The following is a 72089-nucleotide window of genomic DNA, read 5'->3' as shown; positions in this document are numbered from 1 at the left end:
TTCTATTCTTCCTCCTTTAGTTTTGGCAGGTTACATGTTTCTATGAATTTATCCATTTCTTCTAAGTTGTCCGATTTGTTGGCATGTAGGTTTTCATGATATTCTGTTACAGTTGTTTTTGTTGCAGTGGTGTTGGTTATTTCTCCTCTTTATTGATTTTGTTTATTTAGGTCCTCTCTCTCTCTCTTTTTTTTTTTTTTCCTGATGAAAGGTTTATCAGGTTTCTTGACCTTTTTCAAAGAATCAGTTCCTGGTTTCATCGATTTTTTTTTTTTTTTTTTTTTTTTAGTTTCTATGTCATTTATTTTTGTTCTCATCTTTATTATTTCCTTCCTTTACTGGTTTGGGGTTTTGTTCTTATTCTAGCTCCTTTAGGTGTATGGTTAGGTTGAGATATTTCTTGCTGCTTCAGATAGGCCTGTATTGCTATAAACTTCCCTCTTAGAACAGCTTTTGCTGCATCCCAAAGATTTTGGACCATCGTGTTTTCATTTTCATTTGTTTCCATGTAATTTTTTATAAAGTCTTCTTCGATGTCTTGGTTGACCCATTCATTGTTTAGTAGCATGGTATTTAACCTCCATGTATTTGTCCTCTTTGCAGATTTTTTTCTTGTGGTTGATTTCTGGTTTCATAGTATTGTGTTCAAAAAACATGCATACTGTGACTTCAATCTTTTTCTATTTGTTGAGACTTGTTTTATGTTCTCTCTTCTGGAGATGTTCTGTGTACACCTGAAAAGAATGTATGTTCTGTTTTAGGATGGAATGTTCTGCATATATATGTATTAATCCATCTGGTCCAGTGCCTCATTCAAAACCACTGTTTGCTTTAAAAACAACACACAAACCCACTGTTTCCTTGTTGATTTTCTATTTGGATGATTTATCCATTAGTGTAAGTGGGGTGTTAAAGTGCCCTACTTATGGAGCACCTGGGTGGCTCAGTAGTAGGTTAAGGGTTTGCCTTCAGTTCAGGTCATGATCTCAGGGTCTTGGGATCGAGCCCTGTATCGGGCTCTGTGCTCAGCAGGGAGTCTGCTTCTCCCTCTCTCTGCTCACTCGCTCTCACTCTCGCTCAAGTAAATAGATAGATATACATATATCTATATATATAAAGTGCCCTACTTAATGTATTACCTTCAGTTATTTCCTTTTTGTTTTTTATTAACTGTTTTATGTTTTTGGGTGCATAAATATTTACAGTTGTTATATCTTCCTGTTGGATTGTCTCCTTTATTATTATATAGCATCCTTCTTTGTCTGTTGTTACAGTCTTTGTATTAAAGTCTATTTTGTCTGATACAAGTATTGCCACCCTGGCTTTCTTTTGACATCCATTTGCATGATAGATAGTTCTCCATACCCTTATGTACATTCTACAGGTATTTTAGGCTAAACTGAGTCTCTTATAGGCAGCATATTGATGGATCTTGTTTTTTTTAATCCACTCTGTCACCCTATGTCTTTTGATTGGAGCATTTAGTCCATTTATATTCAAAGTAATTATTGATAGGTTTGTATTTATTGCCATTTTGTTACTTGTATTGTGGTTGTTTTTATAGAGTTTGATCCTTCTCTTGCTCTCTGTCATGGTTTGTTGGCTTTCTTTGATAAGGTACTGGAATTCCTTTCTCTTTATTTTTTGCATATCTGTTAGTTTTTGACGTGTGCTTACTTTTAGGTTTGTATATAACATCTTCTGCATATTGTATTAAGTTATTGGTCACTTACATTTGAACCCGTTTTTTATTCTCTCTCCACATTTAAGTATGTGGTGTCATATTCATCTTTTTACTTTATGAATCCTTTGACTGATTTTTACAGAAATATTTATTTTTACACTCTCACTTATGGTTTTTCCTTTCCAGTCAGAGAGGCTCCTTTAGTACTTCTTGTAGGGTTGGTTTAGTGGCTGTGGACTTTTTTTTGACTGAAAATTGTCTCTCCTTCTATTGTCTCAGCCTTGTTGGATAGAGTATTCTTGCCTGCAGATTTTTCCCTTTCCCTTTTTATATTCCCTTTGAATATATCGTATCACTCCCTTCTGACCTGGAAAGTTTCTGTTGAAAATCCACTGATAGCCTTATGGGGGTGTCCCTTGTATGTAACTGTTTTCTTTTCTCTTGCTGCTTTTTTTTTTTTTTAATTGCTACTTTTTGCCATTTTCATTACTATGTGTCTTGGTGTGTGAACTTCTTGGGTTGAATTTTTGGGGAGATCTCTGTGCCTTCTGGATCTGGATATCTGTTTCCTTCCCCAGATTAGGGAATTTTTCAGCTATTTCTTCAAATAAATTCTCTGCCCCCTCTTCTCTTTTTCTTCTGAGATACTTTGAATGTTATTACACTCGATGGAATCTGAGTTCCCTAAAAGACTGTTCTTAATTTGCATAATTTTCTTCCTTCTCCTTTTCTCCGCTTACCTTCTAGTACTCCCGTCTTCCATGTCATTAATTTGTTCCTCTACTTCATCTAGCCTGCTATTTATTCCATCAGGTGTATTTTTACTTGCATTTATTATGTTCTTGATCTCTGGTTCTGTTTTATCTCTGTGTTAAGGGTCTCATTAATGTTCTCCACTCTTCTCAAGTCCATTGAGTATCTTTATGATCATTTTTTTTTTAATTTTTTCTTATGTTAGTCACCATACAGTACATCCTTAGTTTTTGATGTAGTGTTCCATGATTCATTGTATGATCATTACTTTAAATTCTCTGTCAGGCATATTCTATCCATTTTGCTTGGCTCTCTTGCTGTGTTTGGTTCTCTTCTTTCATGTGGGAAGTGTTTTTCTGTCTTCTCATTTTGTCTGACTTTCTGTGTCTGTTTCTGTGTGTTAGGAAGGTCAGCTACTTTGTGCTTTTAACACTAATAGTCTTATGAAGAGAAGTCCTATAGTGCCCTGCAGTGCAGTGTTCCCTGTTCCCCAGGGCCTGGAGCTTCAGGAAGTGTCTCCTGTGTGTGTGTGTGTTCTTTGCTGTTGAAGCTTGACCTCTTTTTGCCTTCAGTCCCGTTGTCTGCAGAGATTTTCTTTGCTTATTGTGGGCACTGTTTGGTCTGCAGTAGGGATGGGGTGCATTTTAACCAAAGTGTGCAATGGTCTGCTTGCAAAATGATACCTGCCCCCCACCCCTCCCAGGAACGGAGGTTTCACAAAATGTGCAGTTTGGGAGATGTGGTGTTGGCAGGGTTTGCTCCAGACTTCCCAGAGACGGGATCTGCAGCTCTAGTACTAAGGCAGGTGTGACTGGGAAGGGGGAATCCTCTGAACCCCCATGGGGGGTGGGCAGCGGGCCTTGGTGTAAGCAAGTTAGGTAATGAGTGTTGGCTTCACTGGTTCCCACAGGTGGCCATTGTTTATAGTGTGGGGCAAGGGAGGGAAATGGCACCAGCCAGCTCCTTTGTTCTTGGAAGAGCCTATGTCTCCAGGCCACACTCTGAAATGAGCAAATCACTCCCTTCTGCCTGCCCTCAGTGTTTCTCAAACTGCTGGTTCTATGCTATGTTCTTGTGCTGCTTGTTGTGCTGTCTCTTTAAGGGTGTGAACTCGGCTTCTTAAACCCTCTGCACTCTCCCAGAGCCGAGCCCTCTGATTTTTAAAATTCTAGGCTCTAAGTCTCACTGGGTATAAGAACTCAAAAATTAAGCCCCTCTCACTTTCAAAGGCAAATGTTATGGTGATTCATCCTCCCCATTCGTGGGGTCCCTGGTGTGAAAGTCTAGTTTTTGCCCTCTCCCCATCACCAGTTTTCTCCCCACCACAGACAGCCACAATCCATTTCACTCCCAGACCACCTCTTTGCCCTTCCTACTTTCTTCAGTGTGGCCTCCTCTCTGCCTTTAGTTGTGAGGTTTGTTCTTCCAGTCTTCAGATCATTTTCTGGGTTATTTACACTGAAGTGAGTGTTATCTAGTTGTATCCGTGGGACAAGGTGAGCTTAAGGTCTCCTACTTCACCATCTTCCCAGCCAACCCTCCACATTTCTCCCTTTTGATGAAGTTTCTTTGCAGTATTGCTGATCAAGTCAGGTTTTCCATATTTGGTGGCTTTATCCCTCAGTGCCTGGAAGGACCTTTTCTGGATGTCATGTGCAGTATCAGAAAGAATGTGCGTAGCAGTTGGAAACCACTTAAAGCCACTTGAGTAGCAAGGAAGGTTAAGAGGGAGAAACTCTCAGGTGTTCCCACTAATCTTCTTGAGGTTGTGTTGGAGATCATCTCAAAGTGTTGGGCCAGCATCATTTTATTGGGTCCATTGTTTTGTTTTAAGTTCAGGCAAGTTTACTGGGTCCATTGTTTTAAGTTTATATACATATATATGAGAGAGAGCGCGCGCGCACTTAAAATAACTTCTGCAAATCAGAAGTAACAATTCCAAATTGTATGATGGTTCTAAACCAGATTCCAGGCCAGGACTCTTGGTCTGAAAGTAGCCAGCTGAAATACCCACTGGCACATACTCCAACTTAGGGGAGAAAGGGTCTCCCTATGAAGGCAAACCTGGAGCCACGTATGCCTCCTTTCTGAAAGTCCCCACTTAAAGCAACAATGAAAACAGAGTAGTAGATCCCGCAGAAGCACACTGAAGGGATTAACCAAGTGCATTTGGAAGATACAGTGCAGGTATAACCGCGAAGCGATAGCTGGTAAACTTTTTGCAAAATAGTAAAACTTGAAAGTTGTTTTAAAAATAGTATTGTCTCAGAAGTGTTTAGAACCAAATGTGCTATTAATAATGCAGTCAGAGAGCACCTGGGTGGTTCAGTTGATTAAGCGTCTTGCCTCTTAGTTTTGGCTCAGGTCATGATCTCGCAGTTGTGAGATTGAGTGCCGTGTCAGGCTTAGTGCAGAGTGTGCTTCAGATTCTCTCTCCCTCTCCCTCCTCCTCTGTCTCTTGCCCCACTCGCACATACACACAGGTGCTGGCTCTAAGATAAACAAAATCTTAAAAAAAATTATACCGCCAGTAAATTTGCAAAGTCAAAAACCATTAATTTGGATAAGAATCCAAAGGCAGTTAATAGTTCAGATGAAATAAAACTTTTGTGAATTCTGAATCTTCTAACCCTTCAGAAAAAGCAAGTGAAAAATTAATTTGTCCTGGGATTGTAAGGATGTTTCCTAAAGACCATAATCAGGAGAAGAGATTTTTTTTTTTGCAAGGGCTTGGGAAATGCAGATGAGTACCTTGTCTTTCCATGAGAGAGAAGGAGAGAGAAAACGGTATACAGCCTAGTCCAGACATCTTGGGAAAGCATGTCATCAGGCGTTATCTGCTTCAGTTCCGGGAAATCTGTACTTTCAGGTCACCACATGATGTGCAGGTCCAGTCAGGGTTTGGTGCTTTCTTTAGATGTGTCAAATGAACCAACAGTCTTCCCTAGAGTTTGGAAACACAAGGGTTGGTTTGCAGTTCCTGATAAGAGCCTTTCTAGTGAGGTAGAAGGGATTTTGGAGGTGCCTTTGCCAACAAAAAAATCCTCGGGTTGCAAGATGTACTACTTAAGGTCATTGTCTCCCCCAGAGTGCACTGTGAAAAACATGTACCACACCATGGTTATTTTCCATAGAAGCAATTACGTCTTTACACTGTTGAACTATATCTTCTCTTATTCCTGTGGGTCAGAGGAGGCAGGAGCCAGGTGTATTGGACGTCCTGTGACTGTCTCAGAGGGTGAGAGTCTATGAGTTCCAAACCGGGTGGATCTGAGATTTAGGACCAGTGGCAGTGCTTTTGGTCAAGGTTTTTGGAGGGTCGCTAAATTATAACAGTTGTATCTTAACAGTGCCATACTGCATGCAACTAACTCTGCGGATTAAGGATGACATGCACAATGCAAGTGCTGTAAAACCAGACAAACAGCATAGACTTGTCGAAGCACTTGGCCAGTAAAAAGGGTTCCCCAATCACTATGAAATTCTCAAGGGTTCCCAGGTAGGGATAATCTTTTCTAACAGAATTTTAGCCACAGAAGCATTATTGCCCTGTCTACAAAGGAAGGCTTTTCTCCAATGAGAAGACATACAAACCATGACTGAAATATTTATCCATGAGAGGGAGAAATTGTATGAAATCCATTTTTCCAAGTCGGTTTCTGTGGAATGTACTTTGGAGAAGTGGGACCAGTGAGGTAGGCACTTAGGCACTTTTTGCAGCCTTATTAACTTCCCTCACCAATATCAGTTGATGAATGCTATTATTTTATCTGTAGACCACAGGTTTAATGCATGTACAGAAGTAAGTATTGGGAATCTTAGAATTACTGGTAAGGCCAGATTGTAATTTCATCCAAACCAGAGTTTTCTTGTTATTGAGCCAACAATTAATACATTTCAAATACTGTTTCTGTTTGCCTGGGGCCAACTGTTATAGATCACTTGTCAGTTTTTCCAAATTATATTTGGGAGAACATCCCTGGACCTTGACAGAGGTTTCGCTATTGGTCTCCTGAGTGCAGCATTTTTGGCAGAAATATCAGGTAGGTGGTTCCCTTTGGCCTCCAGGGAGTTAAGTCTGGAATGCCTAGGAACCCTAATAATAGCTAGAGCCACTGGCAAAACTATGACATCTAATACGTTTTGGACATATAAGTCATTTTTATTCTCGTTGGAAGTAAGGACACCTTGTTGTTGCCATAATATTCTAAAGTCATGATCTCTCCCCAAGGTACACCAGCTGTCGGTATAAACATTTGTAACTTTACCCTAGACTAAGGTACAACCTCAAGTAAGGATGTGTAATTCAGCCTCTTGGGCTGAAGTAGTTAAAGGTGCTGCCTCAGTAACTTCAAAAGGAGTATGCAGTAACATGGTAAGCACTACTGTTTTTATCCTTTAAATAAGAAACATCAGTAAGCCATGGAAATTCTGCATCGGTTAAAGGAGCTTCCTGTACATTGTCACAGCGAATCAAAAGGTGAGCTGTCAACATTAAGCAGTCATGAGGGGTTTCATCCGTGAGGGACGGGAGAATAGCAGGGTTAAGGGTATTGCAGTGAGAAAGAGCTCCATGAGGAGCAGTTAGCATGAGGATTTCATAGGAGGTGAGCACGGCTTCTGCTGCGTGGGGCACAAGGATTCTTAAAGGGAATCCCCTATTTCTTCAGTGGCCTTAACTAAAATGGCAGTGGCAGAAATGGCTCTGAGGCAAGGGGTGATATCCCCATGCCACAGCATCTAGTTTTTGGCTCTGATACCCTGTGGGTCCATGATGTTCCTCATATTTTGGGGTCAGTACTCCAAGGGCATTCCCTTCCTTCTTACATACAAAGGAAAAAAGAGAAGTTGATAGGATGTACAAGAGCAAGGGGCTTTATTATTTATTAGGCATTAAGTTATCAAAGGCTGCGTTATCCCTGTCTTTCCAAATATTATGGTTATGTTTCTGATTTTTTAATAAGGCATGTAAAAGTTGAGCCATAATAGAGAAGTTTGGAATTCAGTTTTGACAGTAGCCAGCCAGTTCAAGAAAGTTTTGTAACTGGTGCTTATTTCTAGGTTTGGGGAAATTCAGGATGCCTTGAAGTCCTCCTGGATCCAGGTGTAGTCCTTGTTCTGAGATCTGGTGCCCTAAGTGTCTAACCTGAGTTTGAGCAAACTGCAATTTTTGTTTGGAGATTGTAAGTCTCGTTTTTAACAGGTAGATGGCTATCTTCTTGTGAAGAGGTTTGAAAAGGGGAGCAGTGAAGCATATCATCTACATTTTATAAATTAGAATCTACAGAAAACTTGACATCCAAATCAACTTTTAAGTTTTGTGAAAAGAAAGGACTGAAACCCTGGGGAATAACTGTCCAGGTGTACTTCCATGTACTTCTTTTCTTTCCAGATGAAAGCAAAAAGATAGTGGCACTCCCTAGCAAGTAGAATACTAAAAATGCACTGCGTAGATCCGTTATGATGAAAATTTCCCTTTGTTGGAAATGGTTATCCGTAGCATATGGGGCTAGGAACAACAGGGTGCCAAGAGAGGGACAGCAGTGTTATTTATTGCTCAGAGATTCTGGAAAAACGTCCATCCTCAGCCACTGGGTTTCCTCCCAGGTAAAATACATATTACAGGGACTAGGGAAGGGGATAGTGAGGCTCTGGGCCTTGTAATCTTGTATTACATGTTTGACAACTGAAAGGGCTTCTTTACTTATAGGGTATTGATTAATTATGGGATGAAGTTTTGAGGACTAATTGAATTTTGATGGAAGGTGCACTGTGGATTCTGCCAATATCATTTGAGGATGATAGCTGTAAAGAGGATGGTAGCTGATTCAATAGGAACAAATAAAAGATGCCAGCGGTCATCTAATTCCCCTGGTTGATTATTTTGATTACTACGCTTAAATTCTAGAATAATTTTCCTCTTTTGGGAGAAAGAAATTCTGGCATGAGATGCTTTACTAAGAAATTTAAGCCCAATAAATGAATAGGGGTGCAATAACTAAAGAAAAAAGAGCCTAAACGAAAGGAAATAGGTTCAGAGACAGGAACTTGTTGAGATTTATTGGAGATCTCCACTATCCGAGCCATTTTACTACTCCGAGGCAGGGGCAGCTTGGCAGCAGTGTGCTAGATGACAGAGTAGCTCTGGTATCAATTTGGAGAGAGAGATTTGTTCCCAATCTGGATAGTGATTTCTCCAGGCTGATTAAGAGGAAGGAGCCCCTGTAGTTCCTCAAAACCCCATCATTGGGAATTAGGAGGTCATTAGAAAGATTGACTAGAGGGCTGAAAGTGCCCAGAGAGCTTAAATTTATAACAGCCTCCCCCAGCTCCCCCAACTGCCCTGGCTCTCTGCAATAATAGCAGAAACTAGGTTTCTTTGGTTTTGCGTTTAGGGGCCATCATTGGTCGGAGTTGAAAATTGATACTTTTAGCAGTCTGTCTTTTAGGTGACTCACCTAGGATGCGAGCAAGCTGATTTGCCATAGTAACTAGATCTGGAGTGGGCAATTTACCATTTCATCCTGGTCTTTTTAACTAAAGGAGAAATTCCCAGTTTGAAACATTAATAAACATGGAGTTAAATGCTACCTGGGTGGATTCAAAGTCTAAAGAAAGATCAGAATTTACTTTAAAGACAACTTGGAATCAGTTGTAATTATCATGAACAGGTTCATCAAGCTTTTGTGTGCAAACCTGAATTTTGTTTCAGACAGTGGGCTTAGGGAAAATCTGTAATTGCTCCGTGGAGATTTCCAACAAGTGTTCTAGCATCTTACCAGCGGTTACAGGTTTGTTTTTCAGGATGTTCTCTAGCTAGTTTCATGCAGTGTTTAGCCTGGTTCTTGCCAACAAACACATGGAATAATGGATACAAATCTGAGAAACCAAGGTGGTATGTTTGAGTAACTATGTTAAATTTTTCAACAAACTTATTGTGGGTGCTCAGTCACTTTAGGAAACTATAACTGGCTCACAGTTCAGCCTTAGTCCAGGGAACATAAGGAATTTGAGGTTTATTTAGAGCCTCAGAAAACTTAACTTTAAAGAAGCAGGTTTTAATAGGTTCAGGAAAGGAGGGAGCAGAGAGATGAGTAGGAAAAAGCAAGTTCAGCAGAGAGAATAGACAAAAATGATGCCAGAGGTGGAGCCTGAGTACAAGATGGGTGCAGACGAAGGGAGGGAGAAAAAGCCCTCAGAAGCCATTTTGATATCTTTCAATTGTTTGTTTGCCTCAGTTGATTCAGAAATAGCATTTTGCAAAAAGGCAAACTCAGAAGCCTGCAAACATCTGGAAGCCTCAAAGTACTATTTAAAATAGGCATCCCAGGGGCGCCTGGGTGGCACAGCGGTTGGGCGTCTGCCTTCGGCTCAGGGCGTGATCCTGGCGTTGTGGGATCGAGCCCCACATCGGGCTCCTCTGCTATGAGCCTGCTTCTTCCTCTCCCACTCCCCCTGCTTGTGTTCCCTCTCTTGCTGGCTGTCTCTATCTCTGTCGAATGGATAAATAAAATCTTTAAAAAAAAAAATAAAAAATAAAAAATAAAAAAATAAAAAAAATAAAATAGGCATCCCAGAGATGAAGAGTTCTCCAGATAAACAAAAGTTAAAGGAGTCTTTGAGTAGACAGACCATAAGTAGGAATAAGAAAAGTAGGAAACACAAAAGCAGTATAAGTAAGTATATCTATAAAATCAGTCAAGGGATTCATAAAATAAAAGGATGTAATTATGAAACTATATACCTCAAATGTGGGGGGGGGGAAGGGTAAAGAATGGGTTTGAACTTAAGTGATCATCAACTTCATATAAACTGCTATATGCTGAAGATGTTATTTACCTAATGGTAACCACAGCTCAAAAACCAGTAATAGATATGCAAAGGATAAAGAGAAAGGAACCCAAGTATATTACTCAGGCCAGCTAATCGGAGAAGAGAAAAAAGGAAGAAAGGAACAGAGAAGAACTACAAAAACAACCATAAAACAAGTAACAAAATGGCAATAAATAAATACCTATCAGTAATTACTTTGAATGCAAGTGGACTGAACACTCCAGTCAAAAGACAGAGAGTGTCGGAATGGATAAAAAGCAAGACCCATAATAAAAAAATTTAAAAAAAAAAGCAAGACCCATCTATATGCTGCCTATAAGAGACTCATTTCAGACCTAAAAACACCTTCTAAATGAACATAAGGAGATAGATAGAGAAACATCTGTCATGCAAATGGATGTCAAAAGAAAGCCCAGGTGGCAATACTTACATTAGACAAAATATATTTTTTTAGACAAAATAGACTTTAAAACAAAGACAAGAGACAAAAACATTATATAATAATAAAGGGGATAATCCAATAAGATACAACAGTTGTAAATATTTATCTACCCCACCTAGGAGCACCCAAATACATAAAACAGTTATTAACAAACATAAAGGAACTGATCGATAGTAATGCAATAATAGTAGAGGATTTTAATGCCCCACTCACACTGATAGATCATCCAAACAAAGTATCAAGGACAGTGGCTTTGAATGACACATTGGACCAGGTGGATCTAACAAATATTCAGAACATTCCATCCTAAAACAGCAAAATATATATTCTTTTCAAGTGCTCATAGATCTCCAGAACAGATCGCATATTAGGCCACAAAACAAGTCTCAAATAATTGAAAAAAATTGAAGTCATACCTTCATCTCTTTTGAACACAACACTGCATCCACAAGAAAAATTCTGGAAAGACAGGGCTCCTGGGTGGCTCAGGTGGTTAGCATCTGCCTTCAGCTCAGGTCATGATCTTGAGGTCCTGGGATTGAGCCTGGTGTCAGACTCCCTGCTCTCTCCCTCTGCCCCTCCCCCACTCGTGTGCACACTATCTTGAATAAAATCTTTAAAGCGATTTTTAAAAATTTTAAAAATCTGGAAAGAGGACAAATACATGCTAAATAACATGCTACTAAACAATGAATGGGTCAACCAAGAAATCAAAGAGGACATTAAAACAATATGGAAATAAGTGAAAACAGGTTTTAGTCTGAAATCTTTGAGATGCCACAAAAGCTGTTCTAAGAGGGAAGTTTATAGCAACACAGGCCTACCTCAAGAAGCAAGAAAAAAATCTCAAAACAACCTAACCCTATACTTAAAGGAGAAAAAAAAAAAAAAACAAGCAAAACCCAAAGCAGAAGGAAGAAATTATAAGTATTAGAGCAGAAATAAATGAAATAGTAACTAAAAATACAGTAGAACAGATTAATGACATCCGGAGCTAGTTCTTTGGAAAGATCAACAAAATTAATAAATGTTGACCCAGACTTGTCCCCAAAAAAAAAGGACTCAAAAAAAAAAAAAAAAAAAACCATCAGCAAAGAGGGGAAATAACCAACACCACAGAAATATAAAGGATTATAAGAGAATATTATAAAAAATTATATGCCAACAAATTGGACATCCTAAAAGAAACACACAAATTTCTAGAAACATTTAACCTCCCAAAACTATCAGGAAGAAACAGAAAATTTGAACAGACCAATTATAAGGAATGAAATTGAATCAATAATCAAAATACTCCCCACAAACAAAAGTCCAGGACCAGATGGCTCTACAGGTGAATTCTACCAAACATTTAAAGAATTAATACATAAGGTACCTGGGTGGCTCAGTCGGTTAAGCGTCTGCCTTCAGCTCGGGTCATGATCTCAGGTTCCTGGGATCAAGTCCTGCATTGGGCTCCCTGCTCAGCAGGAAGTCTGCTTCTCCCTCTTCCTTTACCCCTCCCCCAACTCGTGCTCTTTCTCTCTCTTTCTCAAATAACTTCAAAAAAAAAAAAAAAATCCAGTCTTCTCAAACTATTCAAAAAATCAGAAGATGAAGGAAAGGTTCTATATTCATTCTATGAAGCCAGGATTTCCCTGATTTCCAAAACCAGATAAAGACACTCCAGGGAAAAAAAAAAAAAAAAAGAACTACAGACCAGTATCTCTGATGAACATAAATGCAAAAATCCTCAACAAAATATTAGCAAACTGAATCCAACAATGCATTTTAAAAAAATCGTCATTTGAATCAAGTGGGATTTATTCCAGGGATGCAAGGGTGGTTCAGTATTCCCAAATCTGTTTCCCAAGTCAACATGACACATCATATCAACAAGGGAAAGGATGAAAAACATCTGATCATTTCAACAGATGCAGGAAAAGCATTTGACAAAGTACATTAATTCATGATAAAAATCCTCAACAAAGTAGGTTTAGAAGAAACATGCTTCAACACGATAAAGGCCATAAATGAAAAACCCACAGCAAACATTGTACTTAATGGTGAAAAACTGAGCTTTTCCCCTAAGATCAGGAACATTACAAGGTTGTCCACTCACCACTTTTAGTCAACATACTATTGGAAGTCCTAGCCACAGCAATCAGAGAACAAAAACAAAAGGAATCCAGATTGGTAAGGAAGAAGTAACACCTTTGCTGTTTACAGATGACTTGATACTACATATAGAAAACCCTAAAGAGGCCACCAAAAAAGTACTAGAACTGATCAATGAATTCAGTAAGGTCGCAGGATACAAAATCAGTATACAGAAATCCAGGGCCCCTGCCTGGCTCCGTCGGTGGAGCATGTGACTCTTGATCTCAGGGTCATGAATTCAAGCTCCGTGTTGGGTGTGGAGCCTACGTTAAAAAAAATTTTTTTTCCAGAAGTCCATTGCATTTCTATACCCTAATAATGAGGTAGCTGAAAGAGGGATTGGGGGAAGGGGACACCCTTTACAGCTGCATCAGAAATAGTAAAAACCTAGCAATAAACTTAACCCAGGAGGTGAAAGACCTAAACTGTGAAGACTGTGAAACACTGATGAAAGAAACTGAAGAAGTCACAAATAGAAAGATATTCTTTTCTCATGGATTTGAAGAACAAATACTGTTAAAATGTCCATATGATGAAAGAAATCTACAGGTACAATGTAATCTCTATCGAAATACCAACACCATTTTTCACAAAACTAGAACTAATAATACTGAAATATATACGGAACCACTAAAAACCTCAAATAGCCAAAGCAGCGTTGAAAACAAAACTGGAGGTATTACAACCACAGGCCTCATGATATACTGCAAAGCTGTAATAATCAAAACAGCATGGTACTGGCACAAATACAGACACACAGATCAATAGAACAGAATCTAGAACCCAGAAATAAATCCATGATTATATGGTTAATTAATCTTCAAGAAAGGAGGCAAAAAGGTACAGTGGGAAAAAGTCTCTTTAATAAATGGTGTTGGGGAAATTGGACAGCTACATATAAAAAAAATGATACTAGACTACTTTTTTACCCCATGCACAAAAATTCAACTCAAAAAAGGATTAAAGACCTAAATGTGAAACCTGAAACTATAAAAATCCTTGAGGAGAGCACAAGCAGTAATTTCCCTGACATCAGCTCTGGTAATATCTTTCTAGGTATGTCTCCTATGGCAAGTGAAACAAAATAAAAAATAAACTATTGGGACTACACCAAAATAAAAGGTTTCTGCATAGCCAAGGAAACAACCAAGAAAACTAAAAGTCAGCATACTGAATGGGAGATGATATTTGCAAATGACATATCTGATAAAGGGTTAATATCCAAATATAAAAAGAACTTATACAACTCAACACAACAAAAATATTCTAATGAAAAAATTGGCAGAAGGCATGATGAACAGACATTTCTCCAAAGAAGACATACAGATGGCCAACAGACATGAAAAGATGCTCAAATCACTTATCGACAGGGAATTGCAAGTCAAAATCCACAATGAGGTATCACATCTGTCAGAACGGCTAAAAACTAAAACAGCAAGCGTTGGTGAGGATGTGGAAAGAAAGGAACCCCCCTTGCACTGTTGGTGGGAATGCAAACTGGTTCAGGCACTATGGAATACAGTATGGAGATTCATCAAAAAATTAAAACTAGAACTACCATATGATCCACCGATTCCACTACTGGATATATACCAAAAAATACAAAAACACTGGTTCAAAAAGATATATGCACCCCTATGTTTATTGCAGCATTATTTGTAATAGCCAAACCATGGAAGCAGTGAAGTGTCCATCAAGAGATGACTGAATAAAGGTTGTATATACATACAATGGAATATTAGCCATGAAAAATGAAATCTTGCCATTTACAGCAGCACGGGTGTATCTACAGGGTATAATACTAAGTGAAATAAGTCAGAGAAAGGACACATACCATATGATTTCACTCATATGTGGAATTTAAGAAACAAGGAACAAAAGATACAAACCAAAAAAACAGACTCTGAACTATAGAGAGCAAACTGATGGTTACCAGAAGGGAGATGGGGAAAGGGAGGAATGTGTGAAATAGGTAAAGGGGACTAAGAGTATACCTATCATGATAAGCGCTGTGTAATGTATAGAACTGTTGAATCACTATATTGTACACCTGAAACTACTATAACACTATATGTTTAGTATATTGGAATTAAAATTTTTTTCTAATAAAAAATAGGCATCCCAGTCCATTGTTTGTGCTTTGTTTTTCTACCAGTCAAAGCCTTCTAATTTAAATTTGAGTAAACAAGTTTGGGAATTTCAAATTTCCCCATAATGCCATTGCAATTCAGAATTACTTTTGGTTAAGTTGATCCATTTAGTTATGTGGATGCATAGGGACCATAGATTTTAAACCTAAAACAAGCCAGAATCCCAGAAAGGTAGAGAGGAAATTGGGGGGGGGGGGGCACCGGNCCGTCAAGTATTTTGATGACTAGACTCCCATTTCTTAGAGACTTATCCCTAGACCAGAGAAAATTTCTAAACCCCACAGTTTCAACAGTAACAGTCTGGTTCCAAAAAGGAGTCAGACTGAAGGCTAGAACAGTTTCAGTAGGCATAGAGTCTGGTTCCAGACAGGAGTTGGGCCAAAGACCAGCACAGTTTTATCAGGAACAGTCCAAGTCCTAAAAGGAGTCAGACTGAAGGCCAAATAAGTAATCTCAAGAGATTTAAAAACAAACAAGGAAAACCCAAGGCCTTAAAACAGATTCCAAATGAAGCCTGGGGGGTTGAACACAAAGCATGGCACTCAAAATCCAGGAGAAAACTTACCTTCAAATTCCAGGGTTGGTGAGTAAGCAGCAAACCCACTTGGCTCTGTAGGTACCATCATCTCTTTGCCTACCAGCCTCAGTGTTGCTCAGGGCCTTCACTGGATCCCATTTCTGATCACCAAGTAGTATTAACCTTAAAAATAAGACTGTCCGTTATTTTATCAGCAAAAGTGGATTTATTCAGGAATAGCAGAGAATTGCAGTCCAGGACAAATAAGATAGGACAAAACCATAGGCAAGTCTGCAGAAGGAAGGAGAGGAATGCCCATATTGGGAAGGCTGTTGTAAACAAAAAAGGCCATTGGAGTAAACTAGGAACTGGAAGTATAGTGGCTTTTCATTGGCTGAGATGTGACTGTCTCTCATTGGCTGGATTGTTCCTGGGGGAGGAGGAAAGTCTTCCTCCTGCTGGGGATAGCAAAGTAGTATCCACCTGCAAGGTCCCTCTCTTCCTGTAGGGTCTGGAATTGAGGAGTGATAGGGTGTGAGAGCTTGCCCTGGCGGCCTCCTGACTCCACTCTAAATGAGGCTTCCTTTAGAATTCCTTGAATTCTAAATTCTAAAGGAAGCCTCAACAGCAGAATTTAAGGAATTCTAAAGGAAACCTCAACAGATTTAAAAGTCTACACTGGTGGGGGGGGGGTGTTTGTTTGTTCTGCCTTTATTACGTTGTTGTTCAGATACTGTAACCTTTACAGTTCTTGGATTTTGAATTTGGAAATGATTATGGTTTTGTGGAAGTGCTTTGTAATTTTTTGTAACTGTTCCAAAGTTATTTGAAAAGGCATTTCTCTGTATGATGCTTACTTGCAGGATCTTGTCTTTTCTTTCAAATATAAACTTCTTTTCTGTTAAATATGTCATAATATAATCCTACTTCACTGCCATTTCTGTTAACCTCCACTTAGAAGTTCCTAGAACCATCATTTCAAAGAATGGAACCCTTCTCTATTTTATCTTTCCTATAATCCCACTTAGGAAGCAGTACTACAGGGGTGCCTGGGTGGCTCAGTTGGTTAAGCGACTGCCTTTGGCTTGGGTCATGGTCCAGGGTCCTGGGACGAGCCCCACATTGGCTCCCTGCTCCGTGGGGTGCCTGCTTTTCCCTCTCCCTCTGCCTGCCACTCCTCCTGCTTGTGCTCTCTCTCTGTCAAATAAGTAAATAAAATCTTAAAAAAAAAAAAAAAGCAATACTACAGCTTGATCACTATCAAAATACAGTATAAAACACCAAGATTCAAGTGAAATACATGAATTTCACATCAGATTTTCTTGAATACAGTTCATTTTTCCAGTGACCAACCCTGCTACTCTTCATTCCTCAAATGCTTCTCTCCTTGGTTAATAAAATTTCTTACTTTCACTTGGAAGCAGAGTGGTCTAGGGNGGAAAGAGTATAAATTTTATAAATTTTGGATTTTAATCCAAGCTCCACCACTTCCATAAGCTTGGTTGACCAAGTTATTTAACGTCTTTAAACCTCAGTTCCCTCTCCTGTGATAAAAGAATAAAAAGCCAAGAATTAATACTCCCATCAACTGCAGGGGCTACCAGCCTTCTTAGGAAAAGCACCATTGTTGGCAGTCTAAGAGAAAATAGAGAAGTAGGAAAAGCAAACAAAAACGGCATTTAACATGCAGTTTTAATACAGTAAATAAAAGTTTTGGAAGGCATATGTTTTCAAAGCAAATCAGACTTAAGACCTTTTCCAGTGAGAATCCGTATTTCCTGCATCCCCTCATCAGATTTTGAGGAAATGTTTATAGCATTATGATAAGATAGATTCTTCCTCAAGTGTTTTATTATGCAGAAGTTTTGTTTTAGTTTTGAACTGCCCATTACTAGTTTGAAATGTTACTTTTGTACTTATATTCTCTGTTTTTGTTTTGTTCTGTTTGCTATCCTAGCAAATTTCCAAACTATTTTTACACTTAAAAAAATAGGAGCGCACCTAACTGGCTCGGCTGGTAAGGCATGTGACTCTTGATCTCAGGGTTTTAAGTTCGATCCCCACATTAGGTTTAGAGATAACTTTTTACTTAAGATTTTATTTATTTGTTTATTTGAGAGAGAGAGAGCATGAGCAGGGTGAGGGGCATAGGGAGAAGCAGACTCGCCACTGAGCAGGGAGCCTGATGCGGGGCTCCATCCTGAGACTCTGGGATCATGACCTGTGATGAAGGCAAATGCTTAACCGACCGAGCCATCCAGGCGCCCCAAGATAACTTTAAAAAGATTTTATTTTTAAGTAATTATTATGCCTAGAAACCTACTTTTTTAAACCTGTGTTTTTATTCATGTATATGTAGGATGGGACATAAAAAGATCTTGCAGTATTATTGCTTATAGACCTTTCTATGTGCTGTGTAAGCTCCCAGAGTCCTTGTCACAGTTCATGGCAAGATCGGTTTCCATAAATAACTTATCCACCTTTGTAACTTGTACTGCCAGTTATATATAAGCACTAGCATTGCTTTAGATGATACATGCTCTGTGTAGAAGGAATAAAAGAATAGATGATACTTTTCCAGACATGTATCCACCTAAATAAGTATCCTATATCTTAAATAATATTATCAAATGAATATCTTTAAGTAGTTTCCTACTTTGAAATGACTTTTAACTTCTGTCATTAGAAAGATGATCTTGCGCCTTTGGTGGAGTCAGAGGTTATGCAAAAGTTTGTCTTAGTCTGTCAAATAATGGTTTTATTTTTACTTTTGTTTCAGTGAGGAGGTAGACTTAGAACTTCCAAGCACTGAAAATGAATATGTGTCACCTTCAGAACCTGATATTGGTGGGCAACCCAAAGTGATATTTAAAGAAAAAACAGTCACTTCTCTTGGAGTCATGGCAGATGGAGTGGCCCCAGTCTTTAAAAAGAGAAGAATTGAAAATGGAAAATCTAGAAATTTAAGACAACGAGGTGATGATCAATAATTACAAAAGAGCTTTTTGTACTTGCTTTTTGGACATCATGGAGACTGTACATCTTGAAGCTCCTGTGTTTAAATGCTAAAAATTTAGATTTATTCTAAATGTATTTTATGTGAATCTAAAATAAATCTTTTTTCATGTGAAACTTATTTTTGCTCCTAAAACGGAAGCCTACCACATTTCATTGTAATACAGTGTATTATGTTCAGTGTCTAAAAATTGCTAATTATGACATAATATAAGATGCTATGTATCTGTTATTTAAAACATGGAAAAGCAAGGCCTTTATTCCATTCTTACTCAAAAGCACATTCTTATCCTGCACTGAAAATGCATTACTTTTGCACACTAATATTAACTTACGCAAGACATAAGAATCAGACCACATACGAGAAAATCCACAGGCCCGTGATGGTTCAGTTCTGAGGCTCCGGTCAGAAGGCTGATGGAGAAGTGTACGTGTGCCAGCTTTCCGTACTCAGTTTGAAGTTAAGGGCCAAAGATCAGGACTGCTACTCAGGTACTTTAAATGTAGTGCTTAATATGGAAGGAAGATTGGACCAAAGGTAGAAATGTGTGTTTTCCCAGTTCAGTTCAAAGCAACAAGCATTGCTTGAACGTTATTACTTTAAGCTAGGCATTATAGGCATTATGCTAGGAGCTGAAGATAGAAAGATGAATAAGACATATATCTCTGTTCTTCCTGACTTCCCATGCTAGCATAGTTGTTCCCGCAGTCATGCACTCTGTTTAACAGCCTCATATGTACTGGAAAATAATTTTTAAGGCTTATTTAAAGCTATGTAGATGAAAGCTTGAAAAAAATAGTATAGTCTCTGGCTTCAGTAGTTTTTAGTGTTCCCTTAGACAATTGGGAAATGTCTTATTTTCTAGTTAAATTTCTTTAAAGTAGACTTTTCTTATTTTATCCATTTGAAGTAGGTTTCTTCCCTTTATTACTCCAAATTCTTAAAATTATATTTTTTATAAATTGTACAGTATTTAACGTTTGGTAGTAAATATTTGTCTTTTTAAGTTTACTAGTGTACATGTAAGAAAATGATAGCTTATTAAAAACTTTATGAGAAATAAATTAATACTGTTTTTTTTTCCTTCTAATACTCAACAGAGTCAATGTAGCATTGGTGAAGCAGTATTTGGAGATTTGTCTTTATATTTGTTCAGTCTACTTATCTGGATATTTCATGAATATATAACATTATGAAGAAATATTTTAGATTCTCAGTAGCCCATTTGTCATCTACCTAAGCAGTGTATTTTGGTGCTTGACTGTCCTCAGTTGGAGAAGGTAATAAAACCATAAATGGAATGCTGCTTTATTTTACCCCCATTTAGTTCATAACAAAATATTCAAAAAACACACCTTATCATCAGGAGCTTGGGAAGACGGTGGAGTAGGAGGCCGCTGAGCTCACCCCACCCCACGTTTACAACTACAGACCCACATCCAAGCCAGTAAACAGGAGCGCAATCCAAAGACCGGCAGAACAGACTCCGCAACTAAATACAGAGAAGGAACTGCATCTGAAAGAGGAAGGTCAAAAAGCAGAGGGAGGCTGCCCGTGGGAGGGAGCTGTGCATATGGAGAGGGCCGAGAAACAGGCCCTTGCATCAGGGGGCTCACATGGGCTAGGTTAATCCCCATGAGGCTTGGAAAATCAGAGGGGCTAAATTCTGTGAGTTTGTAAAACCAGTGGGACTTGGAGCCTGGAGCTTTAAAAGTCAGCCGACTCAGCCCTGGGCGAGTGATTCCTGGGTTTCTATCATTAAAGAGACAGCAGCCCGCTTCGAGAGGCAACATGAAAACAGCAGTGCTGTGGAAAACAGGAGACAGATCTGTTCGTAGTGATTACAGAGTATATTAGGGGACTCAAAAATGAGGGAGCTGGCAGATGGCACTTTCCTCCCCCACCCCCAGCATAAACCCAGAGCAACCTGCGGGGTAGCTGCACAGACACTCACTACCTACTGTGCTACCTGTGCACGACGCCTGCAATTACTCCAGAGCACTTGCCTTCTCCGAGCCTGCTAGCCTCATCCCTCGGCTCGGCACAGTTTTGTTTTTAAAGTTTTTATTTTTTTAAGTAATCTACACCCAAGGTGGCACTCAAACTCACAACCTTCAGACCAAGAGTTGCATGTTCCCCTGACTAAGCCAGCCAAGCTCAGGGCAAATTTTGTTAAAGCCACGCTTCCACCCGACTGAGCCACCGGGGATACAGCTGCCTCTGTGTGAATTGCTCAGCTGCTGCCCCACGCCCACCCTCACACCCCCCTGGGCCCCAGCGCATAGCCCTCAGCTGCCACAGCACTTTGGAGGAGCCGGCATAGGACTAGAGCCACAACACCACTGCCAAGTTCTCCAGGAGGAATACCCCTCAGAGCTGGCCCGCCTGGGTCCCACAATCACCACAGAGAACCAGCACAGCCCACTGCCACGGAGTCAGGGCAGATGACTGCACTGAAAGGAAAAGTGACTGAAACGCAACAGGAGGGCGTAAGCAACATGCATAGTGCCAAGTTCTGATAAACGGGACACTGCACTGCAGGGCACTCCAGGACCTCCTCTTCATAAAGTCACTACTTTCAAGAGTGGAAGACCATGGTGCCTGGGTGGCTCAGTCGGTCAAGCGTCTGACTTCTGATTTCAGCTTAGGTCTTGATCTCAGGGTTGTGAGTTCAAGCCCCTACTTAAAAAAAAAAAAATATATATATATATATATATATATATATGAAATTAAAAATTAAAGCAGAAGACCCAGATGACTTTCTTAACACACAGAAACAGATGCAGAGAAGCAGACAAAATGAGGAGACAGACATTTGAGGAGACAGAAATTTATCCCAAATCAAAGAACAAGACAAATCCATGGCCAGAGATCTAAGCAAAACAGATGTAACTAAACATAATCAGCCTGAACAAAGGAGAAGAAAGAGTTACACAAAACAAGATCAGACAGGGAATTCAGTGACTCCATCAAATGTACTAATATTTGCACTATAGGAGTCCCAGAAGAAGAAGAGAAAAGGGGGCAGAAAATTTATTTGAAGAAATAATAGTTGAAAACTTCCCTAACCTGGGGAAGTAAACAGATATCCAGATGCAGGAGGTACAGGGAACTCCCACCAAATCAACAAAAGCAGACCCACACCAAGACATGAAATTACATTGGAAAAGTATGGTGGTAAAGGAAAAAAAAAAAGCAAGGCAAAAGAAGTCAGTATCTTATAAGGGAAAACCCATAAAGCTAGTAGATTTTTCAACAGAACTTTGAAAGCCAGAAAGGAGTGGCAGGATATATTCAATATGCTGAATGGGAAAAATCTGCAGCCAAGAATACTTTATCCAGCAAGGCTATCATTCCAGATAGACAGATTAAGGCTTTCCTGGACAAACAGAATATAAAGGACTTCATGGCCACTAAACCAGCCCTGCAAGAAACATTAAAGAGGAATCTTTGAGTAGAAAGGAGATACCAGGGGTGCCTGGCTGGGCTCAACCATGACAGCATGTGACTTGATCTTGGGGTCATGAGTTCAAGCCCCACATTGAATATAGAGATTACTTAAATAAATAATTTTTTAAAAATGGGTAAAAATGTCGTTAAGCATCTGCCTTCAGCTCAAGTCATTATCCCAGGGTCCTGGAATCGAGCCCTGTGTCAGGCTCCCTGCTTATCGGGAAGCCTGCTTCTCCCTCTCCCACTCCCCCTGCTTGTGTTCCCTCTCTCACTGTCTTTGTCAAATAAAAAAAAATCTTAAAAAAGAAAAGAAAAAGAAAAAAGTAAAGAAAGGAGAGACCAAAAGTGACAGCATAAAGGTAGGAAACACAAAAGCAGTAAAAATGAATATTTCTGTATAAAATTAGTCAAGGACATTAAAAAAAGGACATAACAATATATACCTAAAATATACAGAGCAGAGGAGAAAAGAATAGGTTCAAACTTTAACGACCATCAATTTAATACAGACTGCTACTGAAGAAGAGCTGACATACACATCTCATGATAACCATAACAGGGGCACCTGGGTAGATTAGTTAGGTAAGTGTCCAACTCTTGATTTCAGCTCAGGGCTGTGAGACTGAGCCCCACATTGAGCTCCGCACTCAGTGCACAATCAGCTTGTGGTTCTCTCTCTATGCCCCCTCCCCACCCTGTGCACTCTCTCTCTCTCTCTCTCAAATAATAAATAAATAAATCTTTAAAAAAAAAAAAAAAAAAAAACAACTAAGAGGGCACCTGGGAGGCTCAGTTGGTTGAGCGTCTGCCTTCAGCTCCGGTTATGATCCCAGGGTCCTGGTATCAAGTCCCGCATTGGGCTCCCTGCTCAGCAGGAAGTCTACTCTCTCTCTCCCTCTGCTACTTTCTCTCTCTCTCTCCCTCTCTCTTTTCTCTCCCTCTGTCAAATAAATAAAATCTTTTTAAAAATTATAGAAATAAAAAATTTTAAAAACACTAATAAACATGCAAAGAATAAAGAGAAAGAAATCCAAATATATCACTAAAAAAATCAGCAAAACATGAGAGAACAACATAAACGATCAGAGAAAATCTTCAGAAATAACCACAAAATAAGTAACACAATGGTAATAAATACATATCTATTGATAATTACCTTGAATGTAAATGGACTAAATGGTCTAATCAAAAGATACAGCGTGACAAAATGGGGGGAAAAAATAAGACCCATCTATATGTTGCCTACGAGACTTACTTTAGACCTAAAGACACTTGTAGATTGAAAGTGAGGGGATGGAGAAACCTCTATTATGCCAATGGATGTCAAAAGAAAGCTAAGGGGCGCCTGGATGGCTCAGTCAGTTAAGTCTCCGACTCTTAGTTTCAGCTCAGGTCGTGATCTCAGGGTCATGAGATCAAGCCCCACCTTGGGCTTCATGCTGAATGCAGAGTCTGCTAAAGTTTCTCTCTCCCTCTCCCTCTGCCCCTCCTGCCTGCTTTCTCTCTAATAAATAAATCTTAAAAAAAAAAAAAAAAGCTGAAGTAGCAATACTTAGACAAAATAGACTTTAAAAAAGACTGTAACAAGAAACAAAGAAGGACACTATGTAATAAGAAAGGGGGAAATCCAACAAGAATATATAACAAATGTAAATATTTATGCACCTAACATAGGAACACCCAAATTCATAAAAGTTAATAACAAACATAAAGGAACTAATTGATAGTAACACAATAATAGTAGCGTACTTTAACGCCCCACTTACATCCACGGACAGATGATCCGAACAAAATCAACAAGAAAACAAAAACTTTTTTTAAAAAAGATACATTTATTTATTTGAGAGAGAGAGAGAGAGTATGAGCGGGGAAAGGGGTAGAAGGAGAGAATATCCAAGCAGACTCCCACTGAGTGCAGAGCCCAACGCGGAGCTTGATCTCAGGAGCCATGAAATCAGGACCCGAGCCAAATTCAGCCTAACCGACTGAGCCACCCAGGCACCCCGAAAATAATAGCTTTGAATGATACACTGGAATCGATGGATTTAACAGATGTATTCAGAACATTCCATCCTAAAACAGAATACACATTCTTTCAAGTATACATGGAACATTTTCCAGAACAGATCAAATATTAGCCCACAAAACCTCAACATATTCCAGAAGATCAAACTCATACCATTCATCTTTTCCAACCACAACACCATGAAATTAGAAATCAATCACAAGAAAAAGTCTGGAAAGAGCACAAATATATGGAGGTTAAATAGCATTCTACTAAACAATGAATGGGTCAACCTGGAAATAAGAAATTAAAAATTACATGGATACAAATGAAAATGAAACCACAATGGTCCAAACTTCTGGGATGCAACAAAAACTGTTCCAAGAGGAAAGTATATAGCAATACAGGCCTACCTCAAGCAGCAAGATAAATCTCAAATAAATAACCTAACCTTATACCTGGTGGAGCTAGAAAAATAACAACAAAACCTAAAACCAGCAGAAGGAAGGAAATAATAAAGATTAGAGGAGAAATAAATGATATAGAAACTGTAAAAACAATAGAAACCAGGAACTGGTTCTTTGAAAAAAAATCAATAAAATTGATAAACCTCTAGCCAGACTTATCAAGAAAAAAAGAGAAAGGACTCAAATAAAATCATGAATGGGGGGCACCTGGGTGGCTCAGTAGGTGAAGCGTCTGCCTTCAGCTCAGGCCGTGGTGCCAGGGTCCTGGGATCGAGTCTCACATCAGGCTCCCTGCTCAGCTGGGAGTCTGCTTCTCCCTCCGCCTGCCTCTCCCCCCTGCTTGTGCTCTCTCTCTGACAAATAAATAAATAAAATCTTTTTTAAAAATTAAAAAAATCACAAGAAAAAAGAAGTAACAACTAACACCATAGAAAATACAAACAATTATAATATTATGAAACACTATATGCCAACAACTTGGACAACTTAGAAGAAATGGATTAATTCCTAAAAACATCTAAACTACCAAAACTGAAACAGGAAAAAATAGAAAATTTGAACAGACCCATAACCAGCAAAGAAATTGAGTCAGTAATCAAAAACTCCCAACAAACCAAAATCCAGGGCCAGACGGCTTCACAGGCAAATTCTACCAAACATTTAAAGAAGAGTTATTACCTATTCTTTTCAAACTATTCTAAAAATTAGAAAAGGAAGGAAAATTTCCAAATTCATTCTATGAGGCCAAAATTACCCTGATACCAAAACTGGGTAAAGACACCACTAAAAAAGAGAACTATAGGCCAATATCCCTGATGAACATAGATACAAAAATTCTCAACAAAATACTACCAAACTGAATTCAAAAAATCATCCCACCATCATGTGGGATTTACTCCTGGGTTCAAAGGGTAGTTCAATATTTGCAAATCAATCAACATGATACATCACATCAATAGGAGGATAAAAACCATATGATCACTTCAATAGAGGCAGGAAAAGCATTTGACAAAGTACAGAATTCATTCATGACAAAAACCCTCAACAAAGTAGGTTTAGAGGGAACATACCTCCACATCATAAAGGCCACGTATTAAAACCCACAGCTAACATCCTTTTTTTTTTTTTTTTTTAAGATTTTATTTATTTGAGAGAGAGCAAGCAAGAGAGAGCGAGCACAAGCAGGGGGAGCGGCAGGCAGAGGGAGAAGCAGGCTCCCCGCTGAGCAAGGAGCCCGATGCTCTGCTCAATCTCAGGATCCTGGGATCATGACCTGAGCCCAAGACAGGCACTGAACCCACTGAGCCACCCAGGTGCCTTCACAGCTAACATCCTTAATGGGGAAAAACCGAGAGCTTTCCCCCTAAGGTCAGGAACAAGACAAGGATGCTACTCTCCCCATTTTTATTCAACATAGCACTAGAAGTCCTAGACACAGCAATCAAAGAAAAAAAAAAAAAAAAAAGAAAGAAACGTCATCCACATTGGGTAAGGAAGAAGTAAAACTTCCACTATTTGCAGACGACATGATATTATAGGTAGAAAACCCAAAAGACTCCACCCCAAAACTCCTGGAACTGGTAAATGAATTCAGTAAAGTTGCAGGTTACAAAATCAGTGTATAGAAAGCTCTTGCATTTCTATACACCAACAATGAAGCAGCAGAAAGTAAAATTAAGAAAACAATCCCATTGGGGTGCCTGGGCGACACAGTCAGTAGGTTAAGCATGTGACTCTTGGTTTTGGCCCAGGTCGTGATCTCAGGGTTCTGAGATGGAACCCCACGGTGGGCTCTGTGCTCTGAGGAGTCTGCTTCAGTTTCTCTCTCTAGCTCCCTCTGCCCCTCCCCACCACACACACGCTCTCGCTCTAAAATAAAAATAAAGAAGTCTTAAGGGGCGCCTGGGTGGCTCAGCTGTTAAGCGTCCGCCTTTGGCTCAGGTAATGATGCCAGGGCCCTGGATCGAGCCACGCATCAGGCTCCCTGCCTGGTGGGAAGCCTGCTTCTCCCTCTCCCACTCCCCTTGCTTGTGTTCCCTCTCTTGCTGTCTCTCTGTCAAATAAATAAATAAAATCTTTAAAAAAATCTTAAAAAAAAACCATTTATAATTGCACCAAAAATAAGAAACCTAAGATTAAATCTAATCGAAGAGGTGAAAGACCTGTACTCAGAAAACTATAGTAAACATCAAGGAAAGAAATTGGAGATGACGTAAAGAAAGGGCAAGATACCTTTTAGGTCTCTCTCAAGTTTTGTGGTTTCCTCCCTACGGGGCCTGTACATTTCCTGAAACGTAAGCTTCCTGGGGGCAAGGGTTTTGTCTGTTTTGTTCACACATCGAAAGTCCATGGCACTTCGGAAGCACTTAATACTTGCTGTTTAGAGAACGAATGAGAAACATAATCCGGAGAGAAATAAGCAACAAAGGAACTACAGATCATGCTAGTACCGTGGGAAAATTCGTGCTCCTATACGCTGCTGGTTAAAATACAGGCAAGTTCTTTTGATGTATTTGATGGATGTGTTGACATCTTAAAAAGCTTCCTGGCCCCTCCCAAGGCTAGCCCTTTCTTGGAAATAACAAAGGGCTTGCCCTGGAGCCTTTCACATACAAACTAACCAATCTCAACTCCACCCTCCAGCCACCTCCTTATCTACTTCTCACACACCGAACCAGTATTTTCTCTGCCTAAGTCATCCCAGGGCCAGAGAGCAGGCAACGAGAGACCCCTCCGATAGCCTGGCATGCCCTAGAATTATTCAAACCCACCAGTCCTAAACCGTGTACTTTGCCCTGCCTTGCCTTGCCATTCCCACAGACACTCCAATAAAGACTTTGGCCAAGACTTTCCCCTTGCTCCTGCCTTCTACCAAAACCTAGCGCTCACCCTGTGGCCTCGTGTGGCACATGGTGACCTTCTCTGAGACCTGTAACTATAATACACTGTCTCCTTCCAAGCCTCAGTCTTGTCTCTTCTTGTGGCCCTACCTACTTTACCATGCCCTGTCCATCGTGGACACTGGTACAGCACTATAAATGGATACAACATCGACAGAGAAAAATATATCAAAATTTACAAGTAGGTATCTGTTAACCTAGCGATTCCATGTTCAGGGATGTATCCTATAGGTACTCTCGGGGACTCTCACATGCGCGGGAAAGAGAAAAACTCTCTGAAGGCCTGATATACAAGGGAAGCCATTTCAGATTTCTTTCTAAGTCAACATGACTGTATATTAAATTTACTCAAATCAAAAGCCTGATGCATGGCCCACCCCACAGGCATTGTCCATCTGCTCTGTGAATGAGTAGCCAAAGGAAAACCATCTTGTCCTTGGGATATTGATCAAGGCTCCTACTCCCTGCATTCCATGTGATTCCTGGCATAAAACTCATGATTCCTGCCTATATTCTAATCTATAATCTTTTTTTTTAAAGATTTTATTTATTTGACAGAGAGAGAAAAAGCACTAGCAGGGGGAGCGGAGAGGGAGAAGCAGGCTCCCCGCTGAGCAGGGAGCCCAATGCAGGACTCGATCCCAAGGCCCTGAGATCATGACCTGAGCCAAAGGCAGATGCCCAACCGACTGAGCCACCCAAGCACCCCTAATCTATAATCTTTGAGCTCTTCCAATACATCAAAAAAGTACATAACTCTGTAAAATCTGCTCATTCTCTGGAGCGCTCCCCTCCCTGTGAAGAGCATGTTTCCCAGGCAGCTGTCCTAGCTTGGTCTCAAAACCCTCTTTCTTACTTTTAGAGATTCAAAAGCTTTGTCCATTTTGCATCAACCTTTCTTGGCATAGCTCTCAGGGTATCAGAGCAACTCACCTGAGAACCCCTGGGGGTTATCTGCACTTGGCCCTTTGTGCCCCTCCAACTTCTCAGCACCGCACAGGTGTATCAGTGAGTTCTCCTCAAAGCCAGCCTCCTCAATTTGAGTTGATGGTCCTCACTTTTATTCAAAGCTAGTCAGGGTTATGGGTAATGTTCTTTAGGTGGGACTAACCTAGAGGGGTTGGAGTTATCCTTTTAATTTGGCATTCTACCAATTGATGTTATTTATATAAGGCTTGAGTAAATTTTCTGGCTCGAAATAGGAGATGAACAATTCCGCTCCAAGGGAAGGGACACTCGCTCCTCTCGGCTGTACAACGCTTCAGGTGACTGAAAGCCCAGTGGGAGTGTCTGAGGATGTCCTCAAGATGTGTAGCAGTCTTGGGACGCCTGGGTGGCTCAGTTGGTTGGGCATCTGCCTTCGGCTCAGGTTGTGATCCCAGGGTTCTGGGATCGAGTCGCTCATTGGGCTCCCTGTTCAGTGGGGAGCCTGCTTCTCCCTCTCCTGCTCCCCTGCCTGTGCCCTCTCTCTCTCTGTCAAATAAATAAATAGGGGCACCTGGGTAGCGCAGTCGTTAAGCGTCTGCCTTCGGCTCAGGGCGTGATCCCGGCGTTCTGGGATCGAGTCCCACATCAGGCTCCTCCACTGGGAGCCTGCTTCTTCCTCTCCCACTCCCCTGCTGTGTTCCCTCTCTCACTGGCTGTCTCTCTATCACATAAATAAATAAAATCTTTAAATAAATAAATAAATAAATAAATAAATAAATAAATAAATAAATAGATAAATAAATAAAATCTTAAAAAAAAAAAAAAAAGAAAAAGCCCCCCCGCCCAAAGTCTTAGACCTCACTGAGAGAAACCATTACACCTCAGAGAGGGTGTCATAGTCATTTGGAAGTGACACAAACAGCACCCTCTCGATGCATTACACTAACCATCCTTAGATTTGCTCAAACCTTATTCCAAAACCAAAACTTCAGTGAATAGGGAGGGAAAACCAAGAACCCTTCACAGGAACTCTAGCAGACTCTGTATTCAACACATACGGAGCCTCTCCTTGAAAGTGCTCACTTGAAGGCGAAAATGGAACTCAGGGTCACCTGAGTCTCAGATGGCCCAAACAGGCTTCTTTGGACATGTCGAAATTAGCCTTCTCACACACACAACTAGAGAAAATCAAGACCAAGCAACCCGAAACTAGGAAGACACACGGTTCAGTCCGTGAAGCCCTGGGCTTCGGGGAGGAACCAACGCTCACAGAGGCACCCCTCGGCTTCATTTGGTTTATTTGTTGCTGCCACTTTTGGCATCTTTGGTCAAAACCCGCCATGTTAGATCAGAAAATGGAAAGAGACTAATTAATGGATCCATAAACTCGAATGCTATCTTGCAATTAGATTTGTTTTAATAAGAGAGAGATACACGGTGTGATATTATGCAGCCATGAAAATGAATGAAGTCTTGCCGTTTGCAAGAATATGGATAGAGTACGGTGCTAAGAGAAGTCAGAGAAAGACAAATGTATGATTTCACTCAGATGTGGAATTTAAGAAACAAACAAGCAATGAAAAAACAAGGGGGAGGAGAGAGACAAACCAAGAAACAGACTCTTAACTGTAGAGAACAAACTGATGGTTACCAGAGGGGAGGTGGGCAGGGGGATGGGTGAAAGAGGTGATGGGGGTTAAGGAGGGCACCTGTCATGATGGGCACTGAGTAATGTATAGAACTGTTGAATCATTATATATTGTACACCTGAAACTACTATAAAACTGTATGTTAACAATACTGGAATTAAAACTAAAACTAAAAACTTAAATAAAAAAATTTCTGCCAAGCTAGTTCAGTCCATGGAGCATGTGACTCTCGATCTTAGGGTTTTGAGTTCAAGCTCCATGTTGGGTGTAGAGCCTAATTGTTTTTCTGAAAAAAAAAAAAAAAAAAAAACAAATGTAGAGGGGCGCCTGGGTGGTGCAGTCGTTAAGCATCTGCCTTCGGCTCAGGGCGTGATCCCAGTGATCTGGGATCGAGCCCCATATCAGGCTCCTCCGCTGGGAGCCTGCTTCTTCCTCTCCCACTCCCCCTGCTTGTGTTCCCTCTCTCGCTGGCTGTCTCTGTCAAATAAATAAATAAAATCTTTTTTAAAAAATGTAGAAACTATGTTTTACTTGCAAGAGTAACAATTATTGGTGACATATTTACTGATGTGGGAAAAAATGGTATTCTCACCAAAAATAGTGGAGAATGGGAGAAAAGAATAGTCTTTCTATTTTGAGTTTTATTATTATTCCTAAAAAAAAAAAAAAGGAAAGAGATTTGGAAATTGTACTTTTAATGTCCTCTCTGCAAATATTAATGAAAAAAAAAGACTAGATTTTGTTTGCACTTTGTGTATATGTGTTTATGTGTGTTATAAATGTAAGATATTTTTTCCAAGTCCAGATGGTATTGCTAAAATTAATTTGTAAAAGAGCTCTATTTAATTGTTTTAAAGCCAAGCATTTATAGAAATTGTGCATTCTAAAATGCACACAGACTAAATGTCTCTTAGAGACTAACCCAAATGTTTTTCAACTTCATATGATCTCAGGAAATATTCAATAATTAAAACTAGTTTAAGTTTGTTGTTTAATTAAAATAGACAGGTCTTTAGATTTATCAGCATGAAATATAAAACTATTCTACCAAGGTTTACTAAAAGTCAAATAAGCTTGTGTTATCTCTGTTCCAAATTGTCAGCAAAAAATGACTTAAAATGATGGCTGATTTTGTCTTTTTTTTTTTTTTTTAAGATTTCATGTATTTATTTGTGAGAGAGAGAGAGCACAAGCAGGGGGAGCAGCAGGCAGAGGGAGAAGCAGGCTCCCTGCTGAGCAAGGAGCCCGATGTGGGACTCAAACTCAGGACTCTGGCATTATGACCTAAGCCAAAGGCAGATGCTTCACAGACTGAGCCATCCAGGTGTCCCTGATTTTGTCTATCTTATCAAGTTTCATGCTATCGTTGTTATGAGCAAATAGGTTAAATAAAAAGTGTTACAGCTTTCAAAATCTTTGGGTAGCCTAAAACTTGGAAGTTTTGCAAAGTTAAATGATGCATCGGGCTGAACTCATTGGATATCTGTCTTTTCCAAATAAGACAGATACGAAAGTACCGATGACTGAATACAGGTTTGTCTGCTTTGGCTTCTTACTGTGGAGAAATTGGAGAATACTTGGGTCTGTTGGCAAATCTGCTTTTTTGTATTATGAAAAAAAATGTTTCTAGAAATGAAAAAATTTATTCACAAATTTCTGATCTAATGAATTCTGGTGTAACGGACAGTGTACAATTGGTCACTACGTAGTGTTCCCCGGAGACTAATATTTCTAAAAGTTAAAATTCTTGTAAATGTAATTAAGACTGATGGAAATGATAAGGGAAGCAACTCTCTCTGCATGGAAAGATGTGTTTTTTGATAAGAAGTTATCAGGAATGGAAATACATTTTTGTTGAGGGAAAAGAAAGCAAGTTTGTCTTAAAATGAGAATGGTTATTTAGAGACAAGGCTTAGGACAAAATCTGAATGAAAAAGAAAGCTGTAGGTTTTGTTTTGTTTTGTTTTGTTTTTTAGAAAGCTGTAGGTTTGTAAGGGGAAATCTTTGGAGAAGAATTTTATGTGTGCTCAGGACTGAATAAGATTGGAATCAGTGTGTTTTAAATGTACATTGAATAAGATTGGAATGAGTGAGTTTTAAATGTACATTCATACATTGATATAAGATTTAGCCTTTCTCTCTGTTAAAAAGACAAAGTTTTCTTGGATTGTTGGTCTGCTCTTTTTTTTTTTTTTTTTAAGATTTTATTTATTTGAGAGAGAGAACAGAGGGAGAGGGAGAGGGAGAAACAGGCTCCCCACTGAGCAGGGAGCCCAATGCGGACCGATCCCAGGACCCTGAGATCATGACCTGAGCCAAAAGCAGCCACTCAAAACAACTGAGCTACCCAGGCGCCCCTGTTCGTCTGCTCTTGATAAGAAATTATAAACAGGGACGCCTGCGTGGCTCAGCTGGTTAAGCATCTGCCTTCGGCTCAGGTCAGGATCTTCTAGCATCCTGGGATCAAGTCCCACATCGGGCTCCCTGCTCATCAGGGAGCCTGCTTCTCCCTCTGCCTGCTGCTCCCCCTGCTTGTGCTGTCTCTCTCTCTGACAAATAAATAAATGAAATCTTAAAAAAGAAAAGAAAATTTTTGTTTATAATTTCTTCTATACCTTGTCTTTATCAGTCTATACCTTGATTACTTAAGGAAGTTCAAACTCAATATTAGAAGGATCTAAGTTTTGCTAATAACTAGGTAACCTTCTGTATTTGCCTTTGGAACGTCTTATTTCCACCTTGGTTAAACAGCTAATTAAATATTAAATTTCATAATGATCTGTAATCCTATTTAGGCATGTGCTTTAAAGACTTTTTATTTATTTATTTGAGAGAGACAGTGGGAGAGGGGCACAGAAGGGCAGAAGGGAGGGAGAAGCAGACTCAGACACCCCCTGAGCATGGAGCTGGTGTGGGGCTCAATACCAGGACCCCCAGATCAGGACCCAGGCTGAAATCAGACGCTTCACCACCAACCGAGCCACCCAGGTGCCCCTGGGCATGTGCTTTAAAACCTTCTGAGGTTTTTTGTTTATTTGGCTTTTTTTTTTTTTCTTTTGTGGAGGAAACCTTCTGAGGTGTTTAACAAAACCTCCCAACATTGGGATTCTAAATGAAGTCATTTTGACTAATTAGGCATGTTTGTTTATTTGATGGTACTGCATGGGGAGCATTGTCAAACAAACGAGAATAACCCTTCTTAGATTACATTCTATAGGTAAATGCTATAACTTTCAGACATTATATGAAATTCCTGAAGTTTTAATATGTTCTGGTATAAGGTCATCCCTTGACATTCTGATTATTAAAATGTTCTGTGTCTCAGAAATAGCTGGATTTCCTTGTCAACTGCATATAATGAACTCTCATCGGATCTTTAATCATGGCCACTAACGAGTCTTTTGTCATTTGTAGTTTTGTTCTGATGCTCTTGCAAAATGTGTTTCATCTTCAAGCGGATTCATGAAAAGGATTTTTTGACAAACACTGGTTTCTAATATATTTAAAGTAATAACACTAAGCTGAGTAAGAATTTGCAAAACGAAAGGAAAAGCTGCGTTCAAACAGATCAAGAATTAGTAACATGAGACCGAATGAATTCAGAAAGATTATGGTTTTGACGACTTTTGGGTGACACTTTGCTGGTCCCTCTACTGTCTGCTCTTCCAGATTTAAGCGAACTTTTTCTCTGAAGATAACGACTTACAGAAATATGATAAAGTACTCCTTTGTGAACAAATTGAAACACTTATCTTTTCTCCCTACCTGAACCTTCCAGAATTCAGAAACTCTCAGTGAGTATTTTTTCTTTCATGGCCATTATAATTATTTGCATAAGTTCAGTAAGACTCCGTGCTCCTTGTAACAGGACACCATTGGAAACACTGGTTATTTTCCCAAGGCTTTGACTGGAATGTCATATCTGACAAAGACACGCATAGACTCAGACATGACCAGACGGCTAGCTTTAAGGAACTAATAAGACTGACTTTATGGAGCCCACAAAGCCCGTTGGAAGTATCAGTCTACTACCTTGCTTACAGAGTTCCCAGCAGCCTCACCAGATGAGTAAAGAATGTCACGTCCTGGCAGGTGAAGGAACCTCAGGATATTCTGGGGACCTCAAGAAGAATTCACCCAAATCCACAGGTATTGCAGGAAAATCTGACAGCAAGAATCTGGCTTGGCTTCTGGTCTTGAGGGCTACTAAAAGTTCAATCTAAAATTCCTTATGGTAAGTTCCAGCAAAGCAGATTTAAAAGAACTTATACGGTCAATCACTATTCTTCCTGTGCTCACGTAAAAAATCAGGCCAAGTTTTGTTGGAACTGGACTTGTTTTACAAACAAATTAGTCTTAATTTGGCTATTTTGGGTAAACATGAGGGTGATTATAGAAAGAAAATGTGTCAATAACACATCTTTGTAGATATTAGATTTTAATACTCTTCGTTGTAAACGGGGGACTGGACCCTGATTTCTTCTAGTGTCCTCCAACGCCCACCTACAACTCTCCAAACTAACATGGCGATTTTCCTCCCATCTTTCTGACTTGAAATCATTTGAGAACTGAAACTGCCCTTTTCCCCGAAGCCCTGCAAATTGAAAATACAAGCAGCTTGATGTCCAGGAATCACCGCAAGAGCTCACGCATCCTCAATCTTTGTGCCTATTGCTCAGTGGGCCACTTGAAGATCATGAGACGTTTGAGCCACAAACCAGGATGAGAAGTAATGACATCAGAATAGACTGCTTTTCCAAGATTCGGGACCAGGCTGTATTTCTTCTCTTCTTTTAAAATTGTAATATTAGGAAGAGAGTAAGCCTACTTATTTGCTTTCGCCTATCCCTTTATTACACTCTGATAAAATATTATGGTTACCCACTGATTTAACTAATATAACTTCAGTACTCCCCTAGTGCTTTATTATGATAACTTACGTAAAATGTTTATGACCTCTTGGACATACTCTAATGTTCTTTTAGCTTCTGATGCTTATATGTTACAAAGGACCTCCATTAGAAAGACCCTTCAAGGAGTACAACCCAACTCACGTTTAACCTGTATTATATATCAACAGATTGACCATTGTGTCTCTATAAATTTAGGTGATAATTTATTAAGAAAGGTCTCCAGGTAAAACAATGGGAGAAACTTAGCGGCAGCTTGTCCGACATACCAAAATACCCAGTGTACACACAAACCAAGTTTTGTGGATGGAGCGGCCTAAAACAAAGTAAGAAAAAACAATGGCTATCAAAGATGCTACTTCAGGAATGACTTAGTGGGTCCAGCCATCTCCGAAATCTAACTCTGCCATAAAACCCAGAAGGTTCTGAGGTAACTATGGGTCAACGACCTTCTCCATTAACTGCAGAAACCCAAAATGTACAGCTCTTCTAATTTGTGGAAAATCATTAAAGACTCCTGTAATTTTTATATAAATGTTCAGTTACTGCCTTAATACTCAAAATTACAGCCAACCAGATTTATTTAACATCATAATAGGAAAAGAAACTATTGTAGATATCACCAGAGTTCTTCCCATTAGAGGAAGATGGGCCTTATTAGCCAATGATTCTTATTGGATTCCAATATCAATGGACATCTGTGAATTCAGCAAAATATATAATTATGCCCTGAACACAAGGGAACCTCGAATTCATTCCAACTTGGCCTGTAACAGCTACATTTATACAAACTGACATATAGTATATGGGGAAAAAGGAAGATTTTGTTGGGAAGGTTTACAAAACACCTCTGTAATACTCCTTGACTTATTTTGTAACCAGAATACTTTTCATTATCATACTACTGCTATATAATGTAATATTGGCTTTGCACCTCAAATAGAATTGCCTGATTCTAACAAAAATTATACTAATATTGATATTAATGACCAAATGTTTTGGGAGACAGAATTACAACTACCACAAGATGTAATATCTATGGAAACTAATTGGCCAGAGAAATTGTTACATATATAATAACAGAAAACTTAATGACTACCTTAAACCAATCAGATCAAACATATCACAAAGTATAAATAACTATAGATAAAAAAAGGTAAACAGATACTCAAATTAATTTAAGGTTATCAAAATACTTGTAATGGATTTTTTTGGGTTCTTCTCTTGTCATTGTATTTCTGCACCTACTCTCTCCATTTGTTACTTGGAATATATTATTGGAGTTTTATTATTATTTCTATGCTTATGCTGTAAGTGTTACCAAAAAATGTAAAGGCAAAGCTCACCACAAAACACACATGTAGGGACGCCTGGGTGGCTCAGTCAGTTAAGCAGCTGCCTTTGGCTTGGGTCATGATCCCAGGGTCCTGGGATCAAGTCCCGCAATGGGCTCCTTGCTCAGTGGGGAGCCTGCTTCTCTCTCTGCCTGCCGCTCCCCTTGCTTGTGCTCTCTCTGACAAATATAAATAAATAAATAAATAAATAAATAAAAGTTTTGAAAACACACGTGTAATGTGTAATGTTTACACAACAATTCCCTCTCATTGAAAAAAAAATCAATTCTAATAGTCCTGATTAAAGCTCATTCTGCTGACACCCCCCCCACCCCAACGGACACTCCTAGGTGACCCAAATGGGGCCTGGCGCCGGGGACATGATGCAAACAGGGCAGACAAGCAATCACCCTATATCAAGAGACGAAATAATGATCATCAACACTTTGTGTTAAAAGATTATTGATCAAAAGAAGGAAGCGATGAGAGAAAAAACTCTTCTAAAGGTCTGATATAGAAGAGAAGCCATTTTAGATTTCTAAGTCAACAGGACTGTATACTAACTTTGTTCAAACCAAAAGCCTGATTTACGACCTGCCGCGCACACGTCGTCCATCTGCTTTGTGAGGAGTAGCCTAAAGGGAAACCATCTTGTCATTGAGATCCGATCCAGGCTCCTCCTCCCCACATTCCTTTATGATAAACTCATGATTCTTGCCTACATGCTAACCCATCATCTTTTTTTTTTTTTATTCGACAGAGATACAGACAGCCAGCGAGAGAGGGAACACAAGCAGGGGGAGTGGGAGAGGAAGAAGCAGGCTCCCAGCGGAGGAGCCTGATGTGGGGCTCGATCCCAGAACGCGGGGATCACGCCCTGAGCCGAAGGCAGACGCTTAACCGCTGTGCCACCCAGGCTCCCCTAACCCATCATCTTTTGAGCTTTTATGATATTTTTAAAAAGTACAGAACTCTGCAAAAACTGTTAGTTCTCTGGAGCGCCTTCTTCCCTGTGAAGACCATGTGTCTTGGGTAGCTGTCCTAACTTGGGCTTAAATAAAACTCTTTCTCACTTTTAGAGATTTTAAAAGGTCTGTTCATTTTGAGCTGACAGCAGTGACCTGTGTAAGACTAACGTGGCGCTATTTCTAAATTGGATCAGAAGCAACTTGAAAGTCTAGCAACACAAAACTGGTTAAATTAAAAGGAACTCTACATGTGCTTTATGAATTGATCTGCAAGATACATTTTTATGGAAAAGAAGGAAGATTCAGAAAAGGAAGAACAGTGCACTGGTGAAAAACAAATGCCTTAGGGCCAGACTGACTCTGCCAATACCCATTTTGTACCTGTAGACCTTGGTAAATTTTAGGCAAGCTATTTAATCTCTCTGCCTCCATCTTCTTATCTGTAAAATGGGGATGTTTTTTTAGAGAGGTTTTAGGTTCACAACGAAATTGAAAAGAAGGTACAGGGGTGCTTGGCTGGCTCAGTCGACAGAGCCGGTGACTCTTGATCTTGTAGTTGTTGTGAGTTTGAGCCCCATGTTGGGTGTAGAGATTACTTAAAAAATAAAACCTCAAAAAAAAAAAAAAAGATAAGAAGGTACAGAGAGTTCTACATACCCCCGTCCCCACACATGCATACCCTCCACTATCGGTATCCCTCAACAGAAGGGTACATCGGTTACAACGGATGAACCCACATTGACACACAGTCCCCCAAAGCCCAGAGCTTATATTAGAGTTTACTCTTGGTCTTGTATTCTTCTTGGATATTCTGTTCTAGTGTTGTTAGTTTTCATTCTTTTATTTCTTTGCATTTCGTGTTGGGAGATTTCTATGGACATCCCTGCAAGCTAATTGCTAACTTGTCCATGTCCAGTCTACTAATGAGCCCATCAAAGGCATTCTTCATTTTTACAATGTTTCTTATTTCTAGAATTTCCTTTCGATTTTTTTGAGGTGGTCTCTCTCCAATTCTGTTTCCATCTCTCCGCACATTACTCTTCTGTTCTTGTATGTTGGCCACTTTTTCCAGGAGAGGCATTAGCATTTTAATCAGTTATCTTCAGCTTCTGATGATTCCAAAATCCTGAAATATTTATGTCTGTTTCTGATACTTGTTTTGTCTCTTCAGACTGTGGTTTTCAGCTCTTAGCATGCCTTGTAATTTTTTTTGTTGAAAGCCATTCATGATGTCTTGGAGAAAAGGAACTGAAGTCAATCAGCCTTTACTGTGAGATTTTTATGTCGGTTTTCCTTTGAGTTAGGTCGTGTTTAATGTTTCCTACAGTTGTAGGTGTCAGAGATTTCCATTTGATCTGATGTCCTTGTTCGTCTCTCCCCCATTGTCTTGGCCTAGAAATTCCTTCTCAACTAGAGTCTGAGCCTTGCCGTTCATTCTTTCCAGCTGTAATCCACTGTTTTATATATATACATATAAATCCTATACACAGGATCCCTGGTGATGCAGTGGGAAAGCGCAGGGAAAGGGAAGCATCCTAGAACCTGATGATTAAATCTCAGTGTGTTAGTGTGCCCGTGGGCTGTGACCTTCACCAACGGTTTCCCTTCTTCCCCACGTCGGGTGATCCTGGGAGACTGGAAGGTACTAGCGTTGGAATTTCCCAGGTCCCACCTTAGTTAAGGCTCTGATAAAGCAGTTTCCTTTGATGGTGGGCTTTTGTTATGAAAAACAGAATGCACGTGGAAGCATTTCAAAAGGCTACTTTTCCCCTTAGGCATATTTCAAAATGGTTAATTTTCCCCTCCCCCTGGGCGACACAGAGGGAGTTTTCTGAGGTCTGTGCTGCGGGACCTGGTGCTGCTCCTGGAGGTAAAATCCCAGAAGCAGGGGGTCCCCCCACCCTCCGCCTCTCAGGAGCTTTTAACTGAGGCTAGTCCACAACCAGCCCCCAGCGACTGTCAGTTAGCTTGTAAGCGTCCCTACCAGTGCTGGCTGCCCGGCTTCTGCTTCAGGTAAGCTGATCAATGCTCTCTGTGTTTCCCCGTCTTTCCAGTTTGGGGGGTGGTGGTTGGTCCGGTGACCCCAGTTTTCTGATGGCTCTAAGAAAACTTATTGATTTTAATTTTGATGAACTTTTTTTCTTAGGAGGGCTGGAATGATGACTTTCAAGCTCTACATGTTAGAGCGGTGACTATCAATTTCTTAAAAAATCTATTTTAAATAACTATTTAAAAAATCCATTTCCCTTTGCCAAGCCTCCCATCTTCACATAACAGAGTCACTTTGGTTAAGGTACACATTCAGAAAGGCAAAATTATCTACGCTTACGTGCAGATGTTCTACAAAAGTGAGTCTTGAATCATTGCTACACTTTTCCCTTTGTACCTTTCAGAAGTCAACTTTCACACGTCTGCCTCAGTTCCTACACCTGTGAAACAGGTATGCTATTTTGTGTAACTAGTTCTGGTTGACTCGTGTTGTAGAATTGCTTCCAAGCGGTAGAGGGAAGTATTGGCCTGGGTATTTCTAGAAAAGGTACTGCACAGAACTGAAGTAACTTCTGGCGCCCCGGCAAATGGGGAGACCCAATTTTTTTTTTCTCCTCATCAGTTCAGACAAATTCCTCAGTTCTTTAATTCGCATTGGAAATAGAGCTTTCAGGTTCCCAGGCTTGAAAGTCAATAGGGACCACTCTAAGTGCTTAGAGATACATCGCTGGCTGGAATTCTTTTGAGGTGGAATCTCCCCTTCCCGTTAAGTTTCTTGCTAGTGATTCACTTCCCTTCCTTGTCTCCCCTGTTATTTTGTTCTCCGCTTCTTTGACCGAAAAAAAAAGGGGGCAATTACACAAAGGACCGCCCAGGGCTTTGTCATACAGCGAACACTCGCAGTGGACTCAGGACCAAGGACCTTACGTGGGACCAGAGAGATTTTCTCCAATGTCTGGAGACTAGAACATCATCCTGTCTTCTTATTTTACAAGTTCTGATTTAAGTTTGAGATGCAGCGTCTAGCTCATGGACTAAGTCTTTATCTGCACTTGATTACTACCTGGGATCGAGCTTCTCCCTTCCTCTTGGCGTTAGGACGATGGCGAAGTCGCCAGAGAGCGCTTGGAAACTGTTAGCGGCGATAACAAACGAGCGGGTCCTCCGGGGCCGAGGAGCTAAATATGAGTTCTTTAATAAACCACTGCGTGATGCAGAATAAATTAAATTACACCACTTAAATAATTGGCAAAGCTATTAGCAAGCTGTTCCTAAAGCCCAAAGTAGCCAAACTGTAAATCGTGGCGCTGCATGCTGGCTTGAGAAGTGTGTGTTTTCTTTCTTCTTTCTATAAGCTTCGTGGTATCAGGATTGCTGCCGCAGTCATCAGGCCTCTGGCCCGCGGACTTCCCTGCCCTTGCATCGCCTTCTTGGGCATTAATTATTTTGGTTTCGCGATCGCAAGGTAATTTTGGCGTCAGCTAGCCGAACTCAGAGTGGAATAAAGAAGACACGTCCTCATGTTTCCAAAGGATTTATTACCCGTACTAATTACGGTTTCGGTATTTATCCAGAGACAGACGGAGTAAGGAGCCTTGCAGCTCTGTGCTATTCACATCTTTCCGCAGCGACTGTAGAAAGACTTCACCCAGCCTGCTCCGCTCTCTTCCCAAAATACAGTTTTTGACCGAAGACACAAATTGGATCATCGTAGCACATGACTATAGGACTCATCTCTCTAGGAGGGTTTGATTAAATGCCTTTGACCCATGTCATTGACCCCAGAAAGGAGAAAAAGAACGTAAATTCTGCGATTTACCCCGCCCCCCCATGCAAGGGCTTACTGGAACAAGAGAAGTGCTACCCTCCCCACTCTGGCCTGGGGTGCGAATGGAAGAAAATTAATATGGGATGAAAACACCAAAGGCTACGCGGTAATTGGTAAAACCTGTGACCCAAACCATGTAAATCAGACAAGGGCATATGTCGCGTCATCTTCTACCCACAGGAACTGAATATCTTTTGTAGCCAGTTTTCAAATGCACACCGACCATAAAAAATGTTCACTGGCTCATGAAACATCTGTTGACTGCACCTCCCTGTGATAATACCATTGCCTGCCTTGTTCCTGGGTCCTCTGACCCAGACTGTCAGGGCCAAGACGCTACACGTGTCCACTGATTTCGAGGAATATTTTTGTCACGCTAACATCACTGTGACTTCTGCATAAAAACTGAGCCACGTAGGAATGAAAAAGATGGATAGACTGTGATCTCCTCCTACCCCTCACTCAGTCTCAGATCTCAGAGAGAACAGACTGATAGCTGCTTCTGCCTGGCACCTTGATCTTTCGTCCCGAGCTGGGACGAAATCCAGTTGTTGAAACTACCCAGGCTGTGGTGATTTGCGAGGGCAGCCCGAGCAAACTCATACAGCACTGTAGATCTGAGAATTTGAGAAGAGTTTTTAAGGTCCTATTTTTTTTTAATTTAAAACTTTAAAAAGTATAATATGCTCATTACAAAAAATTCCGATGATATTCAAGTATATGAGCAGGAAAGTTAAAATGTCCCCCTGACATTGTTGGTCAGCCTCTCTATCCAGAGGTAACCAGCCACTGTCTAGTTTGTATCCTTCCAGATATTTCTCTAAATACCCACCTGCATTTGTATATAGCTTTTGTTCTGGTTTTATAAAAATAAGAATCACTGTGCATATTATTCCTCAACTTGATTTTACTCTCAAACATAGATCATAGATCATCGATGTCTAGGTTCTTGGTCGCAAACAACAGAAAGTTCCTCTGGTTAATTTAAGCGAAAAAAAGAACGTGTTCAAAAGGCAGAGAAGTAGCTCAGAAAACATAAAGAAACAAAAATTTCTTTTTCTTTCCTTTCCTCTTTTTTTAAGTAGGCTCCATGCCCAGTGTGGAACCCAGTATGAGGCTCAAACGCACGACCTTGAGATCAAGACCTGAGCCAAGAGCAAGAGTAGGACATTTAACTGAGCCACCCAGGCGCCCCAAGAAACAAAAATTTCTTAAACAGCCAGAAATAAAGTCAAAGTCAAGTCAGAGCAAAGATCAATAATCTGGTAATACATTTGGGGGGATGATGTGGGGAAATGGGACCATTACTCATCGCTGGTGGGAGCATAAATTGGCATAATCTTTCCGGAGGGCGATTTTGTCATATTTCATCAAATGTACATACCCTTTGAGAAGGTTGTCCTGCAGAGACTTCGGCAAAGATGTGGAAGAACACAAGCATGAGGCTGTTCGCAGCAGCACTGCTCGTAATAGCAAAGGACTCTAAGTCACTTAAATGTCCATCCATAGAGACTGATTGGATTATGATCTATTTGCACAACGTCTACTCTCAAACTATCAAAGAATGAACATGTTCCTGACATACTGATGCAGGACGTGCTTCAAGATCAGAAGCAGTTTATATAATATGCTGTTTTAGTAAAAAAGAAAAAAAATAAGAAAAAGAAAAAAAGAGAAAGCTATGCATACTGTCATATATGTCCAGAAAATAGGCCTGAAAGGATACACACAAAATTAGTAACATTGGAAAAGAAAACTAGGTGTCAGGGCTAAGACGCACAGGAGAAGTGTGGGGGAGGGGGCGGCTCTCATCGTATAGGTTTTGTACTCTCTGAATTTTGAATTCATTGAATGTAATGCCAATTTTATTTATTTATTTATTTAAGATTTTATTTATTTATTTGACAGAGTTAGAGACAGCCAGCGAGAGAGGGAACACAAGCAGGGGGAGTGGGAGAGGAAGAAGCAGGCTCCCCGCGGAGGAGCCTGATGTGGGGCTCGATCCCAGAACACCGGGATCATGCCCCGAGCCGAAGGCAGACGCTTAACGACTGAGCCACCCAGGCGCCCCTGTAATGCCAATTTTAAAAGTAAGTGAGAAGTCACATCAGAAAGTCTTGTTAATATGCTGTTACTCTGCTGCTCCAAAAAGTAAATGTTCTTTCTGCCGCGGCTGCTGCCCCAGCATGAATTCTAAATACTCTGCTTCTTTGTGTCCCTTCTGGAGAGTGGAAGTCCTGGAAAAGACCATACGTGCTCATGGCTTGACCCCACAGGCTCTCTGCCAGGAGTCCGGGACGGTACCTGCCTGTGAACTTTTTGGCTTCGATAGAGAAGCCCTGGTCCCTAGGAGACTCACCCAACATGAGGTTGTGCAAACACAGGAAAGGGTTTCAGATGTCACACGGTCCAAACGACAACAAATTCTATGGCAAACATCTTCCCATATCAATGTGCACAGACCCACCTCTTTTTTTCAAAGGCTGCCTATGGTTCTTTAGTATAAATGCTTGCTGAGCATTTGGGTATATGCTTAGGCTATGAATATTTTTTGATGAGCTTTAATGAGTTTTTAACATTGCTACTATAAAGTCACAACAAACATCCCTTATGTACAATGTCTTCGTATTAGTGCGCACATGCGTACATAGAGAGGGACCACTTTTTTTTTTATAGCGAGAACTTTTTGTGAAATGAGAAAGTGTGGCAAAAATTAGATAAGATCACAATAACTCTATAGTATGAACCTATACGATCTGTGTAAGAAAACTGGCTTTCAAAAAAATGTTTGGAGGAAGTACGGCAAAATGCAAGGGGTACTCTAACCCACCCTGGAGCACGAAGGGAACATCTAGGTGTAAATCCATAAAATCTGGAGTTGTTCCAGCTATCGGATGGGGGTCTGCAAGGATCTTGGTTAGGCACTGCCACACTCTCTGAGTCCAAAAGAAAATGATCTTGAAATCCAGAGAGTGAGCAAGTGAGAGAGGGATCAAGAACAGACTAAAAAACACATGAATAACTGGCTTTGAGAGGTTAAGTTTTACTGTCTTTGAATATCTCCTTAATATACTTAAAAATAATCATAATCGTACCTAAAATTTCAAGGTATATTGTAACCTGTTATTCCAAACAGAATCTGTATAATCTAAGCCTAGAAAACTCCCACAGGACCTCTTCATTCTCCTGAATGAAATCCATCTTTCCTCAAGTACAGCATTAAAAAATAAACTTAGAATTATTACGTAATACTCTTAATTTGTCGAATTTGTTTTGAATTGTAGAATATATTATTTTTACTTCCTTACGGGCTCCTGTGCTCAGATGGGCTCTGACCTCAATGCTGAACTGTCGCAGATTGCCTACCACGATTATCACGTATCTCTCTGCATTCTGGCTCGTAATTGTTCTGTCATTTAAAATAAAGACAGAGGAAGTCTTCAGATTGAAAAGCAGGATCAGATGCAATGGTTTCCAGAAAGCTTTGCTGGACTTATTTTTACAGTAGCTGGAATAGCTGATGTCTGCACAGATGACATGGACAGTCTCCCTCATGTAAAACAATGAAAAGGTAACTGGGTTGGCGCATCCTTTGAAATTCCACAAGTAACAAAAATCTGCTGATCCTTTCTTTCTCTTCGTCTAGCCTGCTGTTGAACCCCTCTGTTTAAAAGTGAAACCAAATCAAGAGATCCATTTAGCATGAATCCCTTTACAACCCCTGCTAATTGGCTGTGGTGGGTGGTTACTGCTTTTATGTTAAAACCCAGGAGGTAAGTTAATTACAATATGATTTCATTTAGATAAGGTTATGGGACTGCTTACTGGTGGGTATTGCAACCTTACTTACAAGAAGAGCACTCAGAACAGCACAGAGGAAGGGGGAAGTAATTATCACAGGATACACCTTGGAACTGGGTGGCACCTGCCTCTCCCTAGAATGTGAGGAAAACCTACAGAAGGGAAAATGCAACATAACGTCTATGTAAAATCCCTTTAGCGTGTCACCATTAGACTCTGCCTTTTAAAAACTCCATTGATGGCTGGCTGAATGGCCCCTAGAAACCCTGTGGTATACAAGGGATCTTAATGAGTTTTCTAGGATTTCTAACTCAGTTTTTTTTTTTTTATTAAACCCCTCTCACCTCCTGCCACTAAAATATGAGCCAAAGGAACAAGGGTGGGGTGGGGTGGGGGGGTACCTGATTTTGGAACTTTTCAGCGCAAATCTCAATTTTTGTAAGACTATTATCATTGGTTTTTTTTACTTGAAATTTAAGAAACAGGCAAGGAGGAGAAAAAGAACATTCAGCAGCAACAGAGCTCTTTAGAGTCTTGGAACAGTTAATTTTTTCAACTTCCTTGGATGACTTGGACAGAAAGCCCCACTGAATTCAAAGGTGCTTGTGGAAAGGTGGAAGCCTGGGAGGGAGCAGGAAGGGCTTGGGGGTAGGGATGTAGGTTAGACTGCTTTATTTCCTCTAGCCCTTGCGGTCTGAACAGGCTTGTTTGCTTGCTAATTTTCTGCTCTCTTCATAAAAGATAGAGGAAGATACAGTGTGAGGGCTGTGATTTAGAATGGCGTCATTATTCCATAATTGAAAATACCGTGCGCTCGGCTGTCTGGTAGAATATGCCCATCAGAAGTAACCTGTAGCTCCGGAGGCCAGTGGGTTGCTATGACAACCAGACAAAAGAGTTTAATAATAGCTCTCCCTCAAAGCTGGAAAATTGACAAAAAAAGATGAGATTTCTAAATGCAAGTGTTTCTCCTATAAATGCAAACAAGCACCAAATTCATTTATTTCTTTGTTCAACAAATATTCCTTGAATGCTGATGCTGTGCCTGGCTATGTCAGGAGCTGAGGGAAAGCCAGACGGGGTCCCTCCATGATGGGGTTCACATGCTAGTGCAGGAGGCAGATAAGAGAGAGTAAACAAATCAATAAACTGGATAATTCCCACACGCGAGAAGGTCTTGCAGGAAAGAAAGTGACGGGGCTGTGATCCTCAGCGAGAGGTGACCAGTGCAGGAACTGCAGAGGGACCCGGTCACAGCGCAGAGCACTGATCGTGTCTCTGGGCTCAGAGGAGATTGAGGAATGAAACAGAAAATGGAGTCTTACAATCTTGATGAACGTAGGGCTAGAAACACAACTACGAACTGGCAGGTTACTCTTCGCTTGCTGGTAGCGGTTAGGGCTCTATATAGAAAGAAGGGTGGTTTGTGTTTTTAAAATAAAATGTGGGTATTTGTAAGGATAATGATAATGATAAAAGCTATATCCCAAACTTGACAGAAGCGATTATTCGCAACGTCGTCTGGCAGCTGTTTCTGAAGTTTGCACAAACACAGAGAGTGACCCTCTGTGTGTTCGCTGAATAAACTATGATGAACTGGAAGTCAGGACAAGAATCCAGCAAGAAATGAAGTTTTGAATAGACTATTGAGCCGAACAGTCTGGGCTTCAACAGAGGGGGAGACGAGTAGATTTACATTCACACAGCACTGCAGAGATGATCGAGGCACAGAAGATGCTAGAATGTTGCTAAATAGCTGAGCCTGCTCTTAAGAAACTTCCAGTTTTCATCATTACTGTGTAATTGATAGCTTTTTTTAACAGAAGTAACATTTGCTGTTTAAGATAATTAATACTGCCATTGATTATACAGAGCCATTTGTCAATGCTCTTTTCTTTCTTTTCAGAAGTGGAAACATTCCATGATACAATGCCAAGACTAGACTTTGGCTCCTGGTCTGGGGTTCCAGTAAACATTTAGGCTATGAAGCTATCTTTAATCAGAACACCATGAAGTGCCTTTCCTTGCCTTTTCTGCATAGAGCAGCAGCAAGAGCCCGGGGAGCTCCCCCAAGGCTTTCTGGGGTGGAAGGCCCAGCCCATGTTATGTGGGTTGCAGTCACACCCCGGGGTGGTGTTGCCACTTTGGCGGCCATGTGATAACATCTGGCCTGACAGATGGTGTGGTAGAGATTGCTAGTTAACCTAATAGCCTTTCTCCCCCATTCTATAAGAAGGAACCCCTGAATTTTAACCTGATACATGTTGTCCTAGAATAAAAACTACCCGTTCCAGGCACTCTTGAAGTCAGCTGTGGCTACGTGGTTAAGACCTGGCCAGCGTGATGTGCCTACAACTGCAGTACCACCTCTCTCACAGGGAAGGCTCATGCCCTCCCTTGCCCTCCCTCTCTTCTTGATGCCTGGAACATAGACACAGGTCTGAGCCAGTTTGGGCCGTGTGGACCAGGACAACACCCTAAGCATAGCAGAAGGGGAACACAGAAAAACCTGGGTCTTAGGGGACTTTCTAGATGAGGGGCGACGTAACAGGTTGGACTTTAATACAAGAAACTCCTTGTTTAAATGACTACTAGGTCTCTATTACTTACAACCAGACCTGTGTTCCAGCCAATACACAAAGTGAGAGAAAACGTGAGCTCTGAGGTCTTCTGAAGACACGGACTCTAGATCAGGCTGTGCCTGAAGGAAGTTCCACTGCTGGATTTTTCTGTTACAATAGCTCCGCCCCCCCCCCCCCCCCCGCCCTCCAATCTACTTGATTTTCTTAAGATCTAAGTTAAGGTAATATTACTTACAATTTAGAGTCCTGGTTCTTCACTTTCTTTAAGGCACAGCTCTGTTTGGAAGAAATCATTTGCCTGACATTTACATTAGGTCCTGTTTAGCTCATTTCCCTAGAATTAAATAGTTTGCCCCCAGATAATATTTGCTTGAGATACGGTGTTTCTAAGCAGCAATTTTAACTTTGGAGGTGAGAGTGTAACAGGCTGACTCCGTTAGGTGACTCCCCAGACTAGGCTGTTTGAGGAGAAAAATCAGTCTCCCATATAGATGGAATGTTTTTAGAACAATATCCATTCCTTACTCTGGGCCTTGCATGGACCATGCAGAACCCGCAAGGTTACACATGTAAGGAATGGAAGTTTGATGAAACAGATCTGGGTGACAAATGGCTCAGAGTCAAGGAGGAGGTCCTTCCTGTTTTGCACAAAACCTATTGCCCCCATGGTACTCGGAGCCACGCAGCTTCTGTGGATACTATCTTATTTTTTATTATAATTTTAAAAATCAGTTGCATTCAAATCATATTGAATGGCTCTTGTTGGTTTTAAAAATAACATTCTCTTACCTTTCTACTGATGGTCACATTTTCTATAAGTGGTTTTGCTTCCTAATACTTCCCTGCTTTATCATATTTGTTATAATGAATATCCTTTTAAAGTTAGAGTGATAAAAAGGGTCTTGAAGTTTCTAAGCAGATATGGGAAGGAGACACTGTCACATGTACTCCTACCTTAGGTCTGATGAGCAGAAGTGTCATATCATCCTTGACATTATAAAATTACAACAAATTTGCCTTTTTCTAAGAATGGACCAAAGGGGGTGTGGTGCCTGGGTGGCTCAGTCATTTAAGCATCTGCCTTCGGCCCAGATCATAATCCCAGGATCGAGCCCTATGTCAGGCTCCCTGCTCATGGCAAGTCTGCCTGCTTCTCCCTCTCTTTTTGCCCCTCCCCACCTTGTGCTCTAAAAAATAAATAAATAAAATCTGGAAAAAAAAAAAAAAAAGGATCAAAAGCTTTCCCCAGATTCTTAAAATATCAGGTACAAAAAACTTTTAAAATCTCTGCTCAACTAAAAGCAATGAAAAGAGCTATTAGAATTTAATTTCTTTCTTTAATATAGATAAGCCAGTTGTGAAATTAATTTCTAGTTTATCCTTCTGGAAGCCCTAACGACACTCATCATTTGAACTTAGAAGAACTTGCAAAAATCTGGGTTACGCTTTTCAGACTACAGGAACAGATACGAAAGATAATTAAGGTCATTCTAAATCTTACAAAGAGTAGTCTTGCAAAGAGTGTTATATTGAGCATTCGCTAAAAGATGTGCTGATTAATTGGAAAACTGAGACAAAGGTGCTTTCCTGTTAAGAACGGATTTCAACACTGCTAGTTGTGTCACTCACTGCACGAGTAAGGGTTTTATACATTTAGCAGAAACACCGAATTAAAAAGCCAGGAGGTTTAGGTTCTAATACCAGTTTTATTTGCAACTAATCACATACAAATCACTTATCTATAAAATAATGATTAACATCGATTCTCTAATTCACAAATATATCACGAAACCAAAATTCTTCCCAAGAAAACTTCTTTGTAAACCAAGCTATTACTGCTACTTAGCTTTTACCTAACTCAAAGGTTGAGAATGACAAATTAGAGGATTTGTCATTTATCAGTCATTTGCATACCTTAATTCTGCAGATAGGCAATCTGGTACAGATCAGTACTGTCCTATTTCAACCTTACAAAACAAAAAGCTATCCACAAGAAGTTACTGGTGAAGAAAAAATTGGCCAAATACACTACTGAGACACAGCTTTGTGTTAAGTACAGTGCTTGTAACAACCCTGCTGTTAAACAGAACAAAATGTAGCCTAAACAGCTAAAAGCATGTCTGCCCTTTTGAAGGAACACATACTGTTAGGACAAGCATCTTAGTTCACTAAAAATGTTAAAGAGGAATGTTTTGTAGTATCTTCAGATGGCCAATCAAAATGGCTGAGACAACTTTTTTTTTTTTTAACCTTTTGTGTCTCCCTCTCTCCATTTTCATCCTATATTTCATTAAAAAATTCAGTTCCCACCTGAGAACACAATCCTCTGTACTCAGCCAAGGTGTAAGAAATGTTAGCATTCTACCACTAGAGCATAAACATAGAAGAGGAATTAGCATGTTACTGAATGAAGATTCAGGAAGAAAATTCTAACTGGGTATAGAAAAAACGTCTACACCATAAGCATCTGGTCATTTTTCACGGGTACGTAGCGTGACAACCATAGCTAGTAAACCCTCAAGAGGTAAGCACTTGTATTTAGCAATGTCAGTTTTGTACGATGTCGTCTGTTTCTGAACTCTCCCTTACATAGTGTGACAGAAACAAAGACTGGAGCATGGTTCACAGAGAAACACAGAATACAAATACCCTAATAAAATAACCATGTATACCACTGTTTAGGGAAATAGTTTAGACGAAATATACTTTCACTACTGGCCCCAAATGCCATCATTCACTTATGTTATTTAACTGTAAACTTTTAATACAAAAATACCTTTAAGCTGATAATAACATTTAGTGACTTACAAAACTGACAATATTTCAATGCTACACAAAACAGTTCTATACACAACTTAAAGTTTTAAAGTTCTTTGCTGGCACTTGATTTTATAGTTGATAGACACAATATCTACTGATCTCAATAAAATACTGTTCTTAGCTTACACATATTTTCAAAACGAATATTATCTCATTAAACAGCAAAGAATAATCACATTTTGCTGACGAATCTAAGATGAACACCAAAACTGTACAGCCAAAGTATTTTAAGAATCACATAAACTTTTTAAGACAATGGATACAAATTTACACAATCGTGTCCAGTGAAAAAGAGGATGATTCCTCTGATTCTGTGAAGCATATATCAAGTATAGATCAAAAATGTGAACCTACAAAGCAAGTTAGTTTAGTTTGTTTTTTTCCCCAAGGTTTTTCGATGACTGGTGACACTACTAGAACAGATGGAAAACTGGTCACTGTTTGCAAATACACATTTTACATTACAAATTTAAAACTGAAATTTCTTTTTTAAACAGTAGAATCCTGTTTTTGTTTGTTTTTACGTTTAGTGAGCTTACGGCCATTTTGAACATCATTACAAATGAAATCACCAGTCACATTAAACATATGCATTTTTTTTTTCTTCACAAAAGGGGAGGTGACTAAACTAAAACCTGGCAAACTATATTTAAATTAGAACACATTTTGTAATAACCCACTCGTTTAAAGTTTTGGAAACCTACTACCCTGTTCTGAAGGAAAAAGAGACTTTCAAAACCCTACCTGGTAATTCCTATCCAATCAGTTTACTATTTTAAAAATCAAAATTCAAGTCACAGTACTTGTGGCACGAAACAGAACATAAGATTTTATAACAGAAGACTAAATTAGTATAATCAAACATAAACATACCCAACAATCAAATCAATACTGGACTTTTAGAACAGTAAATTATTAAATAGGTTGATTTCTTTGAGTGTATAAATTCCCTAACATTAATTATGTTAGTATTTCAAATACCCTTTCTAAACCAAACCTGAAATTAATCAACCTGTTTGTGTTTGTTTTTTTCCAGCAAAGAGAAAGGGTATCTCTTTAAGACACTTTCCAAAGCAGTGAAAACACCTTAGTGTTTCAACCTATCTACAACAAATTCTGCTGATCCTGTGCATTTCACTGAGGTGCTACCTGAACCCACAAATCATCATCAGATAAAGAACTTGAACTTCCTGACTCAGAGTCCAGCTCACTGAATCCACCTAAATCCCATTCAGTGCTAGATTCACTCGGCACATCTTCTTCCTCAGTGAGGAAACTGTGACCAGGTTCAAGGCAGGAAGGATAAACGCGAGCTGAGAGGCAAAAGAAGTTAGAATCAAACTGGAAGAGGCCTAAGGTGGTACCTATGTTAATCCACTGGTCTCCCCTAGTGTCATATTCATACACGGTCACCCGGTTCTTCTTCCACTGCGGGGTGCGCGACGTGATCAGCAACAGTTTTTGGCCGTGGTTGATAATGCGGTAGTTGTTGGTCTCCGACACCAAGGGAATATTATTAATCTGCCTCCATTCTCCTCTGACTGGATTGTAGACCTTCATGACGGGGATGTCGCAGATGCAGTAGATCTCATCATTGAAGACACAGGCTTCCTGAAAGTCATTGCGCTTGAGAGAAACACACTTGAGCCACATATTGTGGCTAGGGTCATAGCAGAACATGCGCTTACTGTTGAGAGCATAAAGATAGTTCTGGATCACCATTAGGTCGAAGGATATGAAGGAATGGGGTAGCGGAGCCACCAGCGCCCACTGGTTTCTCTGGACACTGTAGCATTCCACTTCCTTCAGTTTAACGCCGGTGATCGGGTCTCGCCCGCCCAAGATGTAGATGTAGCCGTTGAGGTAGGCCACATCCATGCCCTCCCGACACAGCAGGCGGTCGGCGAGCTGCTGCCAGCTATTCTGGGCTGGCTTATACACCCACAGGTCCTTCCTGGGCTGAGCGGCCAGGTAGATGTCATGGTCCGGAGACACACAGACAGCCAAAGTGGTGACAGTCCTAGTGTGAGCAAGGCAGGTCAGAGGCGACGGCACTTTGTAGATATCGCCGGTGTACGGGTCACAGCACAGAAAGGGATCTCTGGGATGTCCAAAGAAGATCACCATCTTCTTAGCACACACGCCCAGCCTCTGGGGTGGATTTTCTGCTGTGGGTACAACCGAGGAGCTGCTGCTCCCGCCGCTGCTGCTGCTGCCCCCGCTGCCACTGCCTCCGCTGCCGTTGCCGCTGCTGCAGCCGCCGCCACCGCCACTGCTGCCGCTGCCGCTGCTGGTTTCTGGCTTTGGCACCAGAGACTTGCACAACTTGTCACCATAGCGCATCTGCAGGGCCCCTTCAATAAGGTCCAGACAGTACTTCTTCACAATGGTGTTGGTCAGCAGCCCTTCCAGGTAATCCTTGTTTTCATCAGTGAAGTGCGTCCAGCGGACACACTTGAAGACTTCCGCAGCGCTGGGACCCCGCTCCTTGGGAGCCGCCTCCAACCACTGCACTGCCACATGACACACGGTCTGCTCCAGCTCTATGTTTAGACTATCCAGGCGCAGGATGGACAGCAACTGGGCGAGAGTCAGATCTGCCAAAGTCTCTTCCCGAATCGAACCCATCTGGCTGAGCTGCTTGAAATTGTGGGCTATAAAGGACTGGGCCTGCGATCGCAGCTTGCGATGGCCGAAAGCGTCGGCAAACTTGAAGATGGCAGTGCAGTTGGCCAGGTCAAGGCGGCGGGCTAGGAAGGAGGCACAGGCTTCTCGCACGTACTCGAGCTGTAACATGTCAGACGCTGCGTAAAGGCGTTCCACGTTGGCTTCACTCAAGGACACTCGACCGGTGTAGCAGTAGTCGACCAGCACCTCAAAGGACTCAGCATCCACATCATGCATGGTCACATTCGCCTGGTGGCTCTCGTACATGCCACCGGTGAACATGCTCTTGAAGTAGGGACACGCGGCAGCCAGCACGTTACGGTTGCAGGGGAAGAGGCGGCCAGTGCCCGGCCCACTGCCAGGCGTCACCACCTCGATGGTCACATCACATAACAGCCGCGCGTCGTAGAAGGACTTCAGCTGTGCCAGGAGGGCTGCAGAATGAGCCGTGTCCTTCAGCTCCTCCGGGCCCGTGAAAAAAGCCGAAACGGTAGGCTTGTGGATCCTCTTGGGCCGCTTGCCGCCGCGGGGACTGGCCAAGCGGCGAGAGCGCGGAGCTTCTTCCCGGGACTGCATGGTGGAGATGGCGGCGGGGTACGAGGGCGAGAATGGGTGCAAGGACCGGGCTCTGGCTCCTCCTCGCCCTCTTCTCGCTGGCGCTAGATCGCGGTGTCTCCGGAGAGACTGCAGCACGGGTCCATTTACCTAATTCAGCCCAATGCCGCAGTGCCGCCTCCCTTTATCACGTAGCCAGTGCCTGACTCACCCTCTTCCAGTTCCGCGCCCTTTCTCGCCTCAGCTCGCCTTACAGAACCCGCTGGACGGAACCGAGAGAGCCGCCACTGCCGCGCTGGCAATACCGGTAGGCGTCCGAGAGAACTACGGCTCCCAGGCTGCCTTTCGCGCCTCAAGGCATGCCGGGGCCCTCCAGACTCAAGGGGATAGGCGGATGGACAGAAGCCGCTATGCATGTTGGGAATAGTAGTTTCGATAATATCGCGAGATTTATCGGCCGTTCATTGTTTCAGCTGACGGAATTAGAAATCGCTAATTTTCTTTCGTTCGGATTTATGGTTTAGAACTTTGGATTTGGAATCCAGATTAGTCGTCTGTTCTGTATTTATCGACTGTTTGGCTTCGCTCTCAGAATGGTTTTCAAGAATGTGAATAACAAGAATATGTCATAGCGCTGTGTGACGACGACATGAATTGCGTAGGTTAAATAGGATGCTCTGAATAAATATTTGCGGATTAGAATAATAAAGTACGTACGCAGTATCTATAATGTAAAGGTTAGATGAATTTTAGCTATTTTTCTACCATTTATGGAAAATCAAGCACCCACTCTTGAGATTATGAGCCTGTAGGAAAAAATTCAAAGCCCTGCAGGTTTCTGCAGAGATTCCACCCCTTCCTCGCCTCCGCCTTTTCGTAATATATATATATATTTTTTGCTCTTTTCAAATATTAGTTTCAGATGTACAATATAATGATTCAATAATTCTATACATTGCCTCGTGTTCATTAAGTGTATTCTTAATCCCCTTTACCTTTTTCATTCATCCCCCCCCTCCCCTGGTAACCACCAGTTTTTTCTATTTAAATCTGTTTTTTGTTGTTGTCTCTTTTCTTTATTTGTTAATAATTGATTTTATTTTCAAGATCAGTTTTAGGTGCTCTAAAATTGAGCAGAATTTTATAGGGAGCCTCCATATACTCCATCTCCTTATAGTTTCTCCTATTATTAATACCTCGCATTAGTGTTTGTGTTTGCTACAAGTGATGAACTTACACTGGTACGTTATTATGAATGAAGGTGGATCGTTTATATTAGATTTCACTCTTTGTGTTGTATAGCTCTATGGGTAGTGAAAAAGGTATAATGTCATGTATCCACCATTACAATAACATACAGAATATTTCACTGCTCTAAAAATCCTGTGTTCAATCTATTTATGCCTCCTCCCTGCCCACCAACCCCCAGAAACCACTGATTTTCTTGCTGTCTAGGTAGTTTTAGCTTTTCCAGGATGTCGTATAGGTGGAATCGCACAATGTGTAGCCTTTTAGAATACCTTCTTTCACTTAGCAATATTCATTTCCGTTTCCTCCATGTCTTTTTGTCATTAAAAGCCCATTTCTTTTATCATTGAATAATACTCCACTGTATGGATTTACCACAATTTACTTATCCATCATTTACTCTATGACATTCTGTTTGCTTTGAATTTTTGCAATTGTGAATAAAGCTGCTATAAACACTCTTGTGCTGGTTTTTGTGTGGACATAAGTTTTCAACTCATTTCGGTAAATACCAAGGAGAGCGGTTGCTGGGTCCTACATGTTTAGCTTTGTAACGAATTGCCAAAACATTTTCCAAAGTGGTGGCTATACGGTTTCTGCATTCCCATCAGCAGTTAATGCACATTCCTGTTGTTCCACATTCTTCCTAGCATTTGGTGTTGTCCGTGTTTTGAATTTTTGACCTTACCGATTTTAAACTTGCCTCTGGAAAAATTCTGAAGCATAGGATAGTATTTTAAACATTCAGTAGTATCTGCAGGGCAGTTAAATTTCAATCTCAGAGCAGTATATATGGATTCTGTCAAATTATGTAAATCAGGAATATAAATAGATGCTTTGGTGGTCTCACAGAGTCAATATTTCATGTTCAGGAAGCAGTGCAAAAGTATTTCCATTAACCTCTTAATGTAAATGTTTATAACTAGTCCAATATACCTCCTTACACTCCCACCCCCAAATCAATGGAAGCATCTGGAATTCTAGTTATGGAGGATAATTTTAAATAAAAATATTTCAACAAAGAGACCTTGTTCTACTCAGGATCCTTAAGAGATCTGCATCATACATACTCAAACATCCCTTGAATTAATCTAGTTTATACTTTATCAAAATGTTATATATTTGTATTTATCAACGTTGTTTCAGTATACAATCCTCAGAATAAATTGTGCTCAGCCATTGAGTTTTAACTTCTTCATGTATGCCCTTAACAGCATTATTTGCTTTCAATTGCTTTTCACAAAATGCAAAATATTAGACTCTGGGCTCTCAGGCCTACAGTAGCATTGTTCAATAGAATTTTCTGTAATGATGAAAATGTTCTGTATCTACAAGCCAAAGAGAAAAGCCTAGAACAGATCCTTCCCTCACAGCCTACAGAAGGAATTAACCCTGCTGGCATCTTGACCTTGGACTTAAAAAGTAGATGATAAATTTCTTTTAAGCCACCTGGTCTCTGCTACATAACAAAGTACCATGTCAGCCCTAGAAAACTAATACAAACATCTTCTGTTTTCCCACTAACCTCCCTTGGAGGGCATAAACCATACGTGCAGTGGGACTTGGTAATCTACCACATCACTTGCCTTTGTCTACATCTTTTTCTGCCTCATTGCTACTCACTACACAGCGTGGCTTAGTGCTTAGTTCCACTGGCCCACTCATCTTTCTGGGAAGACATTTACTTCCCAGGAGGAATTTCAGAACTTTTTGCTCCCCCAAATGCTTCACCCTTGAAGTCCCTGGGTCTTCTACCTATGTACCTTTGCCTTTTTAGGACTCATTGATCACCAGATTTTTTTTCTCCTATAAAAACCCCCAGATATTTGTTAACTATAATACTTGACTCCCTTTGGGCGGCTCACTCCTCTGCCTTTGGCCGAGTCTGGGAGGCCAAACCTCTGGAAGTAGAAATACATCCTTCCATCCCACTCCTAAGATTACCAGGATATACTTAAAACTAGCTCTCCAAGATTTTCACCCCATGATTCAAGGCTTTGTTGACACATCTTGTAATAATCCAATCCCCCCAGTAAAGAATCTTAATGGCAAGGGATACTGACTAGTTTAACATTTGTGAGCAATAAACAAGCCAAACCCAGGTTTCTCTAGTTCCTAACCCCAATGCCATCTGGCCTATATGCAATCCAACACCACTCATTTCACAGTTATCAACTTATGTTCTGCTTTTCCCCCACCCCCATACCCCTTCACCCTGATTCAAATATCTTTTTGGCCATCGCAAGGAAAAAAAGAAAATCAACAATACACATGAACTGCTATGCCTCTGGGGTTTCTTGAAGCCGGTAATTATTTCTCTAGGACTCTCTGCAAACCTGAGAAATTTAACCTTTCCCTGTAATTCTCTCCTTATCCATCATGCAGATGACTGTCATCTGTGCGCACCTGATTTTAACAACTTGTTTATTACAAGCTTTTGCCCACAACAGACATAAGGTTTCTAAAAACACAATGCAATCATTCAGCTCCCTCAAGAGCATTAGCTAGGACATGCTACCTCCCGTGAAGGGACGACTCTGTCCCCTGAATGTCTTAACACCATCATTAATTCCCCTTTCCCTGAGACCAAAAGGCAATTCTGAGGGTTTCTAGGATTAGTTGGCTAATTGCTAGAACCAGACCCCTAGCTTTTTCGCTATTGCCTCTCCCTTGTATGCCATGACTAAGAAAACAATGCCATTCTCCCTAATTGGGACTCTCCTTCCACATCTGCATTTCAAAACCTGAAAACCTCCTTATCTGTTTCTCCTACTTTTAGGCTCTCCAATTGCTCATTACCCCTTTCCCTTCTTTTACAACAAAAGAAGGACATTCATATCCTTGTTTTCAGGATGGTTAGAAGCTTTTCTTTGCAAACAGCCTACTGCCACAACTGTAGCTAAGCTGCTACCAGAAGAATTACTTCGGAATCCCTTTGTTCCTCTCTAGTGATAGAGAAATTCACTTCAATGGTAAGGTTATTCAGGATATTCGACAAGTACGCACACTGCTACAAAAATTTCCCTATTCTCTACCTCCCTCAATCCTCTGGGGAAAACAAAACACAACACAATGATACTCAAATTCAAGAACATTTGTTGTTTTTTAATTCATTTGTTTGAAGGCGCCCTTAATTTGACCAATACAACACCTATCCTTAAATACTGCTAACATCTTATTAAATACACTCCTTTATCATCAACAGGTCAGGTTTCCTTTCCCACCACAGCCGTTACATGATCTTTAAACTGGAGATTTCATCTTCTGCAAAGACACCACCAAAAGACCAATCTTGATTCCAAGAGGAAGGAATCTTACATCGTGTCTTACACACCAATGCTTCTACAAAACTACAAGGGGTGTAACGTGTCTTTTATATCCCACAATTAAGAAATGCAAGACAAGTCTGGTTTCACATATAAGGAGCTTGGAATTCACCACTCTGCCTAACAAGTAAGAAGCTGAAGAGGCTGAAAATCAACAACTCTGCTTGGATTCATAAAGCGAGAGGAAAACACAGGGCAAACAGCGGCCCAAGACTGAACAAACAGGTGAATACAGGGAGCTGTGGCTTACCGGAGCAGATGCCCAGGAGCTGAAACGGCAGCCAGAACCAGTGCCAAGGTGGAAAAACCTGAAATATGATTGAAGAATTGCTGAGGGTTCAGTGTGGGCAACTCTATAGAGTTAACAGCTCTAGAGGACCTCAGTCATGGGCGGGGGTCGGGCCGTAGGCACAATAACGTGAGATTTACCTCTAGAACCTTGACCAGTCTTCACAGCAAGTAGACAGAAAAAGCCTCTCATACTCCGGAAGGGAGAGAGGAAAGGCAACCATTTTTAAATACATCAGAGCCCTCTGTTCTTAACAAGGATCATTTTCAGGAGAAACTAGTTAGTCAGAGGCTCACCTGCTGGGGTCTCATCAGAGCCTAACTGAGCTAAATGAAGAGAAATACCCACTGCCTGCCCACTTGATCCTAATCCTATCTGACCTAAGGGGAAGGAAAACAATTTAAACACAAGAACGTTTAAAGCTCACAGTTCAGAGATCTAAGCTCACTAAAAGACTGAAACCTAATCAGGGATTGATAGTGGAACCTGTCCCCTCTGCCCACACCTCACCACCACATTACTACAGGCCTACTTACAACAGTTCCTTTTACCTGGCACGTCATGTCTGGCCATGAAGAAAGAAAGGTAAAAATTTGAAGAGACAGAGCAAGTGTGTTTTTGTTTTTTTAAAAAGATTTTATTTATTTATTTGAGAGACAGCATGAGAGAGAGAGAGCACAAACAGGGGGAAGGGGTAGAGGGAGAAGCAGACTCCCCTCTGCGTAGGAAGCCCTATGCAGGACTTGATCCCAGGACCCTGAGATCATGACCTGAGCTGAAGACAGAGGCTTAACCAACTGAACCACACAGGCACCTGACTGTATTTTTTTTTATGTTGAATATCTTTTTCTTTTTTCTTTTCTTTTTTGCATTTGAGTGTAGTGTACACACAAGGTTACATTATTGTATTTTTTAAATTGAAGTATTGTTGACCCATAATGTTAGTTTCAGGTGTCTAGAGCAAGTGTATTTAATAAAGACAATTTGAAGAGACAAGAGCAAGCAGCAGAACCAGACAGGGCAGGGACGTTGGAATTATCAGACTAAGGATTGAAAACAACTATGCCAAGTACTCTAAGGATAAAGTAGACAGCATGCAAAAACTGATTGGGCAATGTCAGCAGAGTAATGGAAAGCCCAAGGAAAAAACAAAAAGAAATGATAGAGGTTCCAGTTCAAGATGGTGACACTGGAAGATTCTGAACTCACTTTCTCCCCTGGACAGACTAAATGTAGAGCTATGTATGGAACAATTTCCTCTGAAAAAAACCTGAAAACTGATGGACTGACCCCTCTGTACTGGGCAAATGAGAGGGAAATCACATGGAACTGCGTAAGAAAGGCTGAGAACAATCTTGCCACAACCCCCTAGTGGGAGACCACACAATGGAAAGGGAACTCAGGAACCCAAAGCTTCTCCATGTGGAGTGAAGGGTTCATACCCCACATTGGGCACCTTCTAAGACTACCAGCTGACAGATGATCCCCCAAAATGTCTGACTTTGAAGACCGTCAGGGCTGCCATCCACAAGACCCAAAGGGCTGCAGGAACTGAGGAATTTTTTTTTTAAGATTATTTATTTATTTGAGAGAGAGAGAGAGAGAGAGCATGCAAGCAGAAGCGGAGATGGGGGGAGAAGGAGAGGGAGAAGCAGGCTCCCCGCTGAGCAGAGAGCCCGATCTGGAGTTCCATCCTAGGACCCTGGGATTATGACGTGAGCGGAAGGCAGAGGCTCAACCGACTGAGCCACCCAGGCGCCCCTGAGGAGTGGTTCTTAAAGGGCTCACATGCCACTCACCATTCCCAGGGCCCAGCGCAGAAGCAGCCCTTTGGAAATACCTGGACTTCACAGGAAAGAGTCATTTGCTGATTTTAAAGCATTGGTCAGAAGGGCAGGGGCCCGATGGGATACACTCCAGGGATGGAGGCTAGTGGGTGCTATCGTCCTGCTCTCCCTCTGTCTTGCTAGAGCCAGCAGGCACCATTTTTTCCCTTTCCAGCAGGGGCCATCTTTATGCTCCACTAGGTAGACACTATGAAAATTAATAAAAGGAAAACTCATTTAAAATGGAGTCAGGAGGCCAGTGGAAGAGGGTTCAGCCCTAGCACTCCTAGTCAACCCCAGTGGATACTACTACGTTATTTACTCTCCCAGCAGGAGGAAGGAAGTTTTCTTGGGGATGGGGGGGGGGCTTCAAGAGTCCCGGCAGTGAGAGACAGTCACAAGTATGCCAATGAAAATCCAGTATACTTCCAGCTCTCAGTTTACGCCAATGGACTTTTTGTTTTTAACAGTCCCTCCCAACTCCTTCCTTTCCTCTATAGAAGACCTTCCTCTCCTTTTGTTCTTCAGATTTGCCTATAGTTTAACCTAGCCCTCTAGTCCTAGATCGCAGTTCTCTGCCATTCCTGAAACAAAACGAAATAGCCCCGCTATCTTTTGCTGTTAATATAACTGGCAGTTTTATTTTCAACGTTAATAGCACTATCTTCCGTGCCCTCAGTCTGCCTTACTGAAGGCAGCATGCGCCATCTTTTTTTCCCCCTTTTCATTTTTTCCCTCTTCTTCTTTGTTTGTTTGCTCAGTGCCCCTTGATCACCTGGCTGTGGAGGCCAGAGGGCTCGCATTCCTGGGTCCCAAGGGACTGTGACAACCAGAGAGACAGTTGTTGGCCGACTCCCTCTCCCAGGGCACTGCACAGAGAGCAGACTGAGACACACCCGCAAGGTTTCTGAGAAAGAGGTCTATTTACTTTGTCTAGGAGCTGTGGCCTAAGGGAGCAAGCAGGCTCCTGGCCTGGCCCACTTGGAGTGACCTATGGAGCTATCCCCAGGGCACAGAGACCCGGGGATGCAGTGTTTGTGCTCTCCTTCTGCTCCCGTATCTTCCAGAAAGAACCTTAACCACGTGGCTGGTGCCATGATTTTTGCAGCTGCAGCCAGGGAACACGCCTACATTGCCTGGCTCTAGGGGCCAACGGCTGAAGACTATGGCTCCCACAGGACTGTAACCAACCGAGATAGAGTTCTTAAGCAGCTGTGATCCCCAGCAGAGGCAACAGACTCAGGAGCTCAGTCTTTCGGTGACAGAGGCCTTATCACAGCTGCAGCCTGAAGGCCAGGCTTCTGATTAAATGTACATCTAAGAGCTGACTGTAAACCTTTCCTGAGACTACAGAGAGCAGGCACTATCTTTGCACTCTCCCTCTGTCACGCTCCAGAAGGCCAGCATCTCAGAGGAGCTCTTACACATCTCTGGCATCCAGGTTTGACTTCAGGTACCTGGCTTTGGAGGCCAGGAGGGCTTGTGGACTGTAAAAATTGGAGAGATGGTTTTTAGCAGTCTACTACCTCAGGGCACTGCACAGACTGCAGTCTGAAAGACTGAAAAAAAATAAATAAAAGTAAAATTGAGGGGGCACCTGGCTGGCTTAGTTGGTAGAGCATGCGACTCTTGATCTCAGGGTCGTGAGTTCAAGCCCCATGTTGGGTGTAGAGCGTACTTAAAAAAAAAAAAAAAAAGAAAGAAAAGAAAAGAAGTAAAATTGATATGCCTAGAGAGAAGAAATTATAAAATTATATAAAATTCACTTCAATACCTGTTAGTAATTGATAGGTCCAGCAGGCAGAAAATCAGTAAGGATATGTAGCAGTACTCCCTTATGCATGGTTTTGTTTTCCATGGCTTCAGTTATCTGCGTTTAACTGTGGTCTGGAAGCAGATGAGCCTCCGTCTGACTTACTGTCAGAAGGTCAGTAGTAGCCTAGCATGACCCCATGATGCCTATGATATTCATCTCACTTCGTCTCATCACATACACGTTTTATCATCTCACATCCCAAGAGGAAGGATGAGCACGGTACACTAAGATATTTTGAGAGAAAGATCACATTCATATAGCTGTCATTACAGTATATTGTTAAAATTATTCTAATTTATTATTATTGCTATTACTCTCTTACTGTGCCTAATTTACAAGTTAAAATTTATCATAGGTGTGTATGTATAGGAAAAAACATAGTCTATATAGGGTTCGGTAGTATCTGTTTGTTCAGGCATCCACCAGGGATCTTGGACCGTATCCACCATAGATAAGGGAGGACAATTTTAGTTGAACTGAATGGCACCTTCAATCGGCTGTATCTAAATTGACATTTGACATTTGAAGAATGCTTCATCTGCAACAACAGAATATACATTCCTCTCAAATTCACATGGAACATTCACCAAGATAGACCACATTCCGGGCTGTAAAACACCCCTTAACACATTTCAAAAAGAAGAAATCATATAAAGTATACTCTTAGACCACATGGAATTAAACTAGAAATCGGTAACAGAAAAATAACTGGAGAACTTCACTGTGTGTTACTAACGGTTAAACAACACACTTCTTTCTTCCCATCCGTCAGCTTTACTGGAGTATGATTCACAAATTAAAATTACATATATTAAGGTTGTACAACATGATTTTTTAAAGGTGTATAACATGATGATTTAAGATATTTTATGTAATGATTACCACATTTAAATTAGTTAATACATCCATCACTTTACATAGTTACCTTCAAAACATTTTTTTTTTGTCATGAGGACATTTAAGATCTACTCTTAGTAAATTTCAAGTATACAATACAGTATTATTAACTATAGTCACCATGCTGTACATTAGACATCTGGGACTTAACTGAAATTTCATACTCTTTGACCAACCTCTCCTTATTTCCTTACCCCTAGTCACTGGCAACCTCCATATATTCTCTGGTTTTATGAGTTTGAGATTTTTACATTCCACATATAAGTGATCATACAGCATTTGACTCTGTGTGCCTGGCTTATTTCACTTAGCATAATATCCTCCAGGTTCATCCATGTTGTTGCAAATGGTAGGATTTCCTTCTTTTAATACCTGAAAAATATTCCATTATATATGTATACCACATTTTCTTTATTCATCTGTCAATGGATATTTAGGCTGTAGCTGTATGTTGGCCCTTGTGAATAATGCTATAATGAACATGGAGGGCAGATATCTCTTCAAGATATTTATTTCATATTCTTTGGATATATACCCAGAAGTGGGATTGCTGTACAGTAGTTCTATTTTTAGTTTCTTGAGGAATCTCCATATAGTTTTACATACGGCTGCACCAACTTAAATTCCCACCAACAGTGCTGAAAGTTTCTCTTTTCTCCATATTCTTGTTATTACCAATACTTTTTATCTCGTCTTTTTTTGTGACTTACCTATTTATTTGAGAGAGAGAGAGCATGTGTGTGTGAGTGAGGGGAGGGGCAGAGGGAGAGAATCTTCAGACTCCCCTCTGAGTGCAGACCTGGAAGCGGGGCTCAGTCCCATGACCCATGAGATCATGACCTGAGCAGAAACCAAGAGTCAGATAGGTGCTCAACCGACTGAGCCACCCAGGTGCCCCATCTCTTGTCTTTTTGACACTATCATCCCAACAGGTGTGAGGTGATATCTCATTGTGGTTTTGATTTCTTTTTTCCTGATGATTAAGTTGATTATGTTGACTAGAAGTGATAAGTGTGGACGCTCTTGTACTTAATCTTAAAAAATTCATCCAACTTTGCACCATTAAATGTGATGTTAGTTGTGGACTTGTCATTATATGGCTTTTATTATATGAGAAGCATTTCTTCTATACCAAATTTGTGGAAAGCTTTCAATTTCGTCAAATGTTTTTTAGGATTGAGATGATCATGTGATTTTGATCCTTCATTTTGTTAATGTGATGTATCACATTTATTGATTTGCTTATGTTAAGCCAACCTTGCCTCACAGGGATAAATCCCTCCTGATTATGGAGCATTTTTCTAGTCTCATGTATTTATTTCTGCTACAATCTTTCTTACTTCTTTTCTTCTCCTATCATTGGATTTAGTTTACTCTTTTTTAAGTTCCTGGAGATGTAAAGTCTGGTTGTTTATTTGAGACTTTCTTTTTTCTTTTCTTTCTTTCTTTTTTTTTTTTTAAAGATTTTATTTATTTATTTGACAGAGACAGCCAGCGAGAGAGGGAACACAGGCGGGGGGAGTGGGAGAGGAAGAAGCAGGCTCCTAGCGGAGGAGCCTGATGCGGGGCTCGATCCCAGAACGCTGGGATCATGCCCTGAGCTGAAGGCAGACGCTTAACGACTGAGCCACCCAGGCGCCCCGAGACTTTCTTTTTTTTTTTTTTTAAAGATTTTATTTATTTATGTGACAGAGAGACAGCCAGCGAGAGAGGGAACACAGCAGGGGAGTGGGAGAGGAAGAAGCAGGCTCCCAGCGGAGGAGCCCGATGTGGGACTCGATCCCGGAACGTCGGGATCACGCCCTGAGCTGAAGGCAGACGCTTAACGACTGCACTACCCAGGCGCCCTCTTTTTTCTTAATTTAGATATTCATTGCTCTAAACTTCCCTGTTAGAATGGTTTTGCTGCATCTCACAAGTTTTGGTGTGTTGTTTCTATTCTCATTTGTCTCAAAATATTTTGGGTTTTCCTTTGATTTCTTCTTTGACCCATTACTAGTTCAGAAGTATGTTGTTTAATTTTCACATATTTGTGAATTTTCCAAATTAACCTCCTATTAATTGATTTCTAGTTTCATACTATTATGCTAAGGATAAATACTTGATAAGTATTTCAATATTTTTTTATTTTTATTTTATTTTTGTTTTTAAAGATTTTATTTATTTATTTGACAGAGATAGAGACAGCCAGCGAGAGAGGGAACACAAGCAGGGGGAGTGGGAGAGGAAGAAGCAGGCTCATAGCAGAGGAGCCTGATGTGGGGCTCGATCCCATAACGCCGGGATCACGCCCTGAGCCGAAGGCAGACACTTAACCGCTGTGCCACCCAGGCGCCCCAATATTTTTTTATTTTTAAGAGTTGCTTTGTGGCCTAACATATGATCTGTCCTGGAGAATGTTGTATGTACACTTGAGAAGAATGTATATTTTGCTGATATTAGATGGAACGTTTTTTGTCTGTTAGGTCCATTTGGTATAGTATTGTTTACACTTGCTATTTTACTTATTTTCTGTCTGGGTGATCTATCCACAGTTGATAGTGGAGCATTAAAATCCTGTATAATTATTTTATTAATGCTGTTCATTTCTCCTTTTAGCTGCGTTAGTATTTGCTCTCTATATTTAGGTGCTCCTATGTTGGGGGTATAAATATTTATAATTATTATATCCTTTTGATGAATTGACCCTTTTATCATTGTATAATGACCTTATTTGTCTCTTGTTACCCTCTTTTACAGTGAGTGAGTCTATTTAGTCTGATATAAGTGTAGTTATCCCTGCTCACTTTTGGCTGCCATTTTCTTGGAACATCTTTCTCCATACCTTCAGTTTTCTCCTACATGTGTCCTTGAAGCTAAAATGAGCCTCTTGTAGGTAGCATATCATTGGGATTTGTTTTTTACCCATTCAATCTTTCTATATTATTTGTTTGGGGCATTTATGTAAGTAATTTTAAAAAAAGATTTATTTATTCACTTGAGAGAAAGAGAGAGAGTGGGTGTGTGTGAGCAGGGAAAGGGGCAGAGAGAGAGGGAGAGTCTCAAGCAGACTCCCCGCTGAGTGCAGAGCCCGACATGGGGCTCAGTCATGACCTGAGCCAAGTCAAGAGTCTGACACTTAACTGACTGGGCCACCCGGACACCCCTGTTTAAATAGTTTTTGCTATGCAGGGACTTACTATTGCTGTCTTATTGTTTTCTGACATTTGTATTTCCTTTATTCTTTATTTTATCTCTTGCTATTTTTCTTTGTGATATATGATTTTTTCTTAATCTTTTGTGTTATGTACTGCATGTTTTTCCTTTGTGGTTACCTATGAGATTACACAAAATATTTTATAGTTATAACAGCTTATTTTAGCCTGATAAAAACTTCAACTGCATACAAAACTCTGTACTTTTACCCATACCCCCATTTTAGGTTACTGATATTACAATATACATTTTTAAAATATTGTGTATACACTATCAAATTATTATATATTTTTAATACATTAATTTGTAAAACTTTTAAACTAGAGTTGAAATAATTTTTGCACCACTATTACAAGATCAGAAAATTCTGACTTGGACTATTTTTCTTTACCATTGAGTTTTGTTTTGTTTTGTTTTGTTTAAAGAGACAGAGAAAGAGCGCAAGCAGGGGGAGCCACAGGCAGAGTGAGAGGGAGAAGCAGGCTCCCCGCTGAGCACGGAGCCTAATGTGGGGCTTGATCCCAGGACCCTGGGATCACGACCTGAGCCAAAGGCAGACGTTTAACTGACTGAGCTGCCCAGTCACCCTTTACTGTTGAGTTTTACATATTTAGATGGTTTTCAGTGTTTCTCATTGCTAATTTCATTTCCATTTCACTATGAAGAACTCCCTTTACCATTTCTTGTAAGGCAGGTTGGGTGGTGATAAAGTCCCTCAGCTTTTGCTTGTTTGGGCGTTTTCTGTTTCTCAGGACAGTTTTCTGGGTATAGTATTCTTCTTTAGTAGGTTTTTGGCTTCAATATTTTGAATATATTTCAGACACTCTCATGGCCTGCAAGGTCTCTACTGAGAAATCTGCTAATATTTTTGGGACTTCTTGTATATAATGAATCAGTTGCTGCTTTCGAAATTCTCTCTTTATTTTTGACTTTCAGTCATTTAATGTGTCTTGGTGACCTTTCAAAGTCATGCTAAGGACATTTAGGGCTCATGAACCTAGATGTCCATTTCTCACCCCAAATTTGGGAAGTTTTCAGCCAGTATTTTTTTTGAACTTTTTTATTAATATATTTTTGTTAAATTTCTTTGTAATTTTTTCCTGCTAGACTTGGTGTTGGTAGCAGTGTTGTAGTTTAACTTCAATCCTAAATTCCATGAAATAGAAATCAGCAGTAAAGGTTTAGAGGGGAGGGAGGAAGGGAGGCAGGCCAAGGAGTAAACAGTTTGACTAGAAAAAAAGAAGAGGGTATGTGTAGTGGCAATTCCCAGGCAAGGCCATTCCTTGAAAGATGGAGCTGGCAGGCAGCTTGCCTCATGAAAGGGAGGGAGGAAAGATCCCCTGTAGGGTCCCCCTCTTCCTAGAGTTTCCTGTCCCTAGGGGAAAGCTATTAAAAGGGATCAGCCACAACCTCAGGAAGGGCTCTCCACCCCCTCTCACCCTGGTTTGACTCCCATCTCTACCCTGCCTGGAAAGTGCATGAGAGGTTGGCTTCCTTTGATTCCTCTTTCTGTTCAAGACTCTGATGTGATGGGGGAAGGGATATAACCCACTTAGAGACTACTAAACTTGTTGCAGCTTCTGCTGCTCTGTGAGTTTGTGTTATCTGGGCTGGTTGTGTTTCCCAGAAATGCCTCTCCCAATCCCCATGCCCCAACTGCCAGAGTTTGGGGGAGTGGGGTCCTAGCTCAAGTGCCTGTAACCCTCTGCAGTAGAAATGTCTTCTTTAGGCCCCTTAGAAATCTAATCAAAGGCTGTAAGTGAATCCAGACCAACCAAATAAACTTTAGGGGAAGAGAGGAGGACGGGAGAGGTCAGTGGGTAGACATGACTGCATTGGACTTTTTCTTTCCTTTACGTATTGCTGTTGATACCAGCCATTATTTTTTTAAATAGACTTTCTGTCCTTTGTCTCTGTCTCTTCTCTTTCTAGGCTCCTCATAATGAGGAAGGCAGCGCCATAGCACGATCATTGCACTGGCTGTTGTGCGGTGAGGGCTTCCCTTCTTTGTTTCTAGTTGACCCCGTTTTGTGTAGCCCTGCCAATTCCCCTGGTATTCCATGTGAGGTGAGGTAGAAGTAAGCCTCTGGGAAGCATGACGGAATGCTGGCTAAGCTGGGCAGCAACCTTGGGCTCTCTTTTCTCCACTGCAGAGCCCATGGGCCCAGGGGAACCGTGTCAGTGTGGCACTGTGCCAGCCTGAGGGAAGGGCAAATTGGTCAAAGTGAAACCACTCCTTAGTCTTCTAATCTGGCTTTTCTCAGTTTTTATTATTCAAGGGGTGCTTCATCCATACCCCTGGATTCTAGGATTTTTCACATTGATGTTCTTTTCTGTGAACAGTTGCTTTTTGGTCTTTTTGTAAGGTGGACTAAAACCCAGGACTTCTTTTTCTGCTGTCTTGTTTTCAAAGTGGAAGTACTGGCATTGGTTCAAATGCAATTTAATTATCTTTCAACTGAGAAGAAAAATGAGGAAAAATAAGTGAATGCTATCTTTACAGAAGAATATCAACTAATAAGCATAGGAAGAAAGATGGACTTAGAAAGTCACCATTTACAATGTCAATATAAGAGTTGAGTCAGGGAATGATTGTTAACAGATGCTAAAATCATGAGATAAAAGTTTTGGGGTAATTATTGTTGGAAAACAAGTTACATTCAAATTCAACGTCTTTAAAATAAGTAACATTTATTACCCTGCAGTTGCTGCAGGTCAGAAATTCAGGAGGGATTTAGCTGGGTTGTTCTGGCTCAACTTTTACTCGTGACCTTTTGGCCAGGACTGCAGTCATCTCAAAACTCCACTTGTGCTGTAAGATTTGCTTCATTATCAGTCTTCAGTTCCTTAAGAATTGTTGGAATGAGGGCCTCAGATTCTCCCCATGCCACACTACCCCAGTGTGAGTGATGAGACAGAGAGATAAGGAGAGAAGTGGAAGATACTTCAGGTTTTTTTCATAACCCAATCTTAGAGGAGACATCCCATATGACTGTCCCTACTGTCATATCTTGTTGTTAGCAGAGAGGCTACAAATTCAGTCCACAAGTACATAGCATGAGCAGAGATCATTGAGGTAATCTCAGAAGCTGCCTATCACATCAAGGAACCAAATGTTTATGATGCCACAGATTGCATATTAATTATTAATGGGAAAATGAACAATTATAATAAAGAGATATGACTGACAGTTATCTTAGTGATTAAACTTAGTGTCACTAATAGTGAGATTTCCTGATTTATGTTCTTACAGACGTGATACAATATGAAATTCACAACATGAAAATCTTGTCAAATGCTTTTAACCTGAACCTAATCATTAGGCCTAATTGAATTACAATACATCAAGGGGATAGATGAAATTTACTGGATTATTCAGGATATGCCAGAGAAATAAAACCAATAGGATATATATATGAGAAGAGATTTCTTAATAAGGAACTGGCTCGTGCAAATATGGGGGCTGGTAAGTCTCAGGATCTGCTCTCTACAAGCCTGAAACCCAGGAAAACTGGTGGTGTAGTTCCAGCTGGACTCAAGGTATGAGAACAACCAGGAGTACCACTGGTGCAAGTCCCATAAAGGGGACAGAAGACCAAAGCCCCAGGTCAGTCAGGGCAGAGTGAAGTGTCCCTTCCTCTGCCTTTTTATTCTAGTCAGGCCCTGGATGAATTGGGTAATTCCCACCCATATTGGAAAGGCAATCTGCTTTACTCAGTCTACCAATTCAAATGCTAATCTCGTCTGGAAACACCCTCACAGACACACTCAGAAATAATGTTTAGCCAAATATCCAGGCACCTTGTGATCCACTCAAGTTAACACATAAAACTGAACATCACAATTACCAAAGCCTAAGGAAGCAGCCAGACAAATCCAGAATATAGACCATTCTATAAACCATTTTGCTGGATTGTTAAAAAAGTCAATGTCATGCTGGATTTTTAAGAAGAAAGGTAGAGGAACTAATCTAGAAAATAAAAGCATGCAAATAAATGCAATGCATGAGTCCTAATTAGATTCTGGACTGGACAAAATGAATATATATGTATAAATATACAGTAGACCCTTGAACAATGCAGGGCTTAGGGGTGCTGACTTCCCACACAGTTGAAAATAAACATATAACTTTTGACTCCCCCCGAAAACATAAGTACGAATAGTCTACACTGTCCGGAAGCCTTATTGATAATAGACAGTCAATTAACACATATTTTGTATGTTATATGTATTATATGCTGTATTATTACAATAAAGTAAGCTAGAGAAAAGAAAATATTATTAAGAAAATCATAAGGATGGGGCGCCTGGGTGGCACAGCGGTTAAGCGTCTGCCTTCGGCTCAGGGCGTGATCCTGGCGTTATGGGATCGAGCCCCACATCAGGCTCTTCCGCTATGAGCCTGCTTCTTCCTCTCCCACTCCCCCTGCTTGTGTTCCCTTTCTCGCTGGCTGTCTCTATCTCTGTCAAATAAATAAATAAAATCTTAAAAAAAAAATCATAAGGAAAATACATTTACAGTACTGTACTATAAAAAATCCAGGCAAAAATGGACCTGTGCAGTTCAAACCCATGCTGTTCAAAGGTCAACTGTGTTTACACACACATAAGAAGAGGGAGGAAGACAGGGAGGGAGTGNAGGGAAAGAAGAAAAGCAAATGTGAAAAAAAAATTAATAGTCATTAAATCTATGTGTGGCATATATAATGTTCATTGAAATATTCTTTAAACATTTCTGTATGCTTGAAATTTTTCAAAATAAAAATTTGGTGAAAATTTCTCTCATCCCAATAATTCCACTGGGCTTAAAATAGTTTCAGCTGGTCTCTTCTGGCATATATTTCCTCTCTGGGAAATGCCTAAAATAATAGTTTCTCTTCCTTGCTCAAAATCATTCCTCAGAACAATTACTACATACATCATGCCACATTGTTGTGCAATTACTTTTATAAGAACTGAATTGGAAGCTCCTGAAGGAAAGGACTGTGTTTTCTTTTCACTGCCATTTCTGTAAACCTACATAGTAGACTACTCTTATTAGACCATCTGTTGCTGCTCATTCAATTAAGCCAAAGAAAAACAAGAATTAGAAGCTAAGCACAGAAGTAGAGATAAGCCAATACTTTAAATATGGTTTATACATTGGCAGAACCCATTCAACTCTCAAAGAACCTTAGAATCTGTACCCTGGAGCTGCTAGTTATTACTGAGTGACTCAGATTCTTCATGATTTGTAGATACTCTTTTAAAATAAAAGTGGCACTCTTCTTCCGTAGTTGATGTATAGATTCAAGTGACTCCATCCAATTAACCAGCAAGTTATTTTGTGAATAATGACAAACTGATTATACGGGGAGTGACGTTAGCATTGTGCCAGTGGAGGGAGTGCCATCCATCTTTTTGTCCCCCTTTTAAACAATGAAAGAGACATCCATCCATAAACAAAAATGCCTCTGGGGGAGGCACTGTGGGATCCAGCACCATATGCCAAGGGATCTTGGAGTACTCTCGCCCACCTGTGCATGCAGTAATATCCAGACAGCCCTCAGAATGGGTTGCAGAAATAGTAAAAGTCAGCAAACCTGCCTCAGTGCCTCCAGGCTGCAGCTGGGGGAGAACCTGGACAGTCCTGACTTGGGCAGAAACCCACGGATAATAGAGAATATGTAGAAGTCCAGCCTTCCCAAGGGGAGATTTGAACACTCTGTTGGAGAAGAAGGAAAGAAAGAAAGAAAAAAGGAAGGAAGGAAGGAGGGAAGGAAGGAAAGAAAGAAAAGAAAAGAAAAGAAAAGAAAAGAAAAGAAAGAAAAGAAAAAAGAAAAGAAAAGAAAAGAAAGAAAGAAAGAAAGAAAGAAAGAAAGAAAGAAAGAAAGAAAGAAAGAAAAAGAGAAAGAACAAAAATTGTGAGTTTGGACACACTGGAGAGAATAAGAACTTTTTCAGTGCCACCAGACCCCCAAGGTAGCACTGCATGGGATGGGACAAGTTGGCAGCAACCACCCCCCGTGGGAAAAGAGAGAGCAGTGAATAAATGCTAGGCTTCTCTTGCTGTAAGGTATGCTGTCTGAGAAACTCGTTTCTCTTTAGCAGCACCTCCATGACT

At 40.7% G+C, this 72089-nt stretch overlaps 2 protein-coding genes across 3 annotated transcripts in view; one reads left to right on the top strand and one right to left on the bottom strand.

The window, feature by feature from the left end:
• WBP4 (WW domain binding protein 4) overlaps positions 1-18654 on the top strand; it is a 51836-nt gene extending 33182 nt beyond the window's left edge. For both annotated transcript variants that reach the window (XM_040623294.1, XM_008706788.2), the window contains exon 10: positions 18298-18654. In XM_040623294.1, coding sequence (XP_040479228.1) covers positions 18298-18508 — 211 coding nt within the window. In that variant the 3' untranslated portion in view covers positions 18509-18654. The remainder of the gene's footprint in view (positions 1-18297) is intronic.
• A 30387-nt stretch (positions 18655-49041) lies between these two features.
• On the bottom strand, positions 49042-55083 carry LOC103677553 (kelch repeat and BTB domain-containing protein 6). The gene has a single exon (XM_040623258.1). The coding sequence runs from the start codon at positions 53408-53410 to the stop codon at positions 51302-51304; it is 2109 nt and encodes a 702-aa protein (XP_040479192.1). The 5' UTR covers positions 53411-55083; the 3' UTR covers positions 49042-51301.
• Positions 55084-72089: the final 17006 nt, after the last annotated feature.

Source organism: Ursus maritimus, unplaced genomic scaffold (assembly GCF_017311325.1).
Source record: "Ursus maritimus isolate PB19 unplaced genomic scaffold, ASM1731132v1 scaffold_10, whole genome shotgun sequence".
Taxonomy (NCBI): Eukaryota; Metazoa; Chordata; class Mammalia; order Carnivora; family Ursidae; genus Ursus; species Ursus maritimus.
Note: the sequence above shows the minus strand (reverse complement) of the source record. Positions and strands in the feature narration are given on the sequence as shown.

Coding starts and splice junctions, on each gene's coding strand:
- LOC103677553 (XM_040623258.1), bottom strand. CDS start 53,410: ATGCAGTCCCGGGAAGAAGCTCCGCGCTCTCGCCGCTTGGCCAGTCCC.